Here is a 72089-nt window from a genome sequence, read left to right as displayed (position 1 = left end):
AACACAAAGCTCTTAATCACCTTCCAAAAAATTAACTTGGTTGGCCCAAGATTATGAGAAGTTCAAGTCAAAGGACACTCTCAAGAAAGTAGTGAAAGGCAGTTAGCAGTAGACTCATACAATTATTGAAGATACAGTTGAGAATGTAGGCTGACTATTTTTCTAAACAAAAACCAGTGAATTAGACTGTTGAGAGGAGGCTTACAAGGCTCAGAACAAATATCACCCAGTGACTTCAGAAAGTATTTCAATAGAGAAACCAGAATTTTATTGACTTGTTTGGTAGAACAGGTTATGCCCAAGGTCATTGGTGAAAACTATGGACCAACCAGCCAGCAATTATTGGAATTTAACCACTGGTTGTGGTTCATGAAAGAGAAAGAGAGCTCTCCCATTATCACTGTCCTAGAAAAGTAGGCTTTCCCAAAGGTGTGTCTGATTGTAGGAGCTATGTCAGAAGTTTCACTAGTTGTGGAGGACACAGACTTAAATCCAGCTGGTCACTAAACAAATAAATAAGCCATTACAGTAAAAAAAAAAAAAAAAAAAAAAAAAGGAGAGAGAACAGTACCTGGAGTTACTATATTACATTTCTTTCAATGTCTGATTTGCAACAAAATTAAAGGAAATACAGAGACACAGGAAAGTAGGAACCAGATACAGGGAAAACACAGCAGTTGAAAAAATGCTATCAGGCAATCCCAGTAAAATTCACAGCTGACATCTCAGTATAAAAAACAGAGGTCAGAAGGCAGAAGAATAACATTTTCAAAGTGCATAAAGAAAAAAACTCAACCAACAATCCTATATTCACCAAAACTACCTTGTAAAAAATGAAAGTGAAATAAAGATTTTCCAAGATAAACAAAATTGAGAGAATATGTTGATAGCCACGGCCATGCAAGGATGATTGAAGGAGTTCTTCAGGGTGAAAGCAAGTGACTCCAGGTGGTAAATTCATATCAATACAGAGACACTAAAACATCAGTGTAAGTAATTATTTAAGTATGAAGGACAGAATCAGTACCTATTTTCTCCTTTCTTCTCTTAATTTATATCAAAGGAATTGTATAAAATATTATGTATGTAAAGTGCTGTTGGGACTATAATATGTAGAAATGTAACATATGTTTAATATTTTTACCTATGCATAAAAGACATGGTGGGAACAAAGCTGCATTTAGCTAATAAAATGACTACAGATGGTAAAGAAATAAGTACAACAATAAATTATTGGGTTATATCATTAATAGATATAATCTGCATAACCATATGACAAAAATGGCAAAAGGGAATACAGCAATATATGAGTAACGTTGCCAAGTACAACTGGAATCAAGGTTGTATAAATCTGAAGCTCATTCCTATAAATTAAGACATATATGTTAAGCAGTAGTGCAACCCTCCCAAAAAACTTCAAAAATATAGTGAAAAACATTTAAGATTTAAAATACTACATTAGGAAATATTCACTTAATGCAATAGAAAGCTATAAAGGAGGAGTAGAGAAGCTAACAACAACTTAAGAATGTAGAAATCAAAAAGTAAAATGGCAGATGTAACTGTAATTGTGTCAATAGTACTAAATGTGAATGGGTTACATTATCCAAACAGGAGAAAGAGACTGTCACCTCAGATTAAAAAAATAAATAAAATGATGATCAAAATATATGCTACATGTGGGAAACACACTTTAGATTCAAAGATATAAATAGATTGAATATAGGGGCCGACCCGGTGGCGTAGCGGTTAAGTGTGCATGCTCCACGTCGGTGGCCTGGGGTTCGCAGGTTCAGATCCCGGGTGCAAACCGATGCACAGCTTGTCAAATCATGCTGTGGCGGTGTCCCATATAAAGTAGAGGAAGATGGGCACGGATGTAGCCCAGGGCCAGTCTTCCTCAGCAAAAGGAGGAAGAGTGGCCCTGGATGTTAGCTCAGGGCTAATCTTCCTCATAAAAAAAAAATTGATTGAATATAAAAGTTTGGGAAAGATACATCTGTAAACAGCCCCCACAAGATAGCTGGAGAGATAATACAAATACCTGGCCAAATAGACTTCAAAACAAAAAATATAACTAGAGATATCAAAGGACATAATATCATGCTGAAAGGCTCAAAGTTTATGGGCTGTATCTCGAACACAAAATAGAAAATGATTTTTAGTTTTCTATATTAGTATAGTATACTATAGCCATCAGTGCCTATACTAGCAAAGAAAAGAGATCTCAAATCAGTAACCTAACCGTTCACCTAAACAGAGTTCAAAAGATGAGGTAACAAACTTATCACAAGGAGAAAAGGAGATAAGAAAATCAGAGCAGAAATTAATGAAATGAGGAATAGAAAAACCACAGAGAAAATCAATGAAACCAAAAGTGGGTTCCATGGAAAGTTTAAGAAAATTGACAAATCTTCACCGAGATTGATCTAGAGAAAAAGAAGGAAGATTCAAATTAATACAGTCAAGAGAAAAGAGAGATATTACTATTGACATTACAGAAATTAAAAAAGTTTTAAAAGAATTTCATATACATAGTATGGCAAGAAACTATGTAACTCAAACGAAATGGATAAATTCCTTGAAAGACACAAAGTACTGAAAATAACTCAAGAAACAATAGAAAAGCTGAATAGAACTGTAATAAGTAGTTAAATCAGTAAACGAAAAACCCTCTAAGTAAGATTAGACCCAGATGACTGCAACTCAGAATTCTCCAAAACCCTCAAAGAAGGTTTATTATGGATTCTTTTACATATTCTTCTAAATAATAGAATGGAGACAACACTTCATACTCATTTTATAAAGCCAGTATTTCTCTGAGAAAACCAAGTATATCGCCAAAAAAGCCACACGCCTATTTCTTTTGTGAATATGGGTGCAAAAAAACTCAAGAAACACTTGCAAGCCCAATCTAGCAACATATAAAAAGAATTATACACCATGACCAAGTGGGTTTATAACAAGGATGAAAAGTTGGATTAACATCTCAAAATCTATTAATGTAATAAAGGATATCAGTAGACTAAAAATCAAAAGTGGCAGATCATTTCAATAGATCAAGGAAAATAATTGACAAAATCAGTAACTTTTCATGATTAAAACACTCCAATTACCAGGAATAGAAGGGAACTTCCTTACCTCATAATCAGTATCTGCGGAAAACCCACAGCTAAGATTATACAATAGATTGTAAAAAACTGGATGCTTTCCCCTGAAGACATGAACCAAAGAAGGATGTCTGCTCTTGCCACTTTTATTCTGTAATATACTGGAGATTTTAGCTAGAGCCATTATGCAAGAAAAAGAAATAAAATGCACAAAGATCATTTAGGAAGATATAAAACTCCCTCTACTTCCAGATGAGGTATCTTGTGTAAGGGTTTAGAATATGTCACCTCAAAATAGGGCACATTGACATATTATTTTAGATTAATGGTGCTTGAGAAAAAGGCATGGCAAGAAAGACACTGTGGCCCTCCTTTGTCCCCCTGAAAGCAGGAGATGAATTTCCCACGTGGACGGTACCCTCCTTGAACCGGGAGGGCAGAAGGCAACCTTATCACCAGAGACAGGGAATTTAAGGCTGAGAAGGCTATAGAAACAAACCTTGTTATTTCTTCACCATTTACTAACCCTAGCCCAAACCCCTCTGCATTCTCCATCTTCCCAAATTTATTTTTTGTGTAAAAGGCACGTGGCTGGCCCCGTGGCTTAGCGGTTAGGTGCGTGCACTCCGCTCCTGGCGACCCGGGTTCGGATCCCGGGCGCGCACCGACGCACCGCTTCTCTGTCCACGCAGAGGCCATGTCCCACATACAGCAACTAGCAGGACGAGCAACTATGACATACAACTATCTACTGGGGCTTTGGGGGAAAAATAAATAAACAAAATTAAAAAAAAATAAAAATAAAAGGCACAAAATCTTCCTATTCTGGTTACTTCTTTGAGTCTCATCTTGTTATGAGGCTCCCATACATAGGTAATTAAATTTTTCTTCTGTTAATCTGTCTTTCATCACTTTAATTATCAGACCAGCCAAAAAACCTGGAAGAGAAGGGGAAATTTTTCAGCCCATATACTTGCATATAGAAACTTTAAGAGGTCCATCAAAACACTATTAGAACTGATAACTGAATTGTGTGATCTCATAGGATACAGGATCAAAATATAAAGACGGATTGTGAGGTCTGCCCGTGGTGGAGCGGTTAAGTGCGCACGCTCCGCTGCTGGCGGCCTTGGTTTGGATCCCGGGTGCACACCGATGCATCACTTGGCAGGCCGTGCTGTAGCGGCGTCCCACATACAGTGGAGGAAGACGGGCTCGGATGTTAGCTCAGGGCCAGCCTTCCTCAGCAAAAAGAGGAGGATTGGCATGGATGTTAGCTCAGAGACATCTTCCTCACACACACACAAAAAAATGGATTGTATTTCTATATACTTGCAATAAACAATCTGATAATGAAATTAAGAAAATAAATACATTGACAATAGCATCAAAAGGAGTAAGATACTTAGGAATAGATTTAATAAAGAAAAACACAAATACTATGAAATCTACACATATTATCAAAAGAAATTAATAAAGGTATAAATAAATTGGAAAATATCCCAATTTGATGGATCAGAATACTTACTGTTGAAATGTCACATCTCCCCAAAATGATCCGAGAGTCAAGGCCATACTGATCCCCCAATCCCAGTTAATTTCTTTATCGAAATTGGGAAGTTGATTCTTACGTTTATATGGTATTGCAGGGAACCAGAATAGCCAAACAATTCTTGCTAAAGAAAAACAAATTGGTTGGACATACATTGCCTGATTTCAAAACTTTGTACGAAGCAACGGTCACCAAGATGCTGTGGTACTGACACAAGGTTAGAGATACAGATCTGTGGAATAGATTGAGATTTGAGAAATAAATGCACACATCGATGGTCAACTGATTTTTTTAAAAGGTGCCAAGAACGGGAAAAGAATATTCTTTTCATAAATTGCTGCTGGGCCAAGTGGATAGCCATATGAAAAGAAAGAGGTTGCACACTTAGATCACACCACACACACTAATTTACCAAGAAGAATCAAAGACCTACATGTAAGAGTAAAACCATAACACTCTTAGATAAAACAGAGGAAAAACTTCCTGACCTTGAATTTGGCAAAGAATTGTTAGATATAATACTAAGAGCAAAAACGGGGAAAAAGGGGAATTTAATGACTTTTGTGCTTCAAAGGACACCATTAAGAAAGTGAAGATACCCTTTGGAACACTTGTGCGCTTTTGGTGAGACTATAATATCATGTTCATGGCATGAAAAACAATATGGCAGTTCCTCAGTAGATTACAAACTGAGTTACCATCTGATCTAGCAATTCTATTTCTGGGGAAGTACCAAAAAGAATTGAAAGCAGAGACTCAGACACATACATGTCCACTCGTGTTCACATTAGCATTATCCACAATAGCCAAAAGGTGGAAGTAACCCAAGCGTCCTTCCTTCTACAGTTGAATGGATCAAAATTCTGCCAGTGGCTTTTAATATCTCCATGGTCCAGACAGGGCCCGTGATTTTCCCTCAAGACTAATGCTTAGGCATCACGAAGTCAATTTTGAAGAGAAAAACAACTATTTTGAGTTACTGTCTAGGAGTTTTACAGGATGACACCACGCTCACACTCAAAGTCTGGACATCTATATAAAGACTTGAGCTTAGACTTCCATCCATAAGTCTCCAGTTTGCTTTCCCTGGGGCACCTTTTAAAATAACCACTGAGAGTTGAGCCCCTGAAAAGTTAGTGACCTCTGCCCCAACCACCTGATAAGTAATGGGTACTTGCTACCCTGCTCTCTATCTCTTGCTGGCTCATGACCCGGGACAGAGGACTGCCCTTGCTCCAGCTCATTGTGACCCCACCCCATTTCAACAATCTGTAAGTAACAAATCTTGTGACATTCATTCCTTTGTGTGGGTGTCTTGTGTGGGGCCTTCGATCAAAAGATCCCGTGGTTTTCACTTCCCCAAAGTGGGAGCTCAGATGCTGAGGGAGCTACCTACTGACCCCATGTCGGTGGCTTGTACCTTCCCAATCAGCAGATCACAATCTGCCTACACTGAATTTATTTATTTATTTTAATTTTATTTATTTATTTTTTCCCCCCAAAGCCCCAGTAGATCGTTGTATGTCATAGCTGCACATCCTTCTCAGTTGCTGTATGTGGGACGCGGCCTCAGCATGGCCAGAGAAGCGGTGCATCGGTGCGTGCCTGGGATCCGAACCCAGGCCGCCAGCAGCGGAGCGCACGCACTTAACCGCTAAGCCACGGGGCCAGCCTGCCTACACTGAATTTAAAACACCAGCTCTGGCCTCTCAACATATTGTATTATACAATGCACCCTGTTAGTGTACAATTCAATGGTTCAGTATATTCACACATAAAGTTAACATATATATTTAATGAAAAAATTGGGTGAGATTATGGAATCTTTGTACCCATTGGGCCATCTTTCACAAATTTGTCCAGAATTATTACTATACATGGAGCAGGAGGTGCCCTTTACAGCACATACCCCTCCTTCCTTGGTCAACAAGTAATCTACAGCTAAACGGTTACGCAAAACCATCCACACTGAAGAATCTTGTTGCATTAAGGCCTGGCTTTGGTGTAATAGCCCAATGGGTTCAGCCAGGTGGCTGACAGGGTGGTGTTTGCCTTAATAATGTGCTGTGAGCCCAGTGGGGCTGCACCCAGCCCCGTGCAGGTGAGGGATAGTAGCAGACCTGCTCCCAACATAACGATGGTGAACACCACAGGCTTTTGATGTGAGGGGACAGAAAAAATGGATTGCTGGTCCTGCTCAGTGATTTGTCAGGGCAGTTCCAGGGAGACAAAAGTCAACTGGCATGAACAGACAGGACTCCCCAGGCGCTAGCAAAGAGGCAAATGTGTGGAGGTGGAGGGAGGGAGAAGTGCACACGTGGAGATCCACGTATGTGTGACGGCCCCAGGGCACTGGACCCACAGTGGACACCAACTGCTTGACTGGGGAAGATGAAGTAGATGGCGGTTCCCCCAGATGGCTGGGCCTCGATTCCCAAGACCATGGGGATGGTGCTCCTTATGGTGAGGTGTAGGTCATATTCATCCATGTTGTCTTGGTCCTGGGCAGATACGGGGGGCTGTGAAGGGCCTGTTGGGGCTCCTGCCAGGTGCCACATACTGTATTGCACAGTGACCTGCCTCGCTGCAGTTGAGAACCACAGAGAGCAGCCGAGAAACCCACAGGGATCGTGGGGTGCCTTCTGAGCAAATAGATCAGGGTCAATAAATCAGCAGAGTGGGCCACTAACACAGGAAAAATCCTTTGCTGAGCCTGGTAATATACCCTGCAGTTATGGCGATCTCAAATATGAGCTCCATTTTCTGCCCATTGTATAAAAATATTAAGAATCTCCCGCCAGCCCCGTGGCTTAGCGGTTAAGTGTACGCGCTCCGCTGCTGGCAGCCCGGGTTCAGTTCCCAGGCGCACACTGACGCACCACTTCTCCGGCCATGCTGAGGCCGTGTCCCACATAGAGCAACTAGAAGGATGTGCAGCTATGACATACAACTATCTACTGGGGCTTGGGGAAAAAAAGGAGGATGATTGGCAATGGATGTTAGCTCAGAGCCGGTCTTCCTCAGCAACAAAAAAGAAGAGGATTAGCATGGATGTTAGCTCAGGGCTGATCTTCCTCACACACACACACACACAAAAATATTTAGAGTCTTGGAGGGCTTGAATGGGAGGACTGTGGAGCCTTGAGTGGTGACCATGGGGCAGGGTTCTTTCAGGTGGTGTGAGATGTCCCTGTGGCTGTGGTCCTGGAGGGCATGGGGAGATGCTGTGGTGGTGGTAGCATCCAAAGCCAGGGAGGGGTTCAGAAATTAATTTCACTAACTCTCAGTTGGACTCATAAAGTGGACCTATGTATAGGTTGTTGTGAAGGCAAGCAACTGAGTGAAGTGTTTGAAGGGGCCCCTGTAAGGCTGTGAGACTCGACGCGCACCTTGGCCTTCCAAAGCTTGATGGTGTAGAGGAAGACAGCCTGGCAGGTAGAGTACCACCTCACCCTTGGGCAGCAAGCATTGTAGTGAGCAGGAGGGCCTTGAGGTAAACATATAGTTAATTCTGAAAATGGCACTCAAGGGGGTCTTAGCAAGGAATTTAGATAAACAAGCATTCAGTTCAGCAACCAAATCCCAGGATGTGCTTGCCATCATCGGCCACCATGTCTTCCTTGGCATCATCTCTGCTATAGTGGAAGGCTGTGGAGGCAGCATTTGTGATGAAGTTGTGTCACTTGACTTCACGGTCTGGGGGCACTGTCATCTCCAGAATTGTTGCAGGTAAAGGGAGCCATCCCAGAGGCGGAAAGCTCTCTAAGTAGCCACCCAGGACGGGACTTGAGGGGCCAAGGGACCTAACAGGGTCATATAGATTAGGCCCTGATTAAGGTTTGCACCATCGGAAGCATCTACTGGTATCAAAAATTCACAGTAAATTGTAGGGGTCCTTGGGGTGCACCTCACAAATGATTGGGGAATGTTCTCCTCTGAGGCATAGGAGGTCTCCATCCATAAATAGTAAAGGTGGAGGCACATGGGTAGACTTGGTTTAAAGAAATTTTTGTTATGAGCTCCTAACAATTTAATGTTTCAGCTTGTATTACCAGAGATGGTATATACTGGTTGAACTGCATAAATTTGTCAGACAATTAGGGTTGAAATTAGGACAGTATAATGGCCAGTTTCCAAATATCAGGATGTTGGTGATTGGTGACACTGAAGCATTTGTGCCATTGGTCCCATTTTAGAGTGTTTGAATCACCCAGCTAGTATCCACCCCTGGTGGCATTTTGGATGCAGCCCCTCTAGGGCTGACTTCCAACATGCACCATCCCCCATCCTGGGTTGCATTTATAGGTGGGTGCTGTGCAGTTCCAGCAACTTTCCAGCATTGCCTTTTGGAGTTGAGGAGAAGCCCCATGACCTAGATGGCACAAAAGACACAGAGTAAGGCCAGCAGCAGTGAGCATCTACATTTTATAGTTTTCCCTCTGCCCACTGACTGTCCCATGTGAAGATGTATTATGGGGCTGCTATGGACCAAGAGCTCCTTGGTGGCCTCCTCCAAAGTAGGGTAGGGCCAAGTGTTGTGACCATCTTGCCATGCTGTCATCTTCTAGTGTTGCTGGTGTCAACCAACCTGAGGGCCTCTTTTCCCTTTTAGAGATCCACACGGTTCCTTCAGTGGGTCCGGGTACAATTATTTCCACTTCCTGGGGGTGGTATGGTTAGGAGAAATGAGTCATCCACTAAAGCCACTCTACACTGGAATTTCAGCTGGTGTTTGCATATCATGTAGGGAAGAGTGGTCCAGCAGCAGCCTAGTGGCTCTGTGTTCTTCTAATGGGACAGGACTATATGTGACCAGGGGCTCATAGCTAACCACTTGCCCCCAGTTGGGCTACCAATGAATATTGGAAGACAATGAGATCAACATTTTGGATATGTAAGGGGACTTAAAATTGTCGTGAAAATCTACATAATATTTCCCATAATACATACAATGTACATAGTAAGATGAAGGCATAAGATTCCCCCATGGTAACAGTCATCTGCAGCATGGCTGGGGGAGCCCAGTTGGTGTGAGGAGAATGATGGCCATATGGCTTAGAGTTTAAAGTTGCAAGTGCCCCTGGCAGCAAGGAAGTCCATCTAGGCATCCATTTACCTCCTGGAAACTTAAGGAGCCAGGATTTGACAAGGCCATTGTGGCGGTCAGTAATGCCAGAGCCTGTAGCTGGTATGGGAGATGAAGGTTCCGTTGGACGCCCTGTTGGAGAGCCCACTGTTGGGTTATGTGGGCAGTAAAATGAGGTCCTTGATCTGAGTCAGTGATGTCAGGAGGGCCAAATGGGGGCAAGATATACGTAGAAAAAAAGAGATTACCTGCTCCGCAGAGGTGTTCCTGGTGGGTGGAGCAAGCAGTTGGCCACTAAAAGTATCCACACGTGTAATAGTGAAGAGGGTAGTGCCTGCAGATGGAGGAAGTGGCCTTACGAAATCATCCTGACAATGGCAGGCGTCTCCCAGAATGAAAGCATGACGAGGCAGTTTCCAGTGTTTCGTTTGGGTTCATAGTTTGTGATTCAAAACAATGCATTTTGCAAGGGCTGCCGTAAAGGAAATGCCCCTGCTGTGGGCCCAGGCCAGAGTGGCAGCAGGTCCCCCATGACCCAAAGAGATATAGGACCATCCAGCCAGGGAATAAGGAAGATCGAAGTGGTGACTAAGAAAGGCCGGAATAGGGGAGCTGAGGATAGATTGATGGGGGAAGCTGCAGTTTTGTGGTAGAGGGTGGAGTTCACATTTGTTCGTAAGGAGTTGGTGGTTGAGAGCCCCGAACAGGTGGTGACTTGGATTCGGGCAAGGGCACCTGCCTTTCAGTAAATACAGCCTGTGCTGTGGTAGCATTTGTATGTTCCGAAATGTGAGTCACCTTAATTGTGACTGATGCCTGGGGAACGTCCCTCCAAATAGGGGCACTCCAAATGGGAGAGCCTTGAATGTGAAAATTGTCCCACTGCCATTGGCCTGACCGAACCACTAGCCTGTTAGCAAACACTCAGGAGTCAGTAAAAATGTGGACAAGAGACTTGTCATGGGCAATGGCGCTCTGCACAGCCATTTGTACTGCCACCACCTCAGGAAGCTGAGCTCACCCTGATTCGCCATGTTTGATAAGAGCGGACCACTGGCAGGATGGTACAGTACACTCTGCATCAGGCTCCAGAATGGACAGTGGTGGCATTGCTGTCTGTGAAGTACATAGGCTCCTTTTGTCACTCCCTCAGCTCTTCCCAGGGGCTTCCCCAGATCACCGGAGGCTTAGGCAATGGGGGTGCTGGCACCAGTTCCTCAAGGTCTGTGGGCAGGGGGCTGAGGACCAGGGAACTCACATCCTCCTGTAATTTAGAAAGACCTGGGGCCGGCCCCGTTGCGTAGTGGTTAAGTGCGTGTGCTCTGCTGCTGGCGGCCCGGGTTCGGATCCCAGGCGCACACTGACGCACCGCCTGTCCGGCCATGCTGTGGCAGCATCCCACATAAAGTGGAGGAAGATGGGCACGGATGTTAGCTCAGGGCCAGTCTTATTCAGCAAAAAAAGAGGAAGACTGGCATGGATGTTAGCTCAGGCTGATCTTCCTCACAAAAAACAAAAACAAACAAACAAAAAAATTTAAAAAGAAAAATAGAAAGACCTGCCATGTCAGGTTTAGCCCATTCCTGAAGGTACCATTTCCATTTTAGTAAGGAGGCATTTGTAGCCATGCCGAGCCACTGTTGGGAGGCATCACTTATCCATGATGTAACAGCAACGTGGGCACGCAGGAGAGCAGGCTCCTTTCCTGTGAAGGCCTCTATTTCTAACACAGCCCAGTAGGTGGCCAGAACTTGACATTTTAAAGGGATATAGCAGGCAGCTGTGGAGGGCAGCCGTCTGGTCCAGAAGCCCATAGGCAACCAGGAGGAGCCACGTTTAGTCCATGGGTCCAGGGTGTGTAGTCCATGGTGGCCAGTGCCTCAATCCAGAAGGAGGAGCCAGGAAGATGCAGGAGAGAAGCTTGATGAATTGACCTTTGCACCAGCTGTAAGCCTTGCTGTTGAGCTTCTCCCCGGTGAAACGTGGAGGACTTGTGAGTAACTGCATAAATGGGTCTGAGAATGATGGATAAATGTGGTATGTTTTGCCTCCAAAATGTGAAGATATGTAAGACAGTTTTGGGCTTGTCATAGCTTAATGGGAGGCTGAATAGTTAACAATTGATGTTTAATTGGAAGTGGAATTTCCCAAGCTTTAGAGGACATTTAATGCCCAGAAATTTAACAGTTGTGGCTGCCCTTGAATTTTATGTGGGGCAATAGCCCAACCTTGATGTTGTAGGTGGGTCACCAGCCATGTTAGGACCTCACACACCACATCCTCCGAGGGGCCCCAAGTTAGAATGCCATCAATATAATGTCAGACAGAGCAAGGGGACACTGTAAGGGCATCCAGGTCTTCCCAGCAAAGATTGTGGGCAAATAGCCTGGCTGTTAAGATAGCCCAGGGGCAGCCGGGTAAAGGTATATTGGGTGCCTCTGAATATGCAAATGATCTGGCTGGTGATGGATACTGAATAGAACATATTAGCTAAATCGATCTCAGCAAAGTAGTCCCCTGGAGCCCTTTGGATGTCTTCAATTCATTGCAGAATGTTGGGAATGGGAGCCTTAATAGAGGGCACCTGAGCATTTAAATTTTGGTAGTCGACCATAGGTGCCACTCTACAGTAGCGGGCTTTGATACCTGCCAAATGGGAGAACTGAAAGGAGAAATGGTGTTTAATAAATCTTGAACTATGGGCTGCAATTCCTCAGTCCCCTGTTGTGTACAATATTGGGGGGTATTTACTGTCCTAACCAGGAGTGGCAGGTTAACTCTCTCCCAATGTGCAGCTCCCACCAGGAAGGCCTGGAATGTGGGTTTGTTCCAGATGGTGTGGTGGTGCCTCAAGGCATCCATATGTATAACAGGAAAGGGCAGGGCCAGAGGGGTCACCACCACTAAAAAATTTTTAATACAAGTTGTTCCAAGAGCGACATCCAATGGAAGTTGAATGCCTTCTCCCACCCTACCTGTTACCTCTTTTAATTTAAAAGGTGCCCCTCACTTATGTTTGGAGGGTTCCCGGGAAGCACTGTAATTGGTCTCCAGGGTCAATGAGAGCAGTAAAATGTTGTTTATTGTGTGTGTCCCAATGGATAAAGAAGTATATGGGCGATTGTCCCCCAGGGAAGGGACAAGCTCCAGGGAATGGCCAGGTTCCTATGGCAGGGGACTTGATGGCTGCCATGCTCAGACATCAGGGTACGGGATGCCAGATGCTGCTGCCAGGGCTGGGACATTCTGATGGGTGACAGCATCCATCCTTCGGGCAGGGCCAGCAGTCTCTTGAGGAGCCCACAGCGCCTGAGCAAATGTTTCTAACTTGTGGTCGGGTTGTCCCAAACTTAGGTCATTAGGGACCCCTGATCTCCAGAGCTGCCAATACAGGCAGACCCGTGGTCATCTCACGAGGGAGGGAGCTGGGTTGAGGTGCCACCCCTCTGTGGGAGCAACAGGGGGCGTGGAAGCCCCCATGTTTCCTAGGGCCCCTATGTTGGGTTCCTGGCCGAGGGGGCAGTGGGACGCATTCACTTTTACTAGCAAACAAGATTTGTGCTTCAGGAAAATTCTCTTTTTTGTGTCCAGCTACAGCACTGATGCAGTTGCTGCTGTTGTACTGTACCTGCCATTTCTATGAATTGTAACATCATGGTCTTATGATTAGGGGGCAGCCCTTTAAGAAGAACTCCTTAGATGCTCGCCCCAACTCTGCCTCCTCTGGGTTGGAAATGGTCAGGGGCTCTGTGAGAGCATGGAACTCAACAAAATGATACACCCATTGAACCATCCCAATTTTATGTAATAGGATATGCATTTCATCCGGGGTTTTTCACTCGCAGTGAGCCTTAGCAGTAATAACTGTGACTGACAGATGGGCTTGGTGCTAAGCCATAAAACTCCAAGTCAGGAGAGGCAGAGCTTCTTCCTCCTTATCCCTGTGGGCTCCAGAGCCTTGGTGGCGGGGGGGGGGGGTGGTGTCTCTTCTTCAGAGTCCATTTCCGTTTTTATTTTGTCTCCATCTTCTGTCCTGGTGACTCAACTCATTTGGGAGCACCCTCGCCGTGGTGACAAGTCCACAGGCTCCCCTAGGCTGTCTCTAATGAAATGGGCTCTCAATATCTTTAGTTTTTTAAACAAATGTTGAATTTTGGGATCTTTGGCCATCTGGCCAGATGGCACATCTCAGGTGCTGTGAGCAACAGCTTGGAGCTGGTTCCAAAGCCCTGTAAAAGCCAACCAGTGCCCTTCTCCTCTTCCATTTAGACAAATTTTTCTAGAAAACCTTGCATTTCTGTCATGATGTAGCTACGTGTTTCTGTTTCTTGTTCATGCTGGTCATCACTGGACCTCTTGGTACCATGGAGAGTGACGCGGAACTCGGCAGGAGGTTGCCTCTTCCCTGACTTGTATGCTGCCACCTCCCATTCTAGGGTTTCCCAATCAACCTGTGGGGGGCTGGAGTCCACCTCTACCTGTGCAATGTTAGCTGATGTATTCGGGAAAGCTCCCGAGCCCCGTAAGGTACCAATGGTGATTAGGCAGGTTGACACACCGCCATGCTCCGTAAAGCCCAAGCCATTTGAGCAGGGGTCTTACGAGCATCTGGTAGTTTTTCAACCTTCTCTGGGGACTTGGGAGGAGCTGGTGGGATGTGCTCAGGGGCCCTGCTTTTAGCAAGAATTCACTTTGCAGCACCATATCAGGGGTGGGACTCCCAATATCACATGGGGTCAAGGGACAAACTGTGACAGCAGCAAGGAATGCAGCAACATAAGAAGCACTTGTCTCAGCAGCACTTGTTTGGCCAGTGTGCCATGTTGTTTGTGGTAGACCTGCCTCTGTCACGGGTTAGGGCTGGCTGTCCAAGCTCAACACCCCAATACCGACCACTGACACAGTGGGCGCAGCAGCCGGCCTCCCCTTCCAGCACTAATGTAGGGGAACTCTCCTTGGCTCCCAGGACCTGATAGCCCAGGCCCCTGGTTCCTGCCTGGGAGAAAGAGGCAGGGCCCTACCTTCCCACTTAGCTCACCTTGGTTCAACACTAGGACTTTCTAATATGATTATAGCTGATCACCTCCAGACTGACACCCAGCGGGGCTCATTCAGAGACAAACGGGAAACACACCCCCCTCAGACTGAGGCCTGCAGGTCAGTCTCTGTGGGGCAGTCTGACCTTTGGCAGCACTGACAACGTAGGGTGGGGATCCAAGGAAACACCTGGCAACAGCAATATGCAGCAGCAGAAACCCCCACCACAGCCCACCAGCAAGCAGCGGTTCGTTCCCAGAGAGACTGAGCAGTCTCGGAGAGGAGGTTAATAAGCCCTTCACAGCTCCAAGGCACTGAGCGGGGTACAAACCGCCCACAACCCCATCCCCATTACCAAGTGTGTGGAGAAGTTGGAGCTGGTGTATTGGATTAACGGGCAGAATATGACCTGTTGAATGAGGGGGCATCTACGCGGGGCCAGCAGGGAGCTCCCTCAGCATCCAAGCTCCCACTTAGGGGAAGTGAAACCCACAGCATCATTTTGATTGAAGGTGCAGTTTCAAGACACCCACCCAGAGGAAACAGAGTCACAAGATTTATTATGTACAGATCACAGAAGCAGGGGGTGAGGGTGCAGTGAGCTGGGGGAAGGGCAGTCCTGTGTGCCAGGTCATGAGCCAGCAGGAGGTAGAGAGCAGGGAGCAAGCGCCCATTACTTACAAGGTGGTTGGGGCAGAGGTCACCAACTTTTTACGGGCTCAACTCTCAGTGCTTATTTTAAAAGGTGTCCTGGGAAAGTAAAGTGGGAACTTGTGGTGGGAATCCTAAGCTCAGGTCCTTCTCTAAATGTCCGGATTCTGGGAGTGAGCAGGGGTATCACACTGTAACACGCCTAGGCAGCAACTCAGCAAAACTAAAGTTATTTTTCTCATCACCCAGCCGTACAGAGGGAAACCTCTTATCTGGCTCCTCAGGTGGGCACAGCTTTGGGTGAGCCCACTGCTGTCCTGGGGGGACAGTGGTATTGCTGGGGCTCTCTTCCTCTGAATTTAACCACTGAGTGGTTAAATTCAACTAATTGCGGGCTGATTGCCCTATTGTTTTCCCCAATGTCCTGGGAGGCATAATTTGCTCTACCAATTAATCCAATAACATTCCAGCTCCTTTGTAGAAATACTTTCTGAAGTCACTCTTCGATATTTGTTCTGACCTTTGGAAACCTCCTCCCAGCAGACTAATTCACTGGTTCTTTCCAGAAAACTAGTCTTCCTACAGTATAAGCTATATCTTTATGAAATACACACATCTACTCCTAATTGACTTTCACCTCATTCTCCATTTTCTTGAGTGCCCTTTGACTTGAACTTTTCACGATCTTTTGCCAGCCAAGTTAATTCTCTGGAACAGTAATAAGAGCTATGTGTTTTATGGCTTGCTTCACCCTCCAGTTCAGGAAAGATCTCTGCGCCAGGACCCTGTGGTTGTTTGGAGGACAATGGGAAGCTTCTTTCTGAGTGACAATCCCATTTCAGGAGTTGAGTGCTCAGGGGAGGGGAGAGACAACAGCCAGAGGTCCTCTTCACTGTGTCTCCTGGCACCTTATGAATGACTTGTGTTCCAGCCACCTCATGAGCTGGGACAGAGTGACCAGTGCACCAGTACCGTGAGCACACCACTCCAAAGATATCGCTTCAGTTCCATGTGAAGGGACTGGAACAATGGTGTCCCAACTTTTCAAGCAAACTCACCCAGCACTTGTTAACCCTCAGCAACAGGCAGTTGGGGGCAGGGTTTGAAAAACTGAAGTCCTGTTCTTCCCAGGAAGAAAGCCCTCTGAGTGGGAGCTGGGATGACAGGGTGCCGTGTGTTCTAGACTGCAGGAGTCTGGAGTGGAGTCTCCACCAATGTGAGCTGGGAGGAACTAGGGAAGGAGTGCTTTTGGTTCAAATACCAGACTCACATTTCTTACAAATCTTCAGAGATTTTCTTGAGTAGATCTGCATTTCCTGTTTGCCTTTAGGACCACTTCCAGTGAATTTAAATGTTTGTTATTTGAATATATTTCCTAGGTTTATTGGGGTGTGGGTCAGCAGAAATCTTCACACTGTCATGACACCCTCATACATTTAGGATGAAGCCCATTCCAGGGAACACTCACCAGTTGGAAAGTGGATGAAACTAGAAGCTCTAATATCACTTGTCATTTTGTATGCGAAAATTGAGAAAATTTATTTTTAATGATTTCCAAAGAAGCATTGAACACTACTTTAAAATTACTGTTTAGAAGATTACACACACAGAAATGGCTTCTCTTTTAAAATGAATCACTCATTTGATTTATAATGATTTAAAAATATGGTGTTAGTTAAGGTTCTCCAGGGAAACAGAACCAACGTGACGTGTGTATGTAAGCACGTGTTTATACATAAGTATTAATTTTTCTTGCTTTAGAGGTGATTTTTTAAATCGAGGTAAAATTGGTTCATAACATTATATAAGTTTCAAGTGTACCACATTATAATTCCACACCTCTATATGCTACAGCTTGCTCATCACCAAAAGTCTAGTTTCTATCCATCACCATACAATTGACCCCTTTACCCATCTAACCCTATTCCTACCCCCCTTTCCCTCTGGTAACGACCAACCTGTTGCCTGCAGCTGTGAGGCTGTTTTGTTTTGCTTTTGTTTTATATTCCACATATGAGTGAAATCATTTGGTATTTTTCTTTCTCCCTCTGGCTTATTTCACTTAGCGTAACACCCTCAACGTCTGTCCATGTTGTCACAAAGGGCAAGATTCATCCCTTTTTATGGCCGAGTAGTATTCCATTGTACATGTATACCACATCTTCTTTTTCCACTCATCTGTTGATAGACACTTAGGTTGTTTCCATATCTTGGCTATTGTAAATAATTCTGCAATGAGCATGGGGGTGCAGATACCTTTTTGCATTACTCTTCTTGTATTCTTCAGATAAATAGCTGGATCATATGGTGATCCATATGGTGGATCCATGTTCTTTATATTTTGAGGAATCACCGTACTGTTTTCCATAGTGGCTGTACCAATTTACATATCCACCAACAGTGTACCAGGGTTGCCTTTTCTCTGCATCCTCTACCGCACTTGTTTTTTCCTTGTCTTTTTTTAAAATTATTTTTCCAGGGGAAAATTCACCCTAAGCTAACATCTTTTGCCAATCTTCCTCCTTTTTTCTTTTTTTAATTCTCCACCAAGCCCCAGTACATAGTTGTGCATAGTGGCAAGTTCTTCTGGTTCTTCTATATGAGCGGCCACCATAGCATGGCTACTGACAGACAAGTGGTGTGGTTGCACTCCCAGGAACAGAACCCAGGCTGCCAAAGTGAAGCATGCTGAACTTTAACCACTAGGCATCAGGGCTGGCTCTTGTCTTTTTGATAATAGCCATTCCAACAGGTGTGAGGTGATATCTCATTGTGGTTTTGATTTGCATTACCTATGATTAGTGTGGTTGAACATCTTTTCATGTGCCTCTTGGCTATCTGTATGTCTTCACTGGAAAAATGTCTATTCAGAGCCTCTACCCGTTTTTTAATCGAGTTGTCCTTTTGTTGTTGAGTTGTATGTGTTCTTTATATATTTTGGATATTAACCCCTTATTGGATGTATAATTTGCAAATATCTCTTCCCATTGGATAGGTTGCCTTTTCCCTTTGTTGATGGTTTCCTTTGCTGTGCAGAAGCTTTTCAGTTTGATGTAGTCCCATTTGTTTATCTTTGCTTTTGTTTCCCTTGCCATTGGAGTCAAATCCATAAAATCATCACTAAGACCAATGTCAAAGAGCTTACTGCCTATGTTTTCTTTGATGTATTTTGTGGTTTCAGGTCTTATGTTCAAGTATCTATTCCACTTTGAGTTAAATTTTGTGTATGGTGTAAGATAGTGGTCTAGTTATTAAATTTTATATGTGGGTGTCTAGTTTTCCCCACACCATTAACTGAAGAGACTTTCTTTCCTCCATTGTATGTTCTTGGCTCCTTTTTCATAAATTAGTTGCCCATACATGCTGCTTGGGTTTATTTCCGAGCTCTAAATACTGTTCCATGGATCTGTGTGTCTGTTTTTCCGCTAGTACTACGTTGTTTTGGTTACTATAGTTTTGTAGTATAGTTTGAAATAAGGGCGTGTAATACTTTGGCATTGTGCTTTATTCTCATGATTGCTTTGGTTATTTCGGTCTTTTGTGGTTCCACACAAATTTTAGAATATTTTGTTCTACTTCTGTGAAAACATTGACTCAGTAGTTGTTTAGCAGCATGTTGTTTAATCTCCACATACTTGTAATTTTTCCAGCTTTCTTCCTGTAGTTGATTTCTAGTTTCATACCATGTGGTCAGAAGAGATGCTTGATATGATTTCAATCTTCTTAAATTTATCGAGATTTGTTTTGTGTCCCCAAAAAAAACAGTACAGCGTACCCTCAAGACCTGTCCCTGTACACTTGAGAAGAATGATACTCTACTGCTTTTTGATGGAATGTTCTGTATATATCTATTAAGTCTGTCTGGTCTAATGTGTCATTGAAGGCCAATGTTTCCTTGTTCACTTTCTGTCTGGATGATCTATCCATTGATGTAAGTGGGGTGTTAAAATCTCCTACTATCATTGTGTTGCTGTAAATTTCTCCCTTTAGGTATGTTAATAGTTGCTTTATATATTTTGGTGTTCCTATGTTGGGAGCATATATATTAATAAGTGTTATGTCTTCTTGATGGATTATCCCCTTTATCCTCATATAATGTCCACCTTTGTTGTTAACTTTTTTGGCTTGAAGTTGACTTTGTCTGATATAAGTAGAGCAACACCCTCTTTCTTTTGGCTGCCATTTGCCTGGATTATAATCTTTCACCCCTTCACTTTGAGCCTATGTTTGTCTTATAACTGAGCTGAGTGTCCTGGAGGCAGCATATAGTTTGGTCTTGTTTTTTAATCCATCTATCCACTCTGTGCCCTTTGATAGGTGATTTCAATCCCGTTACATTTAGGGTGATTATTGATCTATGAGGACTTACTAGTTCCATGGTATCTTTTGTTTTCCAATTGCTCTATATCTCCATTGTTTCTTTTCCCTTGTCTTTTTGTCTGCCATTTTAGTTTGGTGGTTTTCTATGATGTTTTTGTCAGTTTCCTCTTTTTTTACATTTTTTGTCTCTGCTCTAGATTTTTGTTTTATAGTTGCCATGAGATTTGTATAAAACATCTCATAGACAAAATAGTCCTTTTTCTGCTGATAGCTTATCTTCATTTGCCTACACAGGTTCCATCCTTTTCCTCCTCTCCTTTTATGTTCTTGTTGTCAGAAATTATCCCTGTTTATATTGTGATTTTATGAGCAAATTGAAGTGGCGATAGTTATTTTTAATTCTTTTTTATCCTTTAACCTTTATGCTATAATTAAGAGTTTAACACCCTATTCTGAAATAGATGTGCAATTTTCTGGTTCTGTCTATTTATCACAATACTTAAAGTTTTGTGTACTTTTGCTTTTTCATTTCTGGTAGAAGAACTCACTTCAACATTTCTTGTAAGGCAGGTCTAGTGATGGTGAACTCCCTTAACTTCTGTTTGGGAGAGCCTTTATTTGTCCTTGATAACTGAAGGATAACTTTGCTGGATAGACTATTCTTGGCTGGCAGTTTTTATCTTTCAATATTTTGAGTTTGTCATTCCACTTTCTCCTGGCCTGTAGTGTTTCTGCTGAGAAATACTTTGATAGCCTAATGGGGGTGCCTTTGTAGGTTACTGTCTTTTTTCCTTGGCTGCATTTTAAATTCTTTCTTTATCATTGACTTTTGAAATTTTTAATATAATATGTCTTGGAGAAGATCTTTTTCACTGAGATAACTAGGCATTCTCTGAGCTTTGTGGACTTGTATATCTAGCTCCTTCCCCAGGTTTGGGAAGTTCTCAGCTATCATTTCTTTAAATAAACTCTCTGCTCCCTTCTCGTCCTCTTCTCCTGGGATACCCGTTATCCTTATGTTGCCTTTTCTAATGGAGTCAGATAGTTCTCATAGAGTTTCTTCATTTTTTAAAAAATCTTAGTTCTCTCTCCTCTTCCACATGAATCTAGATTTCTTTTAGATTTCTAATTCTCTCTTCCACAGGGTCTCCTCTATTTCCAATGTTTTCTAATGCATTTTTCATCTCAATTACTGAGTTCTTCAGCTCTAGAATTTCTGTTTCATTCCTTGCTAAGAGTTTTAATCTCTTTGGTAAGGTACTTCTTCTGTTCATTAATTATATTCCTGAGCTCACTTAACTTTCTGTGTTTGTTTTTGTTTTTGTTTTGTAGCTTTTTGAGTTTCCTCATGACAGCTCTTTTGAATTCTCTATCAGATAGATCACAATCTTCTGAGAATTTAAGATTGGTTTCTGGAGAATTGCCATTTTCTTTTTGTGATACTATGTTACCATGATTTTTCATGGTGCTTGATGACTTGTTCCTCTGCTGGCACATTTGAAGTAGTGAAAACCTTTCTTATTTAGGTAAATCTTTGTTTACTTTGATTCTAACAGTTCAACATTGGCATTTAGAGGCCTTTCTTTTGTTCTCCATTAGGTGGTGTTATAGCACAAGTTTTCGGTTCCTCTTACCTGAGCTGCCTCTGCCTATATTTGAGAGCCAGCACTTTCAACCTTTCACTGCCTTTGAAAGAGGTGTTGCCAGTGTCCTCCTTTTTGCTGTTTGTGCCTCCAAGTTTGCTGGTACCTTGCTGCTGCCAGTGTCACTGTGGTCAAAAGTGTCACCACTGCATTCACCAGGATGGCAGGCACCTCCACTGTGTGCCAGGGATGCCTTGGTCACAGGAACTACTGCTGCTGGTGGGGAGAGGGAGTGTGGGGTGGGAGTTGGGGTTGTGGGCACCTATAATGCATCTGGGGCTGTTAGGTTTGCAGACACCACAGCCATGTGTGGGGGGCTGGGGTCACAGGCCCTCCACTGCCAAAGCACAATTCTCTGTGCTCTTGGGTGTCACAGCAGCCAAGGGTCAAATTTGCATGTGCCACCACCACTGCTGCTACCAGGTTCTCTGGGGATGTGATCTTAAAACCACAGCCTGGGGGAGGGGGTCATGGGCCCTGCTTCTGCCACTGCTACCAGGTTTGCTGGAAAAGAAACTGCTCTGCCTTTTAGTTATCATTCCCAATCTTCTCATCTTCCTCCTCCAATCCCAGCCATAGAAAACCACTAATCTACTTTCTGTCTCTATAGTTTTCCCTATTCTGGTCTTTCCTATGAATGGAATAATTAAATCTATGGTCTTTGAGATTGACTTCAGTTACTTGGCATAATTTTTTCAAGGTACGTCCATGTTCGACTGTGTATGAATACTTCGTTCATTATTATGGCCAAATAATATCTTATTGGATGTATAAAACGTGTGTTTACCTATTCATCCATTAATGGACATTTGAACTGTTTCCACCGTTTGGCTACTAGAAACAATGTTACTATAAATTTCACGTATGTTTTGTTCCAACGTGTGTTTTCATTTTTCTTGCGCCTATAGTTAGTAGAGGAATTGATAGATCACATGGAAATTCTAGGTTTAATTTTTGAGGAACTCTCAGACTGTTTTCCAGAGTGGCTTCACCATTTTATATTCGTGCCACTCATGTATAAGGGTTGAAATTTCTCCTTGACAAAAATTTAATATAATATCATTTTTTGACTCTGGCCATCCTAGTGGATGTGAAATGGTATCTCACTGAGGTCTTGCTTTGCATTCCTTGATGATGAATGACGTCCAGCAGTTTTTCATATGCCTTTGGCTGTTTGTGTATCTCTCCGGGAAAAATGTATATGCATGTCCTTTGACATTTTCAAATTGAGTTACTTGACTTTTTATTATTAGGTTAGAAGAGGTCTTTGTATATTTTTAACATAAGGATGCAACTGTCACCAGATGTGGACAGCAGCTGGGTGATTCAACCCCTCTAAAATGGAACCAATGGCAGAAATGCTTAAAGGCCACCAACCCTGCACAAGTGGTCACCAATATCCTAACTTTGGCACACTGGCCATTACATACTCAAATTTTAACCCTAATGTCTGACAGGCTTATGGAGTTCAACCAGTATATACCACCTCTGGGAATACAGGGCCAAACATTAAATTGTTGGGAGCATATAACTAAATTTTCCTTAAACCAAGGCTACCCATGTGCCTCTGACCTTTACTATTTATGGATGGAGACCTCCAATACCTCAGAAGAGAGCATTGCACAATTTCTCACAAAGTGCACAATGGAGGACCCCCACAATTGATTGAGAATTTATGATATCAGCTGATGCTCCTGACAGTGCAAGCAAACCTTAATCAGGACATCCCAAATCTGTTGGACCTTGTTAGGTCCCTTGGCCTCTCAGTTCCACTCCTGGTGGCTACTTGAGAGAGCTATGCCCCTCTGGGATGGTTCCCTATCCTTGCGACAATGGTGGAGATGACAACGCCCCAGGCCACAAAGTCGAGGGACACAACTTCATCCTGAATGCTGCCGAAGCAACTTTCCTCTATAGCAGAGGTGACAGCAAGGAATACATGGCGGCTGATGATGGCAAGCACTCCCTGGGACTTGGTTGCTGAATTGAAAGCTTGTTTATCTAAATTCCCTGCTGATGACCCCCTCAATGGGCATTGTGCAGAATTAAATGTTTACTCCAAGGCCTCCTTGCTTACTACAATGCTTGCTGCTCCAGGGTGAGGTTGTTCTCTGACTGCAAGGCTGTCCTCCTCTGCAACTTTGAGCGTTGAAAGGCTAGGGTATGTGTCGAGTCTCACAACCTTACAGGGCCCCTTTAAACATTTCACTCAGTTGCTTGCCTTTACCACACCCTTTAGATTGGTCTACATTATGCATCCTACTGGGTATTAGAGAACTTAATTTCTGTTGGGAAAACCCCTCTATGGCTTCAGATGCTACCACCACCACAGCATCCCCCCCTACACCTTCCAGGACCACAGGCACAGGGTCACCTTCCTGCACCACTCCAAAGAAACCCTGCCCCACGGTCACCACTCAAGGCTCCACAGTCCTCCTGTTCAAGCTTTCCAATAATCCTAATATTTTTATACAATGGACAGAAATTGGAGCTCATTTTTTGGGCCAACATAATGGCTAGGCATGCTACCAGGCTCAACAAAGGTTTTTTCCAAAGTTAGTGGCCCACCTGGCTGATTTATTGACCCTGTCCTATTTGATCAACAGAAGGCACCCCACACATCCCTGTGGCTTGCCCGGCTGCTCTTTATGGTTCTCTACTGCAGTCAGGCAGGTCACTTTGAAATAGAGTATGTGGCACTTGGAAGAAGCCCCTCTGTGCACTTTAGAAGCCTCCGTATCTGCCCAGGATCAACACCACATGGATGAATATGACCTACACCTCCTCCCAAGGAGTACAATCCCCATGGCCTCGAGGCCCAGCACTTGGGGGGAACCCCCAATTACTTCACCTTCCCTGATCAAACAGTTGGTGTCCACTGTGGGTCCAGTGCCGTGGGCCTGACACACATAAATGGTTCTCCATATGTGCACTTCTCCTTCCCTCAAATTGCAATGTATTTGCCTCCTTGCCAGCTCCCAGGGAGTCCAGTCTGTTCCTACCAATTGACTTTAGTCTTGGTAAAGTAAAAAACTGAGACCAACCTTGAAAACTCCCTGAGCAGACAAAATCAGTTTAGTCATACCAGCTAAGCCTAATTTAGCCAATTTTGCAAAACTAACTTGACCTGGGTCATTTCCTGCTCATGCCTCTGAAAATCATAAGAAAACTTAAACTGTTTCCCAAGGTTGATATCACATAACTACTTTTCAGTTCCTCACCACTCAAGAAAATTCTAATATTATAATCAATCACTGTGAAGAATAAACAGTCCGCGCTTTCTCTCTCTATAAGCTGCTTTATAACAATGTGCCCCTGAGCCTCCTTCCATGTTGTGGTTTGAGTGCTCCCAGTTTGCAAACTGTCTTTGATGTGTGCACAATAAGCCTTTATTAATTACTACTTTGATGGGCTGGCCCTGTGGCTTAGCGGTTAAGTGCGCGCGCTCTGCTGCTGGTGGCCCGGGTTCGGATCCTGGGCTCGCGCCGACGCACCGCTTGTCCAGCCATGCTGGGGCCGCGTCCCACATGCAGCAACTGGAGGGATGTGCAGCTATGATATACAACTATCTGCTGGGGCTTTGGGGGAAAAATAAATAAAAAAAAAAGAAAATTAGAAAATTATAATTACTACTTTGATAATTCATTGGTTTTACTTCTGTTATTTCTGACCTTCATTCATTCTTGCACGGCAGTTGGCTATCAATATATTCTCTCAGTTTTGCTTTTTCTTTTTTTTTTTTTTATGAGAGTCTTTATTTCACCTTCATTTTTTACAAGGTAGTTTTGGTGAATATAGGATTGCTGGTTGAGAAGACTTTTTCTTTGTGCGCTTTGAATATGTTATCCCTCTGCTTTCTGGCCTCCCTTTTTTCTGCTGCGACACCAGCTGTTAATTTCACTGGGGTTTCCTTGTAAGAGTTGGGTCATTTTTTCAACTGCTGTTTCTCCCACTGTATCGTTCTTACTTGCCCGTTTTCTTTGCATGTCTTGTAATTTTTTGCACATCACACATTTTAGGTAATAGATTGTAGTAACCCCAGGTACTAGTCCCCTTCCTTCTGGTGGTTTTCACTGTAATTGGCTTATTTGTTCACTGACTGGCTGCATTGAAGTCTGTGTCTTCCACGCAGAGTGGAACCTCTGACATAGCTCTTGGAATTGGACATAGCTTTGGGAAAGCCTACTCTCCTGGGACAGTGGTATGGGGAGGGCTCTCTTTCTCTTTCATGAACCACAGCCAGTGGCTAGACTCCATTATTTACTGGCTGATTGCTTTACTGTGTTCACCAATTACCTGGGGGGCATAACTTACTTTCACAATCAATTCAATAAAATTCTGACTCCTTTATAGAAATATTTTCCAGTCACTGGGTGATATTTGTTCTGAGCCTTGTAAGCCTCCTCTCAGCAGTGTAATTTCCTGTTGTTTTTTTTGTTTTCAGAAAAAGGGTCAGCCGATACTTCAGGCTGTATCTTCAATAAATACACAAATCTACTCCTAATTGCCTTTCACCTCCTTCACCACTTTCTTGAGAGTGTCCTTGGACTTCAACTTCTCATGATCTTGGGACATCAAAGTTAATTCTTTGGAAAATGATTAAGAGCTTTGTGTTTTAAGGCTCACTTCACCGCCATGTTCAGGCAAAATCTCTATGCCAGGACCTTGGAGCTCTTTTGGGGACAATGGGAAGCCTCTCTCTGAATGACAATCCCATTTTAGGAGCTGAGGACACAGTGCAGTAAAGAGACAGCAGCCACAGGTCCTCTCAATTATGTCTCCTGGCCCCTCAGAAGTGACTTATGTTACACTCACCTCATGAGATGGAACCCGGGTGATCACATCACTCCAAAGGCCTCACCTCATTTCCACATGTAGAGACTGAAACAATGCTGTCCCCACTTTTCAGGCACATTCACCCAGTACTTATTGACCCTCAGCAACAGGTACCTGGACACAAGGTTTGAAATGTTGATGTCCTGTTCTTCTCAAGAAGATAGCCCTGTTACTGGGAGCTGCGGTGACACATTGCCATGTGTTCTAGACTGCAGTTGTCTGTAGTGGAGTCTCCACCAATATGAGCCGGAAGGAGCTAGGGAGGCAGTGCTCTTGATTCCAAGACCACAGACTCTAACGTTTCTTACAAAACTTCATAGATTTTCTTGAGTATGTGTTCATCATTTCCTGTTTGCCTTTAGGATCGTTTCCAGTGGCTTTAAATATATATTAAAATCAGGGCCGGCCCTGTGGCTTAGCGGTTAAGTGCCTGCGCTCCGCTGCTGGCAGCCCGGGTTCGGATCCAAGTTGTGCACCGACGCATAGCTTCTCCGGCCATGTTTTATTGTGAAGTAGGTCAGTAGAGCTTCTCTCACTGTTACGCCACCCTAATACATTTAGTATGAAGCCCATCCCAGTCAATACTCACCAGTTTGAAATAGGATGGAAGAAGATGTAATATCACTTGTCATCTTATGTATGAACAAAACAGATTATTTTCTATGGTTTGCAAAAAGGTACTGAATACTTCATAAAAATTGCCCTGTTTCATCTACGAAAAGAACGCAGCATCTCTGCACTGGACTCCATCAGGTGTGGTGGCAGCACACTGTCTATAACGTATATGAACAACGTGGCTACTCATGTGCTCCCAGATGACTCCCCAAATGGCCACTGTACCTGAAAAGGAAGTGACCTCCTCCACATGGATTATATCGAAGAACAGAACACTTCCTACTGTAAGTAGGGTATCCCAGAAGCACCATCTTTGGCTCTATCCTGTAGGTACCCTACCTCTTCAGTGAAAAGGCCTCTAATTAGCAAGCTTGAGGGCTCCTGCATTCATGACCCAAGGCACAATGAGAAGGCGCCTGTGGAAAACCATCAACTCATGCCCTGGGAGGGCCTCCATTTACATAAAAATTCTGTCAGTTGCCATCAGTGGCTTCTCTAATTGTGTGCAGCTCTGAATGAGAATAGTTTCTGTTACAAGAATGCCTTGGGCAACTTATGTCCACTATGAGACTTTCAGAGAATCTTGGATGCATAATGGGAGGCTGCTAAAGCCGTTATGGTAAAATGGTGGGTGAAGGGAGATGCTAATAGATGGACCTGTTATTTCAAAAAATTCCACAGCTATTTGTTGCCCAATTCAAAGTCAGTCAACTTCTAAGTGTTGTATGAATAAATAAGCAAAATACTCTGATAAATATGGGATGCTCGTGGTCACGCTGGCTGACAGAGTAGGCCCATACCATGGGTTCTACCACTACTCCATCACCCACAGAGTTCCCTCGTGTTGCCCAGAGAAATTTTCCAGAGGGCAACATGTGTGGATTTCTAAAGATGTTTCCAAGTAAGCAGGCACAGAGAGGGCTTGAGTTGGGAAATGAACACCTGGAAATGGTCTTTGGATGGCAATGAAAAGAAATAATGCTCTTGCACATGAATGAGGACGTCCCCAGGCAGACCCTGCTTCAGATACACTTTTATGTTTTACAACATTAATATTTCTAAAGATCTGTCCACAAACCCTCATTTAAACCAGGAGACAGATTGTGGGAGCCCTTTCACTTCACTCCTAGGTATGAGTATGAGATGAGGGTGGGTGAAACACTAGGGGGAGCTTTCTCAATTAAATCAGGGTTTCAAGAAATGCCTGTGGAGGACTGAGTCCCTCTTGCCCAGTCCTGCAATACTTCTTATGAAGGATGCCACAGTGGTGGAAGGAAGATTTGAACACATAAAAATCAAGGTTCAAGAGAGCCTAACATTCTTCTAGCATATGAAAGCACTTATATAATCCATTTCCTAATTAATATATACATATAACACATACATAAACATACATAAAATATTTTAAGAGCACTCATGAGTTTTCACAAATGTACAGAAACACTGGCACCAAAAGATGAAAAACATACCAACCATCCAAAAGAACACTCTTGCGGTGCCCATTTGAAGGAAACCCCTCCAATACCTAAGTTAACACTAAAAAAAATTGGAAGTGTTTCATTTTTTCTGCCTTTTTTTTTTCCAGTGAGGAAGATTGGCCCTGAGGTAATATCTGTTGCCAATCTTCCTCTTTTTGCTTGAGGAAGATTATCCCTCAGCTAACATCTGTGCCAATCTTCCTTTATTTTTTATATGTGGGAAACCACCACAGCATGGCTTGATGAGGGGTGTGTATGTCTGTGCCCAAGATCTGAACTCATGAACCCTGGGCTGCTGAAGGAGAGCATGGGAACTTAACCACTATGCCACTGGGCTGACACCCATTTTTTTCTGTTTTAAACCTCAAAGCTGTTACTGCTGTTTCCCACTTTTCTACAAGTGCTGGACGTCTAACCATACGGAAATGAAACCTGTGAAGAGCTAGATGGGTGTCGGGACCTTGTGGATCGCTGACACAAGAGACATGCAGCCACTCCTGCAATGAAAAGGTGTTGAGTTTCCCATTTCTCCTCATACTCAATGAGGATATTACTCAAAATGATACCCTCTCTCTGCAGCTCACCTCAATTATTCCTTGGATGATTGCCTCTCAACACCCATAGCTGTTCTGGGGGTTTCCACTGGGAGGTAACCGTGGACTCGCACAGATATCACTCTACTCATAGAATACACTCGGAATGAGCTAGAGCAGTGCAGATGAGTCTAACTGTTTCTCTAATTAGGAGGAACTCCATGGTTTAATGGGGTCTACATTGCATGCTCAGTCTGTACAGCAACAAAATCAAAATGCCAAATATTGGAACATTTTAAATATTTAAAGGTAAATAGAAATCCTCTTAAGTGACATTAAAAACAAAAAGAAACCACAAGTATCTGTGGCTTAAATCAATAGGAGGTCTCAAGTTCCAGATAACAATAATAATGACACCCTCACTCACTCCTACCCTCATAGAAAATATTTATACACACTTCAGTCTCCCTATTAGCTCAATGTTATTTTTCACTTTCCTGAAAAGCTCTTATTTCCATCTTATAAGACAAAGCTTTACCGTTTGTTAATCATCTCTTCTGCCACAAACATACCAGCACCAGGACTGCATGAACTTGTGTGTTTCATGCTGCTATATCCAAACCTACTGTACCTTCTTTCTGTTAAATTAGGTACATTACCTCAATAGTGCACGGCATGTGAGGGATATTGAAACACTAGCTTCAAGAGCATAATCTCTAAGAAAGGCTTGGCTGGCACAGAGGTCCTGTCTCTCTCCCTTGCTAGGTTTGTATTGTCTCACAATTTACCTAAACTCAAAGGTCTCAGTTGAGTCATACAGGAGATATTAAAAATATTATGTAATATACTGGGAAGTAAATTTATGTATTTCAACTGAGGTACTTTATAGTAAACTGTCTCTAATACACTGTAGGAAATACATCAGTATCTTGATAATAAGCAGGAAAGGCAAAAGCTGTCCCAGAGGACCAGGAGCTGCCTGCAGTCACTGCAAGGCCAAGTCTCATCCTGCTGAAGAGAAAAATCTCACTCATCTCCTTTGTCACTGGTACACGGTTAGCAAGGCAAAACTAAAGTTATTTTGTAACTACACCATTATAAATGGTAAACGATAAAATTCCAAATCATAAAAATGACTAATATTCCCTACTTCTTACTAAAATGACTGACAGGAACTTCTTACAAATTAACCTTAGCTCCCCACACTGTGACTACTCACTAGAAACCAATGATTAGATTTACCAAAGATAAACATTTTATGAATCATGGAATTAAATTTATATCCTCACAGCAGGAAATACAGAAAATAACTTCATTTCTTGATTAGCAATTAAATCAACAAACACATGCAAAAATTTTGTGGAAGTCCTTCTGAGCACCCTGTTACTGTTATACCTCACAGTCCTTTATGGTCTGTGGTCAATCTTATTAGAATTCATTATGCCCCTCTCTTTGACTACAGGTGCAATCCTGCAGCTCACTGGAAGAAGGCACTGAAAAAACATAATTGTTAAGTATTGGGTTAAAAATGAATGAGAAATTAGTTTCATGACAAAAATTGTAACCATAAAAGAACAAAAAATAAAGTTTGCTTGAGGAAAAAAAAAACTGAACTTGCATGCACATGATAAAATTGACTCATCATGTATAAGGATTAAATGAAGAAAATTCCAATGTATATCTGAAAATCCATAATTAAAATGGATTTTAATATATTCTGAGGAAATGAAACGAAAATAATATTTATTAGCATATGACAGATTAGAACAGTTGATAAAACCTATCAATGAAACAACTACAGAAGTGTTCATTTCTCAAGGAAATCTACAGTTTTAATGACATACAATCAAACATTATTAAAAACATATTGAGGGAATTCATTCAGCCACAAGTAACAGGAAACCCACACAGTCTTCCTGACATGAGAGAGGTGACTGTTCTCATGTGCAAGAACTGGGTGAAGGCAGCCACTGCACAATGCAGCAGAGAAACAAACTTCCAGTTCCTTCTTTTCATGGCACATGGTAGACGTCATGGTGAATCAGGAAAACATGCTCATAGCACTATTAACAGCTTAAGGTGTTTCCTATAGAAATCTGACCTTATTCAGATATCATCAAGAGAAAGGGGGAATCAGAGAATACTCCCAACCACAAAAGTCTGAATTACTTTCCTGGTGGACGCAACAGGCCTTACAGAAAAATCCTAACTCTAATGGATCTTTGATGTGAAACTTGTGAAAACATCAGTGGAAAATACAGCTGTAAGAAAATGGAAATCAAACGGTTGGTAGTAGTTTTCAAGATACTCTTGAGTAGAAGGGAAAAGAAACCAGAAAAGGGGCTGGAAGATGGTGTCCTCAAAGCTCTCACATAATTCTCTCTCTCCATATAATGGTGGCCCCCAAATCTGCCTAATGCTTTGTTTGCTTCTGCCTTCCAAATCTCATGCAAGTGAGGCTATTCGTGAATTCCAACATGGAACCATAAGAGGATGGGTTCTTAAAGATCTAGTTCTTATATTACCCTCAGTGACATATGTCTTGACATGAGTACAGCCATGTTTGGCCGCTCCATTGACCTACAGCCACCAGCACAAAAAGAAACATAAAAGCTGCTTTCTGCGTGGTGGGAACTGGCCCTTCTCTCACGGAGGGAGTTGCGAGTTGTAACATTTCAAGGCTCTTGGAGCGTCGTAGCACGGGATGGACTGGCCATCTGTGCCGGGCTGGGACGATAACCAAAGAGAACAATGCACGTACACAACTACTGGGCTGGGACCTCAGCCAGGGGGCTCAGTGCATGTACGCCACTGATAAGCATTTTGTGCATGGGAACACTAAATGCTTGCTCTGCAAACTCTGTAATTGCTTGCTCTGAAAATTACTGATGGTATAAAAACTGCTGGAAACTGAGACCTGATGAGAGTTCCACCTATGGAAGGGACACCTTGCCCAGGACGTGTGATCCTTGCCCAGCCGCGTCGATTGACAGGGCTCTCCCAGCAGTGGGGCGTGGATGTTGTGAGTGACTGATTTGATGTGAAGTAATTGATTTGATGTGTTCTCTTTTCGGTCAACCTGGTGTTTCTCTTTCTGGTTGATTTGTGTCATTTCTCTTCAGCCGATGTGGGTGTTTTCCCTTTCCAGTCGGGCTGATGTTTTCTCCCTCTTAATATTTGACCTATTTGATCTGTTTGCAGACTGTCGCCTTTACTATCCTCTATATAATAAAATATACCCTCAGTCCATTTGTTTGGAGTGGAAAGTGTCTTTTACGTCTCCGATCGAATCCCCGAACCTCTCATAACAACATAACACAATACAGGGGTGATGTGTCCAGCTCTAGATGGTGGTGCCCTATCACAGGCCTCTACTGAGTTCAATGTCTATTCACCAAATACAAGTCAGAATGAGGGAAAAACAGCAAAGGCCCAAATCAGAAAATAAGAATTCACAGGTAAGTAAAGTCTTTGATAAACTGGCCATACATAAAAATTTAGTCCAATTGTTTAACAGCGCAAAAATGGAAACAGGCTCCTATATGCACCACCCCCCAAAAAGAGAATTCTCTAAGAAAGGTACAATACATACAAAGGATTCGGCATATCCAGGATCTGCAATACAAGGACAGTAAGGAAATCCCAACAAACACAGTGTCATTTTTAATAGCCCCTTAACACAGAACAATTCAGACATTATAAAAAAAGAGAAAACATTATTAACTGATTTAAAGAAAAAACAGTATCTATTAATCGTATGTACTATTGATAAAGGATGACTTGCAAAATTATCTCACCTCAATAGTCTTTTCTGAAAGTAATAGAAATCCACAATCTCATGCTGCACTTTGAGAAGTAACTTGGTAAACACAATATGTTTACAACTTTTATAACATCTCTGAATTTCATGTTGAAAGTTTTCTAGAATATTATACAGAAATTAATTTCCAATAAGCTTTCTCATATCACTTACATTTATATTTCTTTTTGGTAAAAGTATCACATAGAAGGGGGTGGGCCAATTGAAGTCTTTTCCATGCTACTTACATTCAAGAGGTTATTGAGTCCTTCATGCCTTCAGAAAGAACTGGATGACAAAAGGGCTTTCCACATTCTTTATCTTTACATGGTATTTCTTCTAGTGTGCATTCTTGCACATCCTCAAAGGTTTTCATGAAAAATAAAGGCTTTCTCATTTTAGTGATATTCATAGTGTTTCTCCAGTGTGACTTCTTTCATTTCTTTGAAGTGATATGTGATAAGTGAATGTTTGTGCACATTCCTTAAATTCATAAGCTTTCTCTCCAGTATGAGTTCTTTCATGTGTCTGAAGAAAACTGGGAGAAGTGAAGGCTTTCTCACATTCCTTACATTTATACGATCCATTTCCAGTGAGGAAGACCATCTGGGATTGAAGGCTTGAGGGATTTATAAACGCTTTCCCACATTCCTTACATTCATAGGGTTTGTCTGTTCTATGACTCCTTTCACATATACAAAATGCACTGGGAGAAATGAACACTTTCTCACATTGCTTGTGCTAGTAACGTCCATCTCCAGGGTGAAAGAGCAGGTGAGATCAAAGGCTTGAAGGAATCATAAAGGCTTTCATATATTCCTTACCTTCGGAGGGTTTCTCTCCAGTATCAATTCTTTCATGTTTTCAAAAATACCAGAAGTGAATGCTTAACTGCAATTTTTACATTCATAGGGTTTCTCTCCAGCATCAATTCTTTCATGTACTTGAACCTTACTTGAAAACCTGAAGGCTTTACCACATATTTTACATTCAAGGGGTTTCTTTCTAGTATGATTTCTTTCATGTTTCTGCAGTATACTGGGAGAAATGAATGCATTACTGCGTTTTTTTACGTTCATAAGCTTTGTCTCTAGCATGAGTTCTTTCATGTATTCGAAGAAAACGGGGGAAAATGAATGCTTTCCCACATTCCTCACATTTATAAGGTCCATCACCAGTGTGAAAGATCATGTGTGAGCGAAGGCTTGAGGGATTTGTAAAGGCTTTGCCACATTCCTTACATTCATAGGGTTTCTCTCCAGTGTGAGTTCTTTCATGTCTTCGAAGAGAAGTGGAAGAAGTGAATGCTTTACTGCATTTTTTACATTCATAGGGTTTCTCTCCAGTATGAGTTCTTGCATGTCTTTGCAAAGAAGTGGAAAAAGTGAATGCCTTACTGCATTTTTTACATTCATAGGGTTTCTCTCCAGTATGAATTCTTTCATGTTGTTGAAGAAAACTGGAAGAACTGAATGCTTTACTGCATTTTTTACATTCATAGGGTTTCTCTCCAGTGTGAGTTATTTCATGTATTTTAAGAGAACTGGAATAAATGAAAGCTTTACTGCATTTTTTACATTCATAGGGTTTCTCTCCAGTGTGAGTTATTTCATGTACTTTAAGAGAACCGGAAAACATGAATGCTTTACTGCATTTCTTACATTTATAGCGTTTCTCTCCAGTATGAATTCTTTCATGTTCTCGAAGATAACTGGAAGAACTGAATGCTTTACTGCAATTTTTACATTCATAGGGTTTCTCTCCAGTGTGAATTCTTCCATGTACTCGAAGAGAACTAGAAGAAGTGAATGTTTTACTGCATTTTTTACATTCATGTTTCTCTCCTGTGTGAGTTATTTCATGTTTTCGAAGAGAACTACTACAACTGAAGGCTTTCCTGCATTCTTTACACTCATAGGGTTTCTCTCCAGTATGAGTTCTTTCATGTCTTTGAAGACAAGTGGAAAAAGTGAATGCTTTACTGCATTTTTTACATTCATGTTTCTCTCCTGTGTGACTTATTTCATGTTTTCGAAGAGAACTACTACAACTGAAGGATTTCCCACATTCTTTACATTCATATGGTTTCTCTCCAGTATGAGTTCTTGCATGTCTTTGAAGACAAGTGGAAAAAGTGAATGCTTTACTGCATTTTTTACATTCATAGGGTTTCTCTCCAGTATGAATTCTTTCATGTTGTTGAAGAAAACTGGAAGAACTGAATGCTTTACTGCATTTTTTACATTCATAGGGTTTCTCTCCAGTGTGAGTTATTTCATGTATTTTAAGAGAACTGGAATAAATGAATGCTTTACTGCATTTTTTACATTCATAGGGTTTCTCTCCAGTGTGAGTTATTTCATGTACTTTAAGAGAACTGGAAAACATGAATGCTTTACTGCATTTTTTACATTTATAGCGTTTCTCTCCAGTATGAATTCTTTCATGTTCTCGAAGATAACTGGAAGAAGTGAATGCTTTACTGCAGTTTTTACATTCATAGGGTTTCTCTCCAGTGTGAATTCTTTCATGTCTTCGAAGAGAACTGGAAGAAGTGAATGCTTTACTGCATTTTTTACATTCATGAGGTTTCTCTCCAGTGTGAGTTATTTCATGTTTTCGAAGAGAACTGCTACAATTGAAGGCTTTCCCGCATTCTTTACATTCATAGGGTTTCTCTCCAGTGTGATTTCTTTCATGTCTCTGAAGGGAACTGGAAGAAGTGAATGCTTTACTACAATTTTTACATTCATAGAGTTTGTATCCAGTATGAATTCTTTCATGTATTTCAAGAGACTTGTGAAAAGGGAAGGCTTTTCCACATTCCTTACATTTATAATGCTTCTCTCCATCTTTTTGGTAGTCATATAGTTTGTATTCAGTGTGACATCTAATGTGCCTTTTAAGGGATGAAAGATGCATGAAGACCGTTCCACATGCACTGCATACACATGGTTTAGCACCTGTAGTTTTCTTGTTCAGACTGCCATTTGGATTTAGGCTGATGTTTTCTTGACATAGACGACTATCTTCACTTTTAAAGAGTCTCTGTAGCATACGATTTCTGTAAAAAATGGGAAGAACGTTATAAATGATTTCTTTATTAATGTTTTACATTTGTTATAATTTATTATGATGTATAGGAAAAGTTTAGCTTTTCTGTCTTGTCTGAATTCCTGGAAATTGAATGTACTGAATGCTCTGCAAGAAGACTTCATGCTTGCTCTTTTCCAAACAGTGATATTCACATATAGGGTTTATTCATACTTTCTAAGTGAACCTTTTTGCAAAAACTGAACATCAACATCACATTTCAAAAAGTCTATTTGGTGAAAATTTTCTAAGAATACCTGAATTTGAAGCAAGGGTTGTTTTGTTCGCTTCTTTTTAAAATTTCTTAACATATCATTATTCTAATGGGGCACACTGCTTTCTATTCTGAGTGTGACTCACCTTAATTTTCTTCCCTGGCTTGCGTATTTAACTTCAACATCATTATCTTCCCATGATTTTCCTGAAATGCAGACCCAGAATGTTGATTTCAACGTATTAGAAATTATAGAAAAATTATGGATTCTAAGACAGTCATGATCTATGATCATTTCTAGTTTATTTATCAACATCTCCTATTTCTACATTCTACATCCTGGAACAATGCTGATGGGCAAGAAACACTTGTTCTCTACTTGATGAAGGGTGGGAATGTCCTCAGTCTCACCTATAGAGGCCAGGTTCCTGAAGGTTTCCCACATCACATCTCTGTAGAGTTTCCTCTGTGAAGGATCCAGTAAAGCCCACTCTTCTGGGGTGAAGTTCACAGCCACATCCTCAATGGCTACTGAGTGCTAAAACATCACAAATATGTGTAGAGTAGGATGCATAAGACTGATGACACTGGGGATCTGTACTCCATTTGTAGAAATGTTACGTGTGATTCTGTCATTTCTAAACACATATTTTATGTTATCATCATCAAAACTTCACTGCTTTTCTGTAGACACTTCCTTCTCAATTTATCTGCATTATCAACACAGAAATTATTTACACATTTTTACTGTGATCACATCACATTGTATTTCTCTGTAATGGCAGGGTCCAGAGCATGTCGGGAAATGACAAAAATGCTATATAAATAAAACAAATATCATTCTATGAAACATGATTCCTTGTGAGAAAAATTCTTTCATTTTCTTCCTTATTACCCACCAGTTACAGGACTCCATGAGTCAGAGAGTCAAATCTGCATGAGGTTTCCATGAATAAAAACACAGTGAAGAACTGGAAGCATTGTTGTCTAGTCCTATCACCAAAGAGACGGTCCCGGAGGCCTGTAGAAATTAAACTTTTAACAAAGCCTAGCTGGCCACATTGTCCTAAAGTAATCCAGGCCACTACGAGTAATCAGAGATAGCTGCCTGAATATAAATGTTCTTGTGGTACATTCATCATCGATTCAGTTCTTCTTTTCTCTCTCTGTATGATCTGATGAGGCTAGAAAGTTACCTGGAACTTACAATTCAGACACAAGGAAGAAGGCATGACAACTTAGACCCATAAAATACCTATACTCATGTGCCTCAAGGATACTTCCCAGAAACTTTTAGAATGCACAGTGAGATAACAATATGCCCGAAAAGCTCTTTCCAGTCAAATGCTAACCGTGTACCCGGAGCTTTGCTGCCCTAGAAAGCAGGTTAAGAACTACAGAGTTCACTAAGTCCACGCAGGTTTGATGGTAAATTTGCTCATGATTATAAAACAAATGAAGGATTTAAAAGTGCTTTCCTCCAAAACAACATAAAACTTCCATTTTCCAACTAAACAGCAAGTGTTTCCCACCCAGGCACTCTAGATGATGCCCTGCCAACTTCTGATCCCACACTGAAGAAACTTAGAAACTGTCATTCTTGATCTCATAAGAAGAAAATGAATGAACTTGAACAATTCTTCTCAGATCACGAGAGGCTTGAGGTCATAGGGCAAAGCGGGGTCTCCCAAAATGGGAAAGTGAAAACAAGATAGCTTTTTGAAATATGCCCCAGATATTTTGTTCTTAACAAGACTTGTAGTAAACAAATAACCTATTTCACCAGAGGCTAATGCAAACATAAAAAGAACAAAAAAGACAGAACACAATATCCATGAAGTCTAAGACAACACTCTATAACAGAAGGTTAAAAGTACATAACAGGAATACCTGAAGGAAAAGAAAGACAGAGGGAAACAGAAGAAACAAGTGAAGTAACAGTCACCCAAATATCCTACAATTAATGATAGCTGGTAAACTGATCATCCAGGAAGCTCAGAGAAGCCTAAACATGACAAACTACAAAAGCACACACCCAAGGATATCCTATTCAAACTAGAGAAAAATCAAAGACAGAGAATATATTGAGAAATGCCAGAGAAGAAACACAGCTTAGCTATAAAGAAACAAAGATTTGAATTAAATTGGACTCCTTTTAAAAACCATGCAAGCAAGAAAAGAACAGAGTGAAATATTCGAAGTTAGGAAAACAAAAATCCACTAGCCTAGAATGCTCTGTCAAGCAAAATTCTCCTTCAAAAATAAAGGCAAAATAAGGACTGTCTGAGACAAAAAGTAAGGAAATTTGTCATGAGTACACCTACTTTGAAAGAAATGTTCAAAAATTTATGAGAAAGTATGTAAATGAGAAAGGTAGAGGGCCGGCCCCATGGCGTAGCAGTTAAGTGCGCCTGCTCTGCCTCTGGTGGCCCGGGTTCGGATCCCGGGAGCACACCGATGCACCGCTTATCAGGCCATGCTGTGGCGGCGTCCCATATAAAGTGGAGGAAGATGGGCATGGATGTTAGCCCAGGGCCAGTATTCCTCAGCAAAAAATAAATAAATGAATAAATAAACATTTAAATAAAAAAGAAAAAGGTAAAAGATTAGAAAAATAACTTTGATATATTTATAACTAATATAGATGACACTTTGTTTAAAATAGTATTAGCCAGAATGTATTTGGTAATGAGAAGCTTGTGCACAAGTGAAATAAATGACAGCAATGTGACATGGGACAGGGAGGGGGAAATTGGGAATAGTGTGTTAAGAAGTACTTGCACAACAGTGAAGAGGAGGGTGCTATTTGGCAGAGGAGGCGCGTTAGTTGTAAACATATGCTGAAAACTCAAGGGCAACCACTAAAAAATGATTTTTAAAAAAATGCGTAACCTAGGCCGGCCCCGTGGCTTAGCGGTTAAGTGCGCGCACTCCACTACTGGCGGCCCCGGTTCGGATCCCGGGTGTGCACCGACACACCGCTTCTCCAGCCATGCTGAGGCCAGGTCCCATATACAGCAACTAGAAGGATATGCAACTATGACATACAACTATGTACTGGGGCTTTGGGGGGAAAAAAAGGAGGAGGATTGGCAATAGATGTTAGCTTGGAGTCCGTCTTCCTCAGCAAAAAGAGGAGGATTAGCACAGATGTTAGCTCAGGGCTAATCTTTCTCACAATAAATAAATAAATAAAGAAAGAAAGAAAGAAAGAATAAAATAAAAATAAAAAATGCGTAACTGATATACTACAAGAGAATGAAAAACAGAATCAGAGTAAATGCTCATTTTCAGCCAGAGAAGGCAGAAAAAAGGTGGAAGAAAAAAGAAAAAAACAAGGATAAAAATAGAGAACAGCAAAAGGTTCAGTAAATATTAATCGAACTGTACCAATAACCACTTTAATCATCAACAGTCTTGATACATTGAAAGACACAGCAGTATCAGATTTCAAAAAACAAAATTATATGCGGTCTACAAGACACCAACTTTAAATCTAAAACTCAGATAGATGAAGGGTAAAGGGATAGACAAAAATAGACCATGCCAAAACTAGTCAAAAGAAAGGTGCCACAGGTATATAAATTATAGAAAATGCAGATTTCAAACCAAGGAAACTTCAGAGATAGAGAGGGGCATTAGATACTGATAAAGCAGTATATTCTCCAAGAAGTAGCAGCAATACTTCCTGTGTACCTGCATAACAACAGAGGGGTAAATACATGAGGTACAAACTGATAGAATGCAAGGAGAAACAGACGAATCCAGTACTATAGCTGTAGGATTTAACATCCCCTTATCACAAATTATACACTCCAGTAGGCAGGAGATGAGGAAGGACAGAGGTGAACTGAATAGCACCGTGAAACAACTGGATTTCATTATAATCTATGGAATACTTCAACAACACAATATACATTCTGGATTTTCTTGTAATCTGTGGAACATATAACTACATTTCACTGAAATCTATAGAATACAACAACAGCAGAACCTCAATTTTTCTCAAGATCATGGAACATTCACCAAGACAAACCAGATTGTGGGATATAGAGCACACCTTAACAAATCTGATAAAACAGGAGTCATACAAAATGTTCTCTCACACCACCTAGGCATTCATCTAGAAGTCAATAACAGAAACATAGTCGGAAAACTCCCAATTATGTGGAGATTCAACAACATACTTCTAAATAATACATAGGACCAAAGAAAAAGTCTCAAGAGACATAAAAATATTATTTTGAACTAAATGAAATTAAAACACAACATACCAAAGTTCTTGAATGCAGCAAAAGCAGTGCCTTAGCGAAATTTATGTGATGGAACAAACACTAGAAAAACCAAGGTCTCTAATCAATAATGTAAACACCTATCTTAGGGTAAAATAAAAAGAGTAAATTAAACTCAAAGCAAACACAAGAAAAGAGCTAATAAAAATTAGAAACGAAAAGAACGTCATTGTGTAAATCAATGGAGAAAATTAAAACAAAAAAGCTGGTTCTTTGACAAGGAAGACAACAACGAAAAGAGGAAAGACAGAAATTACTAATATCAGAAAGGAAAGGAGGGGAAATGAAAATGACAAAAGGATTTGATAAGATCCAATATCCGGGCCGGCCGCATGGCTTAGCGGTTAAGTGCACGCAGTCCACTGCTGGCGGCCCGGGTTTGGACCCCGGGAGTGCACCGACGCATCGCTTCTCCGACCATGCTGAGGCCGCGTCCCACATACAGGAACTAGAAGGATGTGCAGCTATGACATACAACTATCTACTGGGGCTTTGGGGGAAAAAATAAATAAATAAATAAAATTATATATATAAAAAAAAAAGATCCAATATCCATTTATGATAAGCTAGTATTCAAGGGTAACTTCTGCATCTTAAGAAAGAACATCTTTATGAATACTGTAGCTAAATTTATAGCATTTGTTCCATATGGCATGATTTTCTCTGTGAAACGTCTGAAAAAATTCACAACAATAGAAATAACCCCAGGGGGCCGGCCTGGTGACATAGTGGTTAAGTTCACGCACTCCCCTGTGGCCGCACAGGGTTCACGGGTTCAGATCCCAGGCATGGACCTAGGCACTGCTTATCCAGCCATGCTGTGGCAGCACCTCATATACAAAATAGACGAAGATAGGCACAGATGTTAGCTCGGGGCTAATCTTCCTCAGCACAAGGAGCAGAATTGGCAATGGATGTTAGCTCAGAGCCAGGCTTCTTCACAGAAAAAATGAAAAAAAAAAAAGACACTCCTGGAATTAATAAGAGAGTATATAGCAAAGTTGAAGACTAAAGTGATTCAACTGCTTTCCATATAGAGCCACACAAATATAGTCAACTGATCGTTGACAAAAAAGGAAAGGCAGGGCCCGCCTGGTGGCGAAAGCGGTTAAGTGCATGTGCTCTGCTGCGGTGGCCCAGGGTTCGCAGGTTCGGATCCCAGGCGTGCACCGACGCACTGCTTGTTAAGCCATGCTGTGGTGGCATCCCATATAAAGTAGAGGAAGATGGCCATGGATGTTAGCTCAGGGCTGATCTTCCTCAAGGAAAAATGGGAGGACTGGCATCAGATGTTAGCTCAGGGCTAGTCCTCCTCACAAAAAAAAAAAGGAAAGGCAATTCAAATAAAAAAGACAGTCTTTTCAAAAACATTGGTGGAACAATGGATGTCCACATGCAAACACACACAAAACAAACACACACAAAACAAATGTAGACATTTGGGGCCTTAACACTTTTTTACAAAAATTGAGCCAAAACACATCTCAGATCTAAATGAAAAATGCCAAAGGAATAAACTCCTAGAAGATATCATTGGAGAAAATCCAGATGACTGTGGGTTTGGAGAGGAATGTTTAGATACAAAACCAAAAACCAAGGACCACGAAAGAAAAAGACAAAAATTTTACTTCATTAAAATGAAAAACACCTGCTCTGAGAAAGACAGTGTCAAGAGAATTAGAAAAAAATAATTCATAGAGTAAGATAAAATCTTTATAAAATACTTATCGGATAAATGACTGGTGTCTGAAATATCCAAAGAACTCTTAAAACTCAACAGTCAGAAGACAAACAACCCAATTAGAAAATGGGCAAAAGATTTGAACAGACAGCTCAGTGATGCAGATATATAGATGTGAAATAAGCAACATGAGAACATGTTCCACATAAAATATCATTAGAAAATTGCAAATAAAACAACAATGAGGGATCATTAAACACTTATTAAATGGGTAAAACTCAAAACACTCAGAACACCAAATACTGGTGAAGATGGGAAGCTACAGGTAATCCTCATTCATTGCTGGTGAAAATCGAATTTGATACACATGCAATGGAAGATAGGAACTTTCTTTCAGAACAAAATACACTGTCAATACCTAGAGTAAGATCCAGCAATAAGTCTCCTTGGTATTTTTCCAAGTGAACTGAAACCTTATGTTCACACAAAACCTACATATGAATATGTAGAGGGAGTTTTCATAATTGGCAAGAGATAGAGTTTTAAGCAAGATATCCTTCAAGAGTTGAATACATGAAAACAAGCAGTGGTGTATCCATATGATGACATACTGTTCAGTGATAAAAGGAAATCAGGTTTCATGCCATGAAAACACACAGAGGAACCTTAAAATGATACGGCTAAGGAAAACCAGCCAATGTGACAAGGCTATGTAGTGTATGATTCCAAGTATATGCCATTCTGGAGGATACAAAAGTATGAGCGAGTAGAAAGATCTTTGGTTGTGAAGGATTTGGGGACTGGCGGGAGGGATGAATCAGTAGGTGGAGCACAGAGGATTTTTAGGGAAGTGAAACTACACTCTATGACACAGAAACGATGGACACACGTCGTTACACATTTGTCAAAGCCGGTACACTGCATAACACAAAGAGTCAATGCTAATGTACACTGTGCACTGTGATGCATCAATATGGGTTGGAAATTGTAAAAAGACGTACCACAGTAATTCAAAACGTGTAAAAGAGTGCAAATTGCGTCGATGCAGAGAAAAGGGCAATGTGGGATCTCTGTAAATTCTGATCAATTTTTCCGTAAACCAAAAACTGCTCTAAAAAACAAGAATTCTTTCAGGAAAAAGATGAATACAAACTCATTACAATTCACCCCTGATACTGAAACAAGACATCTTTCATTCAACTGATTTCAACTTAAATCAATAAGCCAGCATGGTGCTCTATGAGCCTGAGACCCATAACGGAGGTGAAACTTCCACTGAATGCCTTGTTGGAGAGCAGGGCACTGTATACTCTGAGAGGTGCCATGGTTACTCAGTAGTGTCAGAACTCCAAGGGTGATGTAGAATGTCCTGGTGAGTCCTTGTATTGTAGACCTAGTAATGTACAGACAGGTGTTACATTGATTTCTATTTTGGGTATCTCGGAGTCAAGAGATTCCCAGAGTTGGTTTACCACCAAGGGGCATCTCTTAGGCATTTATCCAAGAGTTTGTGAACATATGCAGATGAGACCAATTTTGTGGCCAGTAGTAAAATGACTGCCTGATGTTTGATACTTCTGAAGACACTTGGATTTTGTTCTTCATCAGGGACGTTCAATTAAGGGATGAGGAGCAGCAACTGAGCTCCATCACTTATGAATGTGTATTGTTGTCCTTAGAGTCCATGCACTCCCCAGTGCTGTGCATTCAGTTAACCCCAAGGAACTATGCAGGGAACCAAGGTGTCTGGGAAAGGGGTGACCTCCTCCACCATCCCATCATCTTTCAAGGGATTGAGGAAGAAAAAGCCATGCCCCTCCCACAGATAGCATAAGCTGCAGGGTCAAGGCGAGCCTCCATCATATCATAAGTAGGTGTCAGCAGCCATGCTGAGTTGATAGGATGCTGTTTCCAGGGCCAAAAAACATAACAGGCAACTCGGTAGAGGGTCACATGCTCAGTGTTTATGAGAGTCTCTATTTTCAAGAGCTCTCAGCACCCGGTGACAACAGCAGCTATAATGGCATATAGTGTGGGGACTAGGGCAGCTTCTCACATCAGAAGCCTATGGACAACTTAAGGCCCTCCTCCTCAAGAGGCCCATCAGGGTTAGAGGCCTCCTCCATGACAAGTGATTGCTTTATAGAGTTTAAGGAACCCGGGTTCAAGTTGGGTTTGAACCACTCCCTTTGCTGTGCCAAACTCAGACTGTGGGTGTTGTCACTAAAACCCAGAGGGTCAGATTCTTTATTGCAATAGACACAAAGGTGGCAGCAGCAGCAGCAGCAGTGTTACTTAGGGGTCCTGGTGATTCCTCTGTAAACTTGCTACCTACTGGCCGTATGTTGCTGTCTCTTCTTTCTCTCTCAAGTAATTGCCCCTTAACCAGTAACGATCTGATGAGCTCAGCTCATTCACAGGAATAATCATCCCTGAATCCCCAGACTCCCCCTAACGTCAAGGTGACCCTAGCCTCGTCTCACCTTCACTCTAAATACACAGATAGTGTCTACAAAGACATAACACAGGACCTCATTAAGGAGGGCCCCATCCCCAGACTCCTGCTCCCAAGGGAACTGAAACTGCCAATTCAGAGTCCTCTGTACATAACAGAACCAGGCGTGGTGGGTCAACAATGCACACAGGTGGGTCAACAATGCACACACAGCTCACAGGAGGAGCTGCCCAGCAAGCGGCAGCTCACAGTGCAGGAGCCTCCAGGCTTTCTCATCAGCCTGTCCAGATAAGAGGGCCTAGGGGAAAGTGAGGAGTGAGGCTTAAGTTTTCAGTCGCCAAACGTCAAAAATGTGGATGCTGGCCACTCATTACAAAAGCAAACACAGCTGAGAAAAATAAGCATTTTCACTGGTTTGTTTTTATACAAAGAAACACTAACAGGATGATGAAGCCGTGATCAAAACCGGTCATTTGAGGGAGGCTGGAGTCAGATGAGAGGAGTGGGGCAGGATATTCAGGCAGGGAGTCTCCTTAAGTTAGTTTCCTCTTAGGAATTTTTTTTTCACTTTCCCATGCATTATTTATTTAATATAGGGAAAGAAATTTACATACACACATCTTCCTACGGTTGATCATGAGTTTTAATTAACTTCTGCTTTTTAAAATTAATTTAATTTTAACTTTTCTACATATGAAACCGTTCCAAGGTATAATCCTTTAAATACTAATAAACATAAAGTGTAAACAAATCCCTTTTAACTAAAAAGACATGGGGCATGATAGTTTCTCCCTCCACTGTATTTCACACTGGGGATATTTTCAGGATGAAGTAGCATATTATAATATATTAGGGGTTTGCAATTAAGCCCTGAAATAAATAGGAATTCCAAATATTTAATCAGGATTGACCAGTTTCCTCCTATCAATTAAAATAGAAATTCAACTGCTTTTTCCTCACAGACATTATAATAGGAATTCCTTTTCCTTAGCAACAGTATAGCCTTTTAAATGTCTAAGTTCTCTAGGGACATGAACACACAAAAACTGATCTAAAATAGGAAAATGCAACTGAGAACTTGAACACATCCATCTCCCATCTTGAGGTTCACATGCCTAAGTGTAACAAACATTCCATTCATTCCTAAGTGTTTTATTCCTTTTGATTCTATTGTCAGTATATTTCTTAATTTCATTACCAGACTGTTCATTCCAAGTGTATGGAAATACAATTGATTTTTACATTTTGATCTTGTATCCTATCATTTTCCTGACCTTAATTTGCAGTTCTACTAATTTTTTTAGTGGATTCCCTAGAGTTTTCTAAAAACAAGCTATCTCAGCTGGAAGTAAAGATTAGTTTTACATCTTTCTAACCAATATTTATGCATTTTATTTCCCTTTCTTGTACAATGGTTCTGGCTAAAATCTCCAGTACATTCTAGAATAGAGGTGACAAGAGCAGACATCCTTCTTTGGTTCCGTATCTTCAGGGGGAACCATCCTTTCTTTTACAATTTAATATCTTAGCTGTGAGTTTTCCTTAGATGGTCCTTGTGATGTTAGGAAATTTCCTTGTATTCATGAAAGGGTACAGGACTTTGTCAATTATTTTCCCTGAGTCTACTGAAATGACCTGCCATTTTTGCTTTTTACTCTATTGATATCTTTACTACATAAATGGAGTTTAAGATGTTAACCCAACCTTTCATTCCTGGAATAAATCCCACTTGGTCATGGTGTATGACTCTTTTATATATTACCAGATTGTGTTTGCTGGTATTTGTTGTACTGGCTTCACGAAACGAGGGCAAAGAGTTCTCTCCAGTCTAATTTTTGAAAGAGTATGTGAAGAATTGGTATTAAATAATCTTTGACTGTTGCAAGAATTCTGCATTGAAACCATTTGCCTTGCCTTTCATCGTGGGTGGATGTTTGTTTACTAATTCAACTCCTTCACTTCTGATAGTTCTATTCAGATTTTCCACTTATTCTTGACTTAGGTTAGTAGTTTGTTTCTTTCAAGGAATTTGTCCATTTCATCCCAGTTATCTAATTTTTTGCCATACAATTATTCATTGAAATCTTTTATAATCCTTTGTATTTCTATAAGGACAGTAGTAATACTCCTTTTTCTTTCTAATGCTATGATTTTGAACCTTCTCTCTTTTTCTGTACATCAGTCTAGCTAAAGATTTGTCAATTTTGTTAATTTCTCCATAGGACCCACTTTTGGTTTCATTGATTTTTCTCTGTGGCTTTTCAATCTCTCATTTCATTAATTTCTGCTCTAATTTTTATTATTTCTCTTTTTCCTTGCTTTGGGTTTAGTATCTCATCTTTTCAACTCTGTTACAGTAAAAGGATAGGTTACTGATTTGAGATCTCCCTTTGTTAGCATAGCATTAATAGCTATAAATTAATTTCTTTGTACTGTTTTAGATTTAGGCCACATAGTTTGACCCTTCAAGTATATAACATTACGTCAAGTATGATATATAGTTCCTCATTAGTTCTAGTAATATTTTTTGTTTGAGAGTCTATTTTGCTAGTTATTTGTATCATCTCTCCAGTTTTCTTGTGGGGACTATTCCCAGATGTACATTTTCCCATACTTTTACTTTCAAACTGTTTGTATCTTTGAATTTACAGTGTGCTACCTGTACAGGGCAAATATTTAGATCATGGTTTGTTTTCTAATCTAAGGTGACAGTCTCCTCCTTCTGTTTGGATAATATAATCCATTCACATTTAGTATTACTCACATAGTTGCAATTACACTTTTGACTTTTGACATTTTACTTTTTGTTTTATACAATTCTCATGTTCTATTAAATTCTCCTTTCCTTCTTTATGGCTTTCCAATGCATTAATTGATTATCTTCCAATGTAGCATTTAATTTTTAAATGACTTCACTATATTTTTTAAGTTACCTTTTTAAAGGTTGCTCTGCTATTGAACACAGACTTCTTAATTTATAAGAAGGAGCTTCAGGTGTATATTAGCTTAATTCTAGTGATAGATGGGATCTTTATTCATATATAGCTCTATTTCCTTTTGCCACTTTTGTGGTATTTTTATATAGATTATATCTATTAATAATGTAACCAAAACTATACTGTTCCAATTATTTATTTACCATCTATAGTCACTTCCTTAGCCCAACACACCTTTGTTCTCCCTCACCATCTTTGGGCTTTTAATTAGAAACTAATTACAGAGATGGTCTCAAGATGCCCTTGTAGACAGACTCTGAAATCACCTCTTCCCATGAAGACAATGAGTTTACAACTACTTTTTCAACAATTATCCCTAAGTGAGAAATGAAAACTGGATTTAAAAAACCCACAATAAGGGACAGTGCTGACTGAGGCGGAAGAGGCAGAAATTCCTTTCTGGAAAGAAAAAAGCCCACCTTCTCTCTGCAATGCTTCACAGCTGGCTAGGAGCAAACTTTTGTTTTGTTTTTTTTTATAATTTTATTGATTTTTTTTCCCCCAAAGCCCCAGTAGACAGTTGTATGTCATAGCTGCACATCCTTCTAGTTGCTGTATGTGGGACACGGCCTCAGCATGGCCGGAGAAGCGGTGCGTCAGTGCACGCCCGAGATCAAACCCCGGGCCGCCAGCAGCGGAGTGCACGCACTTAACCGCTAAGCCACGGGGCTGGCCCAAGGAGCAACCTTAAGGTATGAAGCCTTCCCTGGAGGAGTGGGAGATCTGAGCGGGGAAGCATTACCACAATAAGCAGCTTTTGGACGCAGCACAACCAAGACAAGTGTTGCGATACCCGGCTTTGCTGGATACTGACTACAACAGGGAATATGTCCAGAAAAGCGATGGGACATAAAGGAAAAAAGGGGCCCATGCACAAATTCACCCATTTAGGAAAGCAACCTAAAATCACCAGAAAGGTGCACAGTCCTTTGGTGAAAAGAGACTCACCTGATAGTCTCTGGGTGCATCTTGGTGAGAGGTAAGACCTCTCCAGGGACTCAGACATTGGTGGCAGCCATTACTGTGACCTAAAACAGGCATGCTGACATAGAAGCTGATGCCATTGGAGTTCTTCCCCCGGCCTGTTAGTGCAGGGGTCTGCCCCACCTACTAGAGCACCAATTTAATCAAGCTCAGCCAAGGCTGGCATCATGCCCTAGGGACTGGCTGCACCCAACAGCAAGGTAGCAGATCAACAACCTATGAAGCTAAAATGAAGGTCAAAAGACAAAAGTATTAAAATTACCTATTTCCATGGGGCCGGCCCCGTGGCTTAGCAGTTAAGTGCGCACGCTCCGCTACTGGCGTCCCAGGTTGAGATCCCGGGCACGCACCGATGCACTGCTTCTCCGGCCACGCTGAGGCCGCGTCCTACATACAGCAACTAGAAGGACGTGCTACTATGATATACAACTATCTACTGAGGCTTTGGGGGAAAAGAAAAAAAGGAGGAGGATTGGCAATAGATGTTAGCTCAGAGCTGGTCTTCCTCAGCAAAAAGAGGAGGATTAGCATGGATGTTAGCTCAGGGCTGATCTTCCTCACAAAAAAATAAATAAATAAAATAAAATAAAATCACCTATTTGCATGATAAGAGGGTAATGGACACATATGCACAAAAAAAACGTTTAATATGATATCAAAAACATAAAAAGTGGGAGCAGAGGAGTAAAAGAGTAGAGCTTTTAGCAAGAGACCAAATTTAAGATACCAATAACTTAATACAAATTGCTATATTATGTGTGAACCTCATGGTAATCACAAACCAGAAACCTATAATAAATACACAAAAAACTAGGAGAAAGGAACCCAAACATAATACTAAAGAAAGCCCTCAAACCACAAGGGAAGAGAGCAAGTGAAGGAGAACTGAAAAGAGAAGAACTACTAAAACACCCGGAAAAAAGTAACAAAATGGAAATAAGTATGTATTTATCAACAGCTACTTTACATGTTAATGGCACAAATGCTCCAATCAAAAGAAATAAGGTGGCAGACTGAATTAAAAAACAGGACCCACATATATGCTGCATACAAGAGATACACTTCAGACCTAAAAACACTCATAAACTGAAAGTGAAGGGATGGAAAAAGATATTCCATGCAAATGGCAATGAAAACAAAGCTAGGGTAGCAATACTTATTTCAGACAAAATACACTTTAAAACAAAAACTGCAACAAGGGACAAAGAAGGGCACTACATAATGATCAAGGGAACAATCCAACAAGAGGATATAACACTTATAAATATCTATGCAGTCAACAAAGGAACATCTAAATATATAAAGCAATTATTAACAGACATAAAAGGAGAAATAGACAGCAACGCAGTAACAGTAGGGGACTTTAGCACTCCATTTACACCAATGGATAGGTCATCCAAACAGAAGATCAATAAGGAAACACTGGCCTTAAATGACACATTAGACCAGATGGACTTAGTAGATATATACAGAACATTCCATCCAAAAACCACAGAATACACATGCTTTTCAAATGCACATGGAACATTCTCCAGGACAGATCACATATTCGGCCACAAAACACTCTCAATAAATTTAAGAAGACTGAAATAATACAAAGTATCTTTTCTGACCACAACAGTATGAAACTAGAAATCAACAACAGGAGGAAAATTGGAAAAGACACAAATATGTGGAGATTAATCAAAATGCTAGTGAACAATGAGTGGGTCAATGAAGAAATCAAAGGGGAAATCAAAACATATATGGAGACAAAGAAAAATGAAAATAAGACATGCCAAAACTTATGGGGTACAGCAAAAGAGGCTCTAAAAGAGAAGTTTATAGCAATACAGGCTTACCTCAACAAACAGGAAAAATCTCAAATAAAAAATCTAACAGTGCACCTAAACGAATAAGAAAAAAGAAGAACAAAGACCAAAATCAGAAGAAGGAAGGAAGGGGCCAGCCCGGTGGCGCAAGCAGTTAAGTGCAGCCGTTCCGCTGCGGCAGCCCGGGGTTCGCCGGTTCGGATCCCGGGTGCGCACCGACTCACCGCTTGTTAGGCCATGCTGTGGCGGCATCCCATATAAAGTAGAAGGAGATGGGCATGGATGTTAGCCCAGGGCCAGTCTTCCTCAGCAAAAAAGAGGAGGATTGGCATTGGATGTTAGCTCAGGGCTGATCCTCCTCACAAAAAAAAAAAAAAAAAAAAGAAGAAGGAAGGAAGTAATAAAAATCAGCGCAGAAATAAACAATAGAGACTAAAAAAAAAAAAAAGAGAAAAAAAAATCAATGGAACTAAGAGCTAATTTTTTGGAAAGATAAATAAAATTGACAAACCTTTAGCGAGACTCACCAAGAAAAAACAGAGAAAGCTCAAATAAATAAAATCAGAAATGAAAGAGGAGACCTTACAATGGACACCTCAGAAATACAAAAGATTATAAGAGAATACTATGAAAAGCTATATGCCAACAAATTGGATAATCTAGAACAAGTAGATGAATTCTTAGAATCATACAACCTCCCAAAACTGAATCAAGAGGAAATAGAGAATTTGCATAGACCAATCATCAGTAAGGAGATCGAAACAGGAACCAAAGACCTCCCCAAAAATAAAACTCCAGGACCAGAAGGCTTCTATGCTGAGTTCTACCAAACATACAAGAAGATTTAACACCTATCATTCTCAAACTCTTCCAAAAAAACTGAACAGGAAGGGAAGCTTCCTAACTCATTCTATGAGGCCAACATTACCCTGATATCAAAACCAGACAAGGACAACAGAAAACAAAAAAATTACAGGCCAACAACACTGATAAACATTGATGAAAAAATCCTCAACAAAATACTAGCAAATTGAATACAACAATACATTTAAAAGATCAAACACTATCATGTAGTGGGATTTATTCCAAGGATGCAGGGATAATTCAACATCCACAAATCAATCAACGTGATACACCACATTAACAAAATGAAGAATAAAAACCACACGATCATCTCAACAGATGCAGAGAAAGCATTTGAAAAGATACAGAATCCATTTATGATAAAAACTCTGAATAAAATGGGTATAGAAGGAAAACATCTCAACATAATAAAGGCCATGTATGACAAACCCACAGCTAATATCATACGCAATGGAGAAAAACTGAAAGCTATCCCTCTAATAACAGGAACCAGACAAGGATGCCCACTCTTGCCACTCTTACTTAACATAGTACTGGAAGTCCTAGCCAGAGCAATCAGGCAAGAAAAAGAAATAAAAGGGATCCAAATTAGAAAGGAAGAAGTGAAACTGTCACTATTTGCAGATGACGTGATTTAATATATAGAAAACCCTAAAGAACCCACCAAAAAACTTTTAGAAATAATTAATGAATACAGTAAATCAATGTACAAAAATCAGTTGTGTTTCTATACACCAACCACAAAGTAGCAGAAAGAGAAATTAAGAATACAATCCCATTTACAGTTGCAACAAAAATAACAGAATACCTAGGAATAAACTTAACCAAAGAGGTGAAAGACCTGTACACTGAAACTATAAAAAATTGTTGAAAGAAATAGAAGAAGACATAAAGAATTGGAAAGCTATTCTGTGCTCTTGGATTTGACGAATTAACAGTTAAAATGTCCATACTTTCTAAAGCAATCTACAGATTCATTGCAATCCCTATCAAAGTTCCAATGACATTTTTCACAGAAACAGAATAAAGAATTCTAAAGGTTATATGGAACAACAAAAGACACTGGATAGTGAAAGCAATCCTGAGAAAAAAGGACAAAGCTGGAGGTGTCACACTCACGGATTCCAAAATATACTACAAAGCTACAGTAGTCAAAACAGCATGGTACTGGCACAAAAACAGACACACAGATTAATGGAACAGATTTGCCCAGAAATAAACCCACACATCTATGGACAGCTAATTTTGACAAGGGAGCCAAGAACTTACAATGGAGAAAGGAAAGTCTCTTCAATAAATGGTTTTGGTAAAACTGGACAATCACATGCAAAAGAATGAAAGTAGACCATTATCTCACCCATACAGAAAAATTAACTCAAAATGGATTAAAGACTTGAATGTAGGATCTGAAACCGTGAAACTTCTAAAAGAAAATATAGGCAGTATGCTCTTCAACACTGGTCTTAGCAGCATAATTTCAAGTAACATGTCTGACTGGACAAAGGAAACAATAGAAAAAGAAAACAAATGGGACTATATCAAACTAAAAAGCTTCTGCACAGCAAAGTAAACCATCAACAAAATGAAAACACAACCTAACAACTGGGAGAAGATATTTGCAAACCATATATCTGATAGGGGGTTAATCTCCAAATTATACACAGAACTCATACATCTCAACAACAAAACAACTAACAACCCAATTAAAAAATGGGCAAAAGATCTGAACAGACATTTCTCCAAAGAAGATATACAGATGGCCAACAGGCACATGAAAAGATGTTCAACATCACTAATTATCAGGGAAATGCAAATCAAACCCACAATGAGCTATCACCTCATGCCTCTCCGAATGGCTATAATTAATAAGACAGGAAATAAGAAGTGTTGGAGAGGATGTGGAGAAAAGAGATCTCTCATATACTGCAGGTGGCAGTGCAAACTGGTGCAGCCACTATGGAAAACACTATGGAGACTCCTCAAAACATTAAGAATAGAACTATCATATGATCCAGCTCTTCCACTGCTGGGTATTTACCCAAAGAACATGAAAACATAAACGCATCAAGATATATGCACCCCTATGTTCACTGTGGCACTATTCACAATAGCCAAGATTTGGAAGCAATCTAGGTGCCCATCAAGGGATGACTAGATAAAGAAGATGTAGTATATGTACACAATGGAATACTATTCAGCCATAAAAAAGGATAAAATCTGGCCATTTGTGATAACATGGATGGACCTTGACAGTATTATGCCAAGCAAAATAAGTCAGAGGGAGAAAGTCAAATACTGTATGACCTCACTCATAAATAGAAGGTAAAAACAACAACAAACACATAGAGACAGAGATTGGATTGCTGGTTACCAGAGGGGAAGGGGGGAGGGAGGAGGGTGAAGGGAGTTATTAGGCACATGTGTATGGTGATGGACTGTAATCAGTCTTTGGTTGGTGAACATGATGTAATCTATAAAGAAATCAAAACATAATGATGTCCTCCCAAAATTTATATAATGTTATTAGCCAATGCTACTACAATAAAAAAGATTAAAAAAAGAAACATTACACAAATATCACATTCCTATATGGAACAAGCACAACCACACATAAAATATGTAGTGTTTTACAGGATTCTTTGATATCAGCTAAGAGAAGAAATGAGAAAATAGGTATTTATTCTTTCATATTTACATAATTACCTATTCTGGTGTTTTTGTTTCTTTATGTTGATATCAATTACCATCCTGGGTCACTTGCTTTCAACCTGAAGAACTCCTTCAGTAATCTCATAAGGCAGTTGCCTATTAACGTATTTTCTCAGTTTTTGTTAATCTGGGAAAGTCTTTATTTCATCTCTATATTTTACAAGGTTGTTTTGGTGAATATATGACTCCTTGTTGACATGTTTTTTTCTTTGTGCACTTAGAATATGTTACCCCTCGGCCTTCTAACCTCCCTTTGCTCTGCTGAGACATCCCTTGTTAATTTCACGGGGGTTTCCTATATGAGTTTGGTAATTTTTGCAATTGTTTTATCCTCAGTGTATAGTTCCTACTTTGATGTATCATTGCATGTCTCATATTTTCGATGCAAGCCAGACAATTCACATAATATTTTGTTGCAAGTCTGTGTATTGGTCCCCTTCCTACTGGGACTTTTTATTGTTTTTAGCTTATTTTTTCTTCAATGACTACGTGGATAATTTTAGTTAATTCTATGTCCTACACACCGAGTGAAAGCTCCGATATAGCTCCTAGTATCAGGCATGTCTACCGTCATGAGTCAGTGGTATTGGTAGGGCTCTCTTCCTCTATCACAGGCACACCCCATGGTTAAACTAGATTAATGCTGGCTGATTGCTCTAGTGTTTTCACCAGTATCCCGCAAGGCATAACTTCCTCTACCAAATACTCCAGTGCAATTCTGGCTCCTTTGCAAAATACTTTCTGAAGTCACTGCTTGACATTTGTTCTGACCTTTGGGAGTGTCATAGCATCACTCTCATTCCCTGGTTCTTCCCAGAAATCTAGTCACCCTACAGTCTAAGCTGTATATTCATTACATACACAAATCTACTAATTGTCTTTCACCTCTTTCTCCACTTTCTTGAGAGTGTCTTTTGACTTGAACTTTTTATGGTATCTTGCTGGGCAAGTTAATTACTTTGGGAAGAAATTAAAGGCTTTGTGTTTTATGGTTGGGTTTTCCCCATGTTCAGGTAAAATCTCTGTGCCAGGACTCTGGAGCTGTGGTGGGGACATTAGGAAGTCTCTTATTGGATGACAATCCATTTTAGGGGCTGAGTGATCAGTGTAGTGCAGAGACAGCAGCCAGAGGTCCTCTTGATTGTCTCCTGTTACAGCCACCTCATGAGCTGGGGAAAGAGTGGTCAGTGCCCAGTATTCTCAGCAAAGCATGAGCGCAGCAGAGCCTCTGTACCAGGAGAAGGGGCTGGGTGCAAGAAGAGTGTCCCCACTGTCCATGTGAACCAATGAAGGACTTAAACTCAGCAACAGGTGGCTGAGGGCAGGATGGGTAATGTTGAAGTCCTGCTCATCCTAGGAACAAGCCCTTGTTCTGGAAGCTTAAAGAGAAAGAAATGTGTCTTCTGGTTCAGGGTGCAGCACTCTGGAGAGAAGTGTTCAGTTGCTGAGCTGAGAGTGGGGAGGGAGTGGACATGGTTCAAATACCACACAGTCTCCCCTTTCTCACAGAATTTCTACTGATTTTCTTGAATAGGTGTTCCTCAATTGCTGTTTGCCTTCAGGATAATTTCCAGAGGCTTCAAATGGTTGTTTAAAAATAATTTTAGGGGCTGGCCCAGTGGCATAGCACTTAAGTGCGCGCGCTCTGCTGTGGTGGCCCGGGGTTTGGATCCCGGGCACACACCGACGCACTGCTTGTCAGGTCATGCTATGGTGGTGTCCTATATAAAGTGGAGGAAGATGGGCACGGATGTGAGCCCAGGGCCAGTCTTCCTCAGCAAAAAGAGGAGGATTGGCAGATGTTAGCTCAGGGCTGATCTTCCTCACAAAAAATAATAATAATAATAATTTTAGGGCCGGCGTGGTGGTGCAAGCGGTTAAGTGCGCGCGCTCTGCTGCGGGGGCCCTGGGTTTGCAGGTTCGGATCCCGGGCATCACCAACGCACCGTGTATCAAGCCATGCTGTGGTGGCGTCCCATATAAAGAAGAGGAAGATGGGCACGGATGTTAGCCCAGGGCCAATCTTCCTTAGCCAAAAAAAAAAGGATTGGCAACCAATGTTAGCTCAGGGCTGATCTTCCTCACACACACAAAAAAACTATAAAAATAATTTTCACCAGCTTCACTGGGGAGCAGGTCAGTGGAGCTGCACCACCCCAGTGTATTTGATACACCATCCCTCTGCAGATTGATATACAATAGCACTACAGGCTGTACTACCACTTGTCATTTTATAAAAAAATAGAATTGAGAATCTTAATTTTTTATAGTCTTAATTGGTCATTCTGAGATTTTTCTGGTCAGCATCAATGAGGTAACCTGTCACATGGGCCCTCTCCATCTCACAAAGGAAGAAGAGGTTATCTAACCAATACCACCTTTCTGTCCCTAAAGTGCAGTAACTTTACATAAAATAATCCTTTTGTCTGTTTATGACTTCCTCGTCCCACCTTTAAAATCCTTCCTTTCTGTCGCCCTTTGGAGTTCCTCTCTACTTGCTAGATGAGATGCTGCCCAAGTGATGAATTGCCCAATAAAGCCAATTAGATCTTTCAAATATATTCAGTTGGATTTTGGTTATTCAACAGTATTAAAAATAAAATATGGTTCATACATTTTCTTTTGTCTCTCATGAAATGTTTATTGTGGATATCATGTTCCAAAAAATCAGCCTGATATTTACAAGTGTGCCTGAAGGCTGCTCCTAGCATGAGTTCTAGCATTGATTTCTAGATCCCCCATGTTCATGTAGATAACAATGTAATTCATTTCTTGAAAGTCTTATCAGCATTTATATGCAAAGAAGCAATTGATAGTACATCTTTTTTCTTCCCTTTGATATGCAAAGGACACATGGTTTACTTTGTGAAATATGTTTTGCTTTTTGTTCATGTAAAAATAAATCCTGCACCTATTTTCATATCAATGGTGGACATATGACCATCATATGATGGTCCCTTACCAGGCCATCCCTGATCCAAGGCAGGACCTAATGGTTCTCAGGATTAGTCAATCTCCAGGCATGCATGCTAGAGGATGCTCTGGCCATAGGTCAACATCATCTTCATATTTTTACACTTTTAGCTCATTGGAAATGGTCTAGCTGCCTGGCAACAAGAACAACGTCAGCTACTTATCCAAGGTCACCATTTTGGGAGGAAGCACTCTGGGATAATCTTGCTCAGGATTACTCAAACACATAAGAACGTCACACATGTCTCTGCATGTACTGAAAATCAAACTGCAGAGCCTCACTTCAACCCTCAGGTTGATAAAAAAGCTACAATTTCTGAAACACATACTGACACCTCAGTTGCACTCAGAAGCAGAGAAAACAAACGGGGTGCGGAGGCAGCTTTGGAGCATCAAGACAGTGAGGGGCCCCTCTGTTCCCATGGGAGGATGTGAATGGGTTATCTGAATAATTCTGAGGACAGACATGGTAATGATACCCACTATGCTACTGACTTCTAAGACTGTAATACTCTCTGTAAAAGTATAACACTGTACTATACACTACAAAACTAATCATACGTGTGTTAAGTAAACATAACTTACTTTACTTATACATAATACATACTAATTATGCATAATACTATATGCTACCTACACTATATACAGGTAATACACTACATATAACATATATATTTATATGTACACATATACACACTGCACTCTAAATTCTCTTTCTATATCTACACATAAAGATATACACTATAGGCAGCATTAGATAATTTTATACTATACACTACATTATCATACAGTACACAAATATCTCTTTTTAATATAGATGAAAAAAGTCTCCATAAAATACTAGTAGAGTGAATCCAGCAATATATAAAATGATGTAAACACCATGACCACGTAGGATTTAACCCAGGAAACAAATGCTGGTTTTACATCTGAAAAGGAATTAACATAAGAAACCATTAATAGTATCAACTTCAACAACTACAGGATCATCTCATTAGATACAAACAAGCATCAGACCAAGTTCAACACCCCTTCACAAAGAAAACACTCAATAAACTATAATAAAAAACCTCAGTAAACTACCTCAACCTGAAATACAGCATCAATGAAAACCCACAGGTTTCATCATTCTTGATGGTGAACGACTAAAGGCTTTCTAAGATCAGAGAGAAGACAGAGACGTCTGCTCTCACCAGCTCTACCCAACGTGGTAAGAAAGGTGCTACCAGGCAATTAGGCAAGAACACGGAAAAAAATAACCATTCCAGATTTCAATGGACATACACACATAGCTCCACAGACAGACATACAAAATCACACAGACCTTATCATGGCACACAGAACTACACATGCATACACAGACACACAAACTCACAAACCCTCAGAGTTAACGGCTCAGAGACACATAGATGTTCCCATAGACACACAGAGCCCAGGCCCTCTGCACTCCTCCCCACTTTTCTGTACTCTTAAGGGCCAATCACCAAAGACATATGATACAATTTTATTTATGTATCTTCTTTCTTCTCTCTTCAAATGTCAGCTTTAAAGTGAACAGGGCTATTCGCTCTGCTTTGTTCACAAAAGCATCTACCATAAGGCCTGTCACATCAATCCTTCTTGCACATCAGGGCTCACAGAGAGACAGACACACACACACTCACATGGAACCTTCACACAGACCTCATCATAGGCTCAGATCTTGACACAGTGCACTGTTCTCACTCCGATCCCACCTGGTAGAGGGGGTGTCTCCAGGCTCCCAAACCAATCCCCAAAGAGGGTGTCTCAGCTCCTCCAGATGGGGAAGGGATTTCACCCTTCCTGACACCACACAGGACAAAAAGTACATGTCTTGGGTCCGGGCAGGTGGCGCAAGCGGTTGGGTGCGGGCGCTCCGCTGCGGCGGCCCCGGTTCGCCAGTTTGGATCCCGGGCGTGCACTGACGCACCACTTGTCAAGCCATGCTGTGGTGGCGTCCCATATAAAGTAGAGGAAGATGGGCACAGATGTTAGCCCAGGGCCAGTCTTCCTCAGCAAAAAGAGGAGGATTGGCATTGGATGTTAGCTCAGGGCTGATCTTCCTCACCAAAAAAAAAAAAAAAGAAGGAGGTGAAATGAAAAAAAAAAAAGACTAACTCAGGTAGGGACAGTGCTGACAGGACAGATCATCCAGGAGAGTTTCTCAAGAGGAACCCTCACCCAAAGAACTTCCCATAGGACGTCTGTGCCCAGAAAGATCCTGGGGGGAGGGGCACAAGGATTTCATACAACATAGATCCAGGTGGTTACAGGCTGCTTTTCACGCATGTAAAATATCCACACACACAAAATAAATCTTTTAAAAACCCATCCATTGACTGTGAGAAAATGATAAACATGAAAATACTGAATCTGTTTCAAATCCACCAAGGGGGACAAATAGTTGATAATAATGCTGAGAATCTGAAACAGGAAGTTGGCACTTGGGAATGTGGGCATAGACTGGAAATTTAGGCATTTGTTGGCAGCCCTAGGAAGAGCTAGCCTGGGGGGACAGGATTGTGGATTTGAGACTTTGCTCCCCAAATATATGCAAAATTTGGAAGAAAATCGGTGTCCTCTGGGTAGAAAAGACTAGGAACCGCAAGACCGCAGCTTCTGCGACACATGAACCCCAGAGACTCAATCCCGTTTGTCCCTGATGACCCTCCCCGTGGTCACCGCACCATCTGGGGACACGCGGGGCTGCGGGCGCAGAGCTGCCCAGAGAGGCTCCGGGGCCCAAGTCGCCGCGCGCAGTGACCACAGGACGCCCGGGGTCCCGGCTGCCGGCCCCGCCCCCACGCTGCGGCCGGAGGGGACTGAGGTCCGAGCGGTGCTACCGGGGACTCGGGTCCGGAGACTCCGGAGGTGACCGCGGGGAGGCCGGTCCCGCCACGGCGGGTTCCGACCAGACCCTCCTCCCCGTCTCCTCACCCGGGGCCGCACACTCACCATGTCTAGGTCTCCCGGGTCCCCCTGAGTCCTTCCTATGACTCCCACGGCCAGTGCAGATCAAAGCGTGACAGAAGCTGCGACAAAGCCACCACGGACTCTCAATGGCAGGCGGCAACCGACCCCGAGCACGGCAGGAGCGACATGGGAAGGCCAGGTTGGGCCAGACACTCCTCCCCCAAATCCTGACTCCCGCCAAACTCTCACCATTTCTAGGTTTCCCGGGTCCCCAGGTGTCCTTCCTACAACTCCCACGGTCGGCACAGGTCACGACCCGACAGAATAGGGAGGAGAGCCGCGGACAGACGCGATCCCCACGGTGGCTGCAGCGAGGAACAACTTCCGGGGTGGCTGGGGAGCTTCGCCCCACCCACCTGCCCCGGCGCCGCCTCTGATTGGACAGTTTGAAAGACTCGCTCCCTTGTTTCTGAGTGAAAGACCCCTGAGTTTAGGTGTCTGAGCAGAATGCCAGCTAGAATTCGTCCTCTGCAGAGACATTTGCATTGAAAGGGCGTGTTGGGAGGCGACTCGTGAATCTTCTTTACACACACAATTGAAAGTCACCTCACCATATGCAATAATTAGCCTGTCTCCATTTTGATCTTTGTTGACAAGTGGAATCTAACATAGTTTTGGCAAATAGGTACACAGGCACAGATACTGTGACGAGGGAACTAGGCAAAGAAAGGGGTACAGAGGATCTGATAAAAACTAACAGTATCTTTTGAGCGTTTCTAGATGTATACTGTCAGGAAGAGCTTAACCACTGCATGATCCCACAAGAAAGCTAGCTGAACCCAGCTCTAGCCTCCTCAAACTGCTGTTCAGTGAACTCTCCCTATTATAATCTCATTAACATTTTAATTTCTCCTCCTCTGGGAGGGACCAAACAGCCTTTTCTAGATCTTGTGATATATATAGTAGCATGTGTACGCACTACCCGTGCGCCTTAAAAATACATGACTGTTAGGCAATAAACCCTGATCTACTGCCTTTTCCTTTTTTTTTTTATAATTTTTATTTATTTATTTTTTCCCCAAAGCCCCAGTAGATAGTTGCACATCATAGTTGCACATCCTTCTAGTTGCTCTATGTGGGACGCGGCCATTCAGCATGGCCGGAGAAGTGGTGTGTCAGTTTGCGCCCAGGATCCGAACCCAGGCCGCCAGCAGCGGAGCTCACGCACCTAACCACCAAGCCACAGGGCCGGCCCCAACTGCTGCCTTTTCCTTAACTGAATATTCATGAACTGTACTATGATCTAACAATAAAAAGACCCCCTAAACCCTTGCTTGGGGAGACATTGTTTTGGGAGAGATGCTGGTGGTTCTCCATTGCTTATATGAGTAATAAAATTTTCTTCATCTACTTCTGCCTTGGTTGTGCATTTTAGCTTCATATTCACCAAGAGGGAAACCCATCAGTTACTATAACAGGGATGCATCAGGTCGGCATCCTTCCAACACTTCAGTCAGATTCAGAATAAAAGCATTGCGAGCAAAAACAAGCCTTCATCTCAGAAAAGTGACTTCTGGATATTCAGAAGGGTCAACTTTAGAACGTGTTTCTGACATGAAAATAATTGTATTTCATGGAAAATTTAAGCAGGGACTCTTTCTCATCGGTGGTTAAATCACTGTCTGTGGTCATGACCCACCTCTTACTTGTGGTTTCCCTATTTAATCCATCTATAATGAGACTTCTCAGAAAACTGGTTTAATCTGAATAATCATCTCACTGACTGGTGAGTCTATGGTACTAGAGAGTAACGTTGATTCTGACAATGTTAGAATCACTCCGTGACCGGCATCCTCTCCATACGCTATGCATAGATACCATTTCTGACCTTTTCCTCTCCCAATCCCCTGAGGAAATGGTCACCTTTAACATCATCTGAGTCAAACAGCCCCACCCAAGTCCACCTGAACTTCAGCAATAACTCCACCAAGCCCAGGGACAGAATCATCCCTGGAGGCCATCTGACAGATGGAAACTGAGGGGCAGAGCCAAAGAACCACAGTGATCTCAATGAAGAGAGAAAAGAAGAGCCCAGTTTGCAACCAGTGCTCATCATACAGGGGGGAACACTGCTGGGCAGTAGCATCATTGATCAGTCACCTATCCAACGTAGGAAGAAAAGTTCTGTGGATATTCAGCATCAAGCATTGAGAGATGGAGAAAGTATTTCCATTTCATTATCTGTTTTTCATCTTCCTTTTAAGAACTATCTGAAAAATAATAGTCTACAAGTAGGTTTTCTGGAAATCACTCTGATTTCCTGTCAGAAATGCCTCTTTTTTTGTTTTAACTCCTACTCCTCATCTCCACATCAATTAAAGGACACCCCATCCTAAGAATGTGCACTCACCTGGGAAGATGCACATGTCTGGCTCCACTCTCACTGTCAGAAACATGGTGCTGAGGAAACTACATTTCATCACTGCCCTTCCCCACCCTGCTTTCATTGGCACCTGTGGAAATTGTACAGTTCCAGTAGTGGCCCCATCTCGGCAGAAACTGGGGATGTGCTTCCTGCACTGATGACCTGATAAATTGTCCTGCTTCTCACATAACATTAGGGGCAGTCTGGCTCTCCCTTGTAGTCACATCATGGTGCTCTCAAAGGTCCTTTAATCACTGTGGTTGGCACAACAGACATGATGTCTTAAGGCTGTCTTTGGTAAGAGCATTTGGTTCCTGTTACTCTCCATCACGGGAAACATGAGGGCCAGAATATACTTAGAGAGTTAGTGAATCCACCTGCACTGAGGGAAGCCCTTGAGAACTCAAGAATATCCTACACGGTGGTCTTCCAAGCCAAACAAAGAGCTCCACTTAAGAAGAAAAGGGAGTTGTTTGTAGGTATGGAGATAGATATTTTCCCCCATCAATTTGAAAAATGGCCCTAATGGAATGAGCTACCCAAGATTCAAGAGGCTGCTCTGTTGGAGGAGGTCACTGAGAGGATGTGACCACTGGTTGACCCTCCAGCTGGACTCAGGCAATTGGAGCCTCCTTACCCACTCCCTGTCCTGGGAATATACATTCTGTCCACTCTTCCCAAACTAAGAGACATTTCCAGGATGCAGCCTGGAGAGAATAATGTGTTGCTGAGACCATCTTGACTGTAGACATTCCTGAACTCCATTAAAGTCTCTATATAAACTTTTAAGATTCTTAGGGGCAGGTGTGGAGAGCTACTTGCCTTGCTCTGCCTACGACAAGGCTCATATATAAGTTCTGTTGCTTATTAATGCTGCCACCTCCCAATCTGGAGTCATCTGCCTCTTTCTTCAGTCTCTCCTTGCCCTCCATGTACAGGAACCAGTTTCAAATGCCACCAGAGAACTCTCAAGGTTGTGAAACAACATGCTCTTAGCTCTGAATGAAAATAAGAGAGCAATTGATCCTTCTTGTGCTGGGAAGCATGAAGTACCTTTAAACGGCACAAGAAGAAGATATATGTTTGCACTTTAAAACTATTTTTCTCTCTGACTGTACTATGACCTGATGTCTGAGGTAGTGGTGGGAGGAAGAATCAACCAAATTATTCTATCTAGTGGAGAAGGCATGAATTACCAGAAACTAATTATCACAGCATTTATTTAGTGAAGATTTCAAAGTATGGGAAAGTATGCACGCATAGAAGAAATCAAAACAGTCATCAGAGAACGTTATTAAAAGCATTAGTTCTCAGTAGTTTTACAGGCCAGTTGCAACCTTACATGTCAAGGAACGATTGACTCACCTGCAGTGTAAAACGTTGTAGATTCCACTGAGAGAAGTTCTGCTTTGTAAGTTGTTATAAAGATGATAATGACAATGACAGTGAGAATAGCAACAGGAATGCTGACACTAACAATCAAGGCACTTGAGGGAGGCTTACTAAGTGTCAGGCACTGCACTCAGCACCACAGGTGGGTTGGCTCATGACTTTTCATCTTCACAGACTTCTAACAGGGAAGCACTTGTATGCTCCTATTTGATAAGAGAGGACACTGAGACTTAGTGGAGCTAGGTGACTTGTCTGACTTTACACAGGCAGTCGGGAGGGTGCTCACTTTCATCACCAGGCTGCCTGACTCAGACCAAGCTTTGCCACTGAGCACACTTCACCCCTTATTATGAAATTAGGACAAATGGTTCATTAACTAGGATGGACCCTCTGTGAGAATGAGAAACACCTTTGTTCTTTCCCGCCAGCATTATTAAAATCCCCACTATGGAATAGACTGCCATTGCTTCTGGTTGAAATCTGCAGAGAGTGCCACTATATTTTCAGTCACTTTTTGGTGCTAAAATCCTGTTGTCACTCTCTGGCACAATGACTGCCAGGCCAGCCTAGTACTCAGAGAAGATGTTTGGGAGCAGAGCATGAAGAGGAACTGGTGAGTGAGAGGCAGCCCATTGAAAGGTTTGGATCCCAGGTGCGCACCGACGCACCGCTTCTCTGGCCATGCTGAGGCCGCGTCCCACATACAGCAGCTAGAAGGATGTGCAACTATGACATACAACTATCTACCGGAGCTTTGGGGGAACAAAAAAAGGAGGAGGATTGGCAATAGATGTTAGCTCAGAACCAGTCTTCCTCAGCAAAAAAGAGGAGGATTAGCAGGGATGTTAGCTCAGGGCTGATCTTCCTCACACACACAAAAAAAAGAATGAAGAAGAACAAGTCTAACCAGATGCACCAGTTACAAAAATTACTGAGGAGTGATACTTTATCTGTTGCCACCATAAGAACCGCTGAGTTGTTTGTCTTGGGGTGATTTTGCCTCTCAGGGAACATTTGGCGAAATCTGGAGGCATTTTTGGCTATTGTGAGGGTGGCAGGTGGGAAGCACTGCTACAGACATCTAGGGATCCTCTGATATATAAAATAGTCCCTTTGAAAAAGACTATTATCTCGTCGAAAATGTCATTATTGTCAGTGTTGGGAAACTGTGGATAGTCAGATGAACCCTTGATGGTCTATAAACAGACACAAGGATGTAACAAAATAGATAATGAATAGTGGCAGTCTATAACTCTCCTGTCTACTACATCCAAATAAATTCACAATGGAGCAAAGAGTAAAACATTTAAAAAGTAATAATAACTATTAAACTTTTCTTATGTCAAAAATTTGATTTGCATTTTTGGAAATTAAAAGTAATGGGGTGAGGTTGAGAGAAGATTTGGATATTTAGACATTGCAAATCTTTAATAAAATGAGCAAAGATCTTGGAGTGATGCGTCTTTTTCCTTGTTCTTTATTACTCCCTAACCAATAGAGGCAAGAAAAAAAAAGAGTGAACGCTAAAAATAAAAAATTTAATTAATTAATTAGTTAATAAGACGGAAAATAGCCTATGTTCATGGATCCTTAGATTTTACACTGTTGAGATGACGATACTTCCTAGAATGCTCTTGATTTTCAGCACAATCCCTATCAGAATCTCAGCTGACTTCTTTATAGAAATTGGCAAGCTTTTGATAAATTATATGGAATTGCAGGTGAACTAGAATCACTAAACCAATCTTGTAAAAGTAAGGCAAAGTAATAAGACTAACATTTCCTGATTTAAAATCTGACTACTCAACACATACCAGGTATGTGGTAAGGACACAAGGACAGACACACAGATCAATGGATTTGATTGAGATTCTGGATATAAACCCATCCATCTATGGGCAACTGATTTTTAGAAAAGGTACCAAGAATGAGGAAAGAATATTCTTTTCGAAAATTGGTGCTGGGACGACTGGATAGCAACATGCGAAAGAATGAATTTTGACCCCTACATTACACCACACACAATAATGTACCAAAATGAATCAAAGACCTAAACCTGAGATAAAGCAACTATACTCTTAGAAAAAACATAGGAGGAAATATGATCTTGAATTTGGCAAAGAATTATAAGATATGACACCAAAAGTAAAAACACTAAAAAAAAATAGATAATTAGGGCTGGCCCCGTGGCTTAGAGGTTAAGTGCGCGCACTCTGCTGCTGGTGGCCTGGGTTCGGATCTGGGCGCGCACTGACGCACCGCTTCTCCGGCCACGCTGGGGCCGCGCCCCATGTGCAGCAACTGGAGGGATGTGCAGCTGTGACGTACAACTGTCTACTGAGGCTTTGGGGGGAAAAAAAAAAAGGAGGAGGATTGGCAATAGATGTTAGCTCAGAGCCAGTCTTCCTCAGCAAAAAGAGGAGCATTAGCATGGATGTTAGCTCAGGGCTGATCTTCCTCACAAAAAAAAAAAAAAAGATAGATAATTAGAACTTCATCAAAATTAATTACTTTTGTGCTTCAAAGGACACCATCGAGAAAGTAAAAACACCCATGGAAACACCTGTGCACTTCGGGTGCAAATGTAAAATCATGCCACCATTGTGGAAAAGAGTATGGCACTTTTTCAAAAACCACAGAGAGTGTTACCAAATGATCCAGTAATTCCGTTTGTGAGTAAATACTCGAAAGAATTCAAAACATGGACTCAAACAGATATTTGTAGATCTGTGTTCATAGGAGCATTATTAACAGTAGCCAAAAAGTGGAAGCAACCCAAGCGTTCATCAGCGGATGAATGGATCAACAAAATGTGGTACACACATAGAACAGAATATTATTCAGCTTTAAAAAGGAATGAAATTCTGACACATGATACAACATGGGTGACCTTGAGGATATTATGTTAAGTGAAACAAGGCAGTCAAATACAGGACAAAAACTATATGATTCCACTGGTATGAGGTACCTAGAGTAGTCAAATTCATAGAGACAGCACGATAGTGGTTGTCAGGGGCTGGCAGGCAAGGGCAAAGGGTGTTGTTTTTTAATACGGATTGAGTTGCAGATCTGCATGGTGAAAACCGTTCTGGAGATTGGTTTCCCAATGTCAATGTACTTCACACTCCTGAACTATACACTTAAATATGGATAAGATGTAACTTTTATGGAATAAATATAGAAGGTGATCAAAAGGTACACATTTCGTGTTACAAAATAAATGTCATGGGGGTGTAATGTACAGCATGGTGACTATAGTTGATAATACTTAATTCTATATTTAAAATTTGCTAAGAGAGTAGATCTTGAAAGTTCTCAACACAAGAAAAAAATTTTTAACTCTGTGTGATGATGGTGTTAACTAGACTTATTGTGGTACACCTGAAATTAATATAATATTTTGTCACTTATATCTCAATTTAAAAAATGAATGAAGTATTGACACATCTACAACATGGAATTCCCTGAAAAAATTATACCATAAATGAAGCCAAACATAAAGACCACATATTATACAATTTCATTCATATGTCAACAAATACGGAAATTTAGAGAGACAAAATAGATTAGTGGTTGTCTAGGGCTGGTGCTTGGAGGAGCTAGGTGGGAAGACAGGGCAGTGATAGATTAAGGGTATAGGCATTTCTTTATAGGTGATGGAAATATTCTGAAATTGACTGCGGTGATAATAGCACAGTATCTGAATATACTGAAGACCAGTGAGTTGTAGATATTAAAGGGCTCCATTGTATTGTGTGTGTACTGTTTCTCAAAAAAAAAAAGCCTTTTCAAATAAGTGGATAAAGGCATTAAGAGCTTTGCAATGCACAAGGTCTTGCATTCCAATCTCTTAAGCATGTGAATACTTTCCAGATACATCCAGATTTACATAACCTTTTCTTGTTTTTTGTTAAATCAGTCCAAATAGGAATTGAATTACCTTAGGGATATTATAGACTTTTACATTTCAAAGTTCTCTCAGGATACATTAAAAAAATGATCTAAAATAAATTTCCCTTCAGTGTAAAACGTACAGCTGAGAATTGAATGAACACATCTCATACCTAGTGGTTAGGCTGAGAAGAGTCCTTGTACCCAGCCAGGGCTGCAGGTTCCAACTTCCCACCAGAGCTAAGTGCTTGGGAGGCCATAGGATTTTTTTCAAGTATGATTTGAGTGGAGGTGAGGAAGCGCTGGGTGGAAGATCAAAGATCGAACAGGAGACAGACTAATTACATATGGTGAGGTGATATTATGTATTTTCAAAGAAGAGTCACAGGTCCCCGAGTGGCCTTGCAGCATTGCATTTCAATGGAAAAGTCCCAGGAGAGGACAATTTCCAGCTCTGGGGTGACTCAGACCTGTAATCTCCATCCAACTGTCATTCAGGATCGAGGGCCTTTAGAACTGTCCAATCAGGGTCGGCTCCGGGGCAGGTGGGTGGGGCGACACTCCGCCCCCATCAGACTTCCTGCTCGCGCCGCAGTCCTCCCGGTCATGGGCCGCTGCCCTTAAAGGGCCGGCGTTGCTCTGCCGCCAACTTTTTTGCTCAGTGACCTGTGCCGAATCGTAGGGAGGACGCGGGGGACCCAGGAGACTTAGAAATGGTGAGAGTTTGGCCTAGGGGGTTCAGAGAGACAGTTTGGGGCAGGAAAGGCTGGTTGGAAGTGGCTGGAACCGGCCGTGGCGGGACCGGCCTCCCCGCGGTCGCCTCCGGAGTCTGCGGACCCGAGTCCGCGGGGCCGCCGCTCGGACCTCAGTCCCCTCCGGCCGCAGCGTGGGGGCGGGGCCGGCAGCCGGGACCCCGGGCGTCCTGTGGTCACTGCGCGCGGCGACTTGGGCCCCGGAGCCTCTCTGGGCAGCTCTGCGCCCGCAGCCCCGCGTGTCCCCACGTGGTGCGGTGATCACGGGGGGGACATCAGGGACAATTGTGACTCAGTCTTGGGGAATCGTCCGTGGGAGGTGTAGTCTGTGGGGTCCCCAGCCCCTTTTTTCTCCCCAGGGGACACCCATTTTCTCCTGAGTTTTCTAAACGTTTCCGTAGCAGGGTCTCGAATCCACGACCCTGTCCCCCCAGCTCTCCCTAGGAATGGCTATAAATCCCTGAATTTCCAGATCCCTCCCTCCTCGCGTTCCCAAACACCAAGTTCCCGTTTCTGATTCACAGCGTCATAATCAACTACAAACACACCCAGTATTTTAATTGTTTATCATTTCTCCATAGTCAATGGGTGGCCCTTTTAAAAAGGTTTATTTCTTGTTTGTGGATGTTTAACATGAGAAAAAAGTAGCAGGTAGCCTCCTGGAACTACCTTGTATGAAATCCTTCTGCCTCTTCTCCCAGGACGTGTCCTGGGCACAGACATTCAATCGCAAGTCCTTTGGTGGAGGTTCCTCTTGGCAAACTTTTCCGGGTGATCTGTCCTGTCAGCACTGGCCCTCCTGGGTTTGTCACCTTTAAAAGGTATATTGACTTTTAGTCTCACGTTTTCAATGAATAAAAATTTATTTAATCAGTACGGGTTGAAAGACAATATAAAACGTTTCCAAAGAGTAAAAAGGTTAGTTTCAGAAAAATAAAACATTACGGTTTTACGGTTTTACGTTGTGTAATTTAAAAATTGTTTTTCTTTTTTCCTCCCTGAGCATGTTACTAATGTTCTGAGGTCTGTTCTTTTATTTTGGGTGAGTTCAAATGGATTTCCAGGGCTTGGACTGGCAGACCTGAAGTGCTCAAGTATGATTAATAGTTTATAAAACAATCTCTTGTCATGGAAATAATTAATTAACCTCTTTATTGCTGGAATGCAGTACCTTCCTGTGGGGTTTCTTGTTGAGTCAGCAAAATGCCATACAATTTTTTTCCCTCATTTCCTCATAAACACTTGTTTGAGTGTTTTAGCTGGATTGTTCAAACACTATTTTTCTGTCATTTAAGGTATCAATGGTGGTCCAAAAATCTCCAGTGGGGGCAGAGGCCTGAGGTCATTGTCCCTAAGCTAAGGCCCCCTTGGGCCTGCAAAGGGAAGGACTTGAAGGCCCAGTTGTTCCTCCTGGGGAGCCTCCCCCTGCAGGTGTCCTGCCTGCTTACGCCCCCCATGGAAGGAGCCTTTATGCTGAGAGGAGCTGCAGAGCCCTGGAAAGCTGGGGGTGCATGTGCACATGGGGGTGGGAAGGTGATGCCCTTTCTGAGGTTGTAACTGTGGTTTCCTTGGACCCACTTCTAGACTTGGAGTTTTGCATCCACAGAGTAGATGCACTCAGAGTGTAATTTGTTTACATTGAGAAAGTCTGTGCAAGTCAGGAGTTCTGTGTCCTGGATTAGGGTCCATTAATGTGGGAGGGAGTTCACTTGGGTCAGAACCTTAAACTGAATCCAGCTGAGTTTTCCTCATTGTGAGAATGGGAGCCTGAGAGAGGGAGCATTTGCATTATTCCCTGGGGAGGGGAGGGTGTGTGGAGCTCCCCGAGTTCATTCCTGTGGCGGCTCAGGTGTCTCCACCCGCCTTCACCAGGCACACAGCACTCTAGGGGTTGCACCTCAATCAGAGGTGTTTAGACCCTAAGTTTGGGAATATGGTCAACTTTCTGAGTGTGGGTTTTCCTTCTGAACTGTAGACAAGGAGGCTGCTTCTATGGGCTCATTGGAATATTCAGTGTCTGTCCTTGGATTCCTTTATCAGTTGATGATTTCAGCGCTTTGATTCTAGTTTTATTTGCACTTGGGGTTTTAAAATCTCTGTTGATTGAGAGATGTGATGTGAGTACAGCAAGAAAATTGTGCAGCCAAATAGAATTTTTGTTCTGTTTAGGTAAGAGAACCTCAGCGCGTGAGATGGGTGTACTTAAGTTGTCGGGTGCTTTTTCCACGCTTGGGTCAATTTTTGATGTCCCTGTCCCTAGAGAACATTGATGTTTATAAGGCTGTACTCTCCCTAAGGCAAATGATTTCCTATTTTAGCGGATGTGAGGAAAAAGCACTTGAATTTCTGTTTTCATTGATATGAGGAAACAGGTCAAACCTTATGCAAACTTTTGCAATGCCGGTTTGCAATTCCTAGTTTTTTTCAGAGCTTAACTGCAAGCCCCTAATGCATTACAATATGCTGTTCCTTCCTGAAAATGTCCTCAGTGTGAAATAGAGTGGAGAGACAATCCACAGTGTCCCTTGTCCTTTTAGTTGGAAAGGGGTTTGTCATTTTTTTATGCTTTACAATTTTATGTTTATTAGCATTTAAAGGATTAATTCTAGGAATGGTTTCCTACCATTCCTAGAATTAAAAGTTAAAATTAAATTAATTTTTAAAAGCTAAAGTTCAGGGCCGGCCCCGTGGCTTAGCGGTTAAGTGCGCGCGCTCCGCTGCTGGTGGCCCGGGGTTCGGATCCTGGGCGCACACCGACACACCGCCTCTCCGGCCATGCTGAGGCCGCATCCCACATACAGCAACTAGAAGGATGTGCAACTATACGTACATCTATCTACTGGGGCTTTGGGGGAAAAAAATAATAATAAAAAATAAAAATAAAATTTAAAGTTCATTAAGAATAATGATTAACCATGTAAAATATGGTGTATATAAATTTCTCTCCTTATATTAAATAAATAACACATGGGAAGGTTAAAGAAATTCCTAAGAGAGAAAACTAACTTAAAGAGACTCCCTGCCTGCACATCCTGCCCCACTCCTCTGCTCTGACTCCAGCCCCCCTCAAATGACCAGTTTTGATTCCTGCTGCATCACCTTGTTACTGTTTCTTTATATAAAACCAAGACAGTGCAAATGTTTATTTCTCTTACCCCCGTTTGTTCTTGTAGTGAGTAGCCAGGGTCCACATATTTGACATTTGACTTCTGAACACTTAAGCCTCACGCCTCCCTTTCCCCTAGGCCTTCTTGTCTGGACAGCCTGATGAGAAAGCCTGGAGGCTCCTGCACTGTGAGCTGCTGCTTGCTGGGCAGCTCCTCCTGTGAGCTGTGCTGCCCTGTGTGCATTGTTGACCCACCACGCCTGGTTCTCTTATGTACAGAGGACTCTGAATTGGCAGTTTCAGTTCTTTTGAGAGAAGGAGTCTGGGGATGGGGCCCTTCTCAGTGTGGTTCTGGGTTATGTCTTGAGTGGAAATCATCTGTTTGTTTTGGTAATTTTTGGCAGTTTTTCCTTGTCCTTGGAGCAGGAATCTGGGAATGGGGCGCTCCTTAATGTAGTCCTCAGTCAGTGTCTTGAGTGGAATCTGTCTGTCTGTTTGGAGTAAACGTGAGACTGAAGCTGGGTTCGCCTTGACGTTAGGGGGAATCTGGGGCTTCAAGCATGATTATACCTGTGAATGAGCTGAGCCCATCAGATGGTCACTGGTTAAAGAGCAATTATTTCACAAAGAAGAGATTGGAAAAAGCAGGCAGTAGGTAGCAAGCTTACGGAGGGCTCCCCAGGACCCCTAAGTAACTCTGCTGCTGCCACCCCTGCATCTATTGCGATAAAGATCCTGACACTCTGGGTTATAATGGACAGCACCCACAGATTGCATTTGGCTCTGCAAAGGGATTAGTTCAAACTCAACTTAGCCCAGGTTCCTTAAACTCCTTAAAGCAACCAGCTGTCATGGAG

General features: G+C 41.8%; 1 protein-coding gene across 1 annotated transcript; it reads right to left on the bottom strand.

Moving 5' to 3' along the window:
- Positions 1 to 33045: 33045 nt before the first annotated feature.
- Positions 33046 to 37199, bottom strand: LOC131403283 (zinc finger protein 709-like). The gene is made up of 4 exons (XM_058537529.1): positions 37164 to 37199; positions 36379 to 36505; positions 36114 to 36174; positions 33046 to 35724 (listed from the first exon to the last, which is right to left on the bottom strand). The coding sequence occupies exons 1-4, from the start codon at positions 37197 to 37199 to the stop codon at positions 33717 to 33719; spliced, it is 2232 nt and encodes a 743-aa protein (XP_058393512.1). The 3' UTR covers positions 33046 to 33716.
- Positions 37200 to 72089: the final 34890 nt, after the last annotated feature.

The sequence above is a fragment of the Diceros bicornis genome, unplaced genomic scaffold, assembly GCF_020826845.1.
Source record: "Diceros bicornis minor isolate mBicDic1 unplaced genomic scaffold, mDicBic1.mat.cur scaffold_643_ctg1, whole genome shotgun sequence".
Lineage (NCBI taxonomy): Eukaryota > Metazoa > Chordata > Mammalia > Perissodactyla > Rhinocerotidae > Diceros > Diceros bicornis.
This window is presented reverse-complemented; position numbering and strand designations above follow the sequence as displayed.

Excerpts from the sequence above, each read along its gene's own strand:
- LOC131403283 (XM_058537529.1), bottom strand. The coding sequence starts at position 37,199 with ATGCCTTCTTCCTTGTGTCTGAATTGTAAGTTCCAG. Across the intron at positions 36,506-37,163 it reads GTCTGAATTGTAAGTTCCAG|CACTCAGTAGCCATTGAGGA; the intron begins GTAACTTTCTAG and ends GTGATGTTTTAG. Across the intron at positions 36,175-36,378 it reads CAGGAACCTGGCCTCTATAG|GAAAATCATGGGAAGATAAT; the intron begins GTGAGACTGAGG and ends TCTGCATTTCAG.